Raw genomic sequence first — 72089 nt, 5'->3', positions numbered from 1 at the left:
GTTTAGGGTTTCATACTCCAATTAAAAATGGTCACGATGACAGATGACAGATACAGTATGGAGGGCACCAGTATATCTTTTAAGCAATTAAATTGAAATGCTGTATTTACTTCAGGATACTTTGGAACTGGAAATTTATCCAGAAGCTTGTGGGCCAGAGCAAGAGGAAGGCTTGCCTTCCTTTCAGAATTCCAGACAGAAGATGGATGCTAATGTCTGGTGGGATTTTTATCCAGAGACGCTTGCAGTCATCAGCCTTGTCAGGATTTTTTTTTATCTGACTAGCAGGAACTGCAGTGTGTACAGTTACTAACAACACTGTGATGGCAGAACTAGGTGCTGTCAGTATTATCTCTTATAATACAGATATTTCTTAAGTTGTGGGTGCAGTGGGTGGTGTGTGATCTGTGATGAGAAGAACTGAAAGGGATGTGGATTTTTTTTTCAACTGAGGCAGAGAGGCATCTCCTCCCAGACTTTCCACGCTGTCTCTGTGACTGTTTTCCCTAGCTTTTTGGCACAGCCTTGTCCAGGCAGCAGAGCCATTTGCACCATGAAGAACTGAAAGGTCTTGGCATTATCATAGTGTTTTATGGATGCAAAAATCACTGCTGCTGGGTACAGCACAGAGCCTGTCAAAGGTGGACCCAGATAAGGGTGAAACGATGAGAAGCTGAGAGCTCAGCTGTTCCTATCCCCCATCTGAAATTCCAGGAATGTTATATCAGGATTACAAGCTTCAGATTCTGCTGCACCTTGCTTAAGAGGGCAGCAGCTATAGGGAACATTGCAGGATTTGATAAGTATGTGAAAGAATACATTGAGTACAGATGGTGTACGGCTTTATCTTTTCATGTTCTTGTGAAGGATAACTTGCAATGCTGGGAGATTTCAGGCCTAGGGCATTACATAAAATAGTTGACGACGAATGTTAATACCTGTCTTTTCTGCTCTGGTCAGTTGTCCTTAAAGTAACTCCTGCAGACTCCATCTGGCCATCCTTATGTGACATTGAAAGTCAGCACTATAAACTTCATCTGACTGTTATTTTATTAGTTTGTTTGGTTTTTTTTCTTCCCTGTCCAGGCAGATGGAATAATAAGAAAATTCCCTTTGCTGCCAAGAAAAAAGAGAGATGATGATATCAAGTTATCAAGTTCAGGTACTTTCCCCTACTCCATTTATTCTGCCTTGCAAATGTGTTATGGAGGGAAGGGTAAACATGTACTTTCTCTGCTGAAGTTTCCCTGCATGTGGAAGAATGAGGGCAAATATAAAAAAAGTGGGTTTTTTTTTTTGTCAGGAGGGGTTGTTAACAGGACTATTATGTGTAACATGTGAAGGTATTTGTTCTGTTCTTGTTGCTTGTCAGCCTTCAGATGGACAAATATGTTAGGGATAGATCTCAACATGCTTGCTCCTTCCTTCTTGTAGGAAGGTGGGTTAAGTGATCAGTTTGACATTCCCTCCAATTCTGTCCTTTCTATGATTTTTGGCTTGCATTTGGGTATCTCTACTTAGTCTGTTTAAGTGGGAGGGCACTTTATTTATGGTAGGATAATCCTTGGTTGCTTATGATTTTTTGAGGTGGCAAGGCAGCTATCTGCCATAATGTATCTTGCTGCGTATCTCAGAAAGCAGCCATCATGCTTTCCATTTATACGCTCAAGAGCTGACTGTTAGTTGCAAAGATGAAATCCATGGACTGAAGAAGCCTGTGCAGGACATACAAGGAGTTAAACACACATGCTGGTAGATGCATGCTGGCCACACGTGGAAATGCTGGTAGACTTTGAAAAGTTTGAATTTTGTATAAAGCCTCAACTTTGCTATCATAAACCTAAGGCAAAAATAATGTAAGATTTTTGTGAAAGAGCAATCTTTTTGGCATTTTACAGTGAATTAGGTACTTCCAAATTTAGATATTTCCACTTATGTCAACTCTCAGCTCTGTTCTGTGGCTCTTTATGGACTTCTGTAGATGGAAAATCAACATAACCAGCTTCCTAGCTATGCCCTTTATATCCCAACAAAGAATGGAGTAGTAGTGGCAAAGATAAGTTGTGAGAAACTACATGTGTTCAGGAAATCATAGTAGTTGCCACTGCTTCTTGAGAGCCAGTATAGTCAGTTACATCTCAGAGGAGCCATGACTTAATAACAAACATGTCTCCAGAAAACATGTTTCTGAAAAGCTAGGTTTAATGTAACCCAAAATACTGGTGATTTGACTTGACTAATGAGAGCCATTTCAGTTTGTTCTCTATGGCCTTGATAGTAATTATATTATGCTATATTAAATCTACCGTTACGTTTTCAGTTGAACTCTGTAATTAAAAAAATGCCCTCATTGTCTGGTAGATGACTTAACAACCCCCTTTATTATCTTTTTTTAAGGAAATGGTTTCTCAACATTTTTTCAGTTCACTTGGAGTAGAACCAAATGATTTCCCAAAGGTACCTGCTGACCTTTGATTTGATTTTTAGTATCATTCCTACCACAACTATATTGGAATTGATATCTCTATTTATCAGAAGATTGGCAGGACTATAAAAAATGCAGGCAAATATGTATGTGTAAAATGAAAATCTCCTCAAAAACAGCACACATTCAAATGTACATGAATAGATTTGGAAAAGCCCAGAATGCTCTGGTGTTCTTAAGCATTCCTATCCCTGTCCATTGAGGTTTTTGGAAGATGTTCCCAAAGCCTTCCAGTGATGGAAATTCCAGACCTTTTCTTGGCATTATATTCCATGCTTATAATAGAAAGTTTGTATAATACCCGACTTCATCTTCTTTGAATCCTCTCCTTAGTAAAGTTGGAGACCAAGACATCTGCATTTTTGCAATGTCCTCTTCCAAACTTCTTACCTCTTATCACTGAAAACAATTATTCTAGTATTTTCTTATATGTCTTGTTCTCTAGACCCCACCAGAATTTTCTCTCTATCTTTCTTGAAATATGTGGCCTAGGGCTGGACACTAAACTCATGCCTTATCACTGTTGGAAGGGTTGGTTTATCCACCCTCCATATCACACTCCTGTTTATACACTTCAATATGCTTTTTTTTGCAAGAGGATGACAACACTGATTCACGTTTCACTTTGATCTATTCAAATTTTTTTTTTCTTTTTTTTTTTTTTCAGAACTGCTGTCTCTTCATTCACTTTCAGTCTCCTGTTGGTGATGGCTGTTTCTGCTGAAATGCCATATCTGGCATTTGACCTAACCAAATTGCACCCTTTTTCTTTTCCTGCCTATTTCTACAGTTTGTCATGACCTTTTAAAATTCTTAAAATTGTAGTCTCCAAAGCATTTGCAGTCTTTTTCTGCTTGTTGTCATCTGTCGGTTTAATAAAGCTGTTCTCTGATTCATCATTGGTGCCTTTGATGAAAATATTTATCAAGGTCCAAGAAAGCCCACAACAGAACATAAGCTTTCACAACAAATTATTTGTAGCTCATCTTTGAGGACACTTTTTAGCTAGGTTTACCAAAAGCTTGCATCAGTTTCATTTATACTGTGTTCCCATAGTTTACTTATATCAGGTCCTACAGTGTCAAACTCCTAACTAAAGTCAGAAGCTCTATTTTCCCACTATAAAAAATAGAGTGCATTGGCTTGAGTTGCTTAGCTGTTACTGCCATTTTGTAAGTACCTAGAAATAATATAAATACTTTGTTGCATGACCTTTTCCTGTATTTTTTTTCTGGGAACTCAGTTACAGATCACTGAATCTAAAATTCCTATTTTCTTGCTTAAACATAAGAATTTATTTTTGTCCCCTTTTTTTGCCTCCTGATTCTACTAGATTTGATTGTTTAGTGCAGTCATCATCTTCTGGAATTTCCCAGCCTTCCTTATGCAGGCATTCAGAAGAGATGACTGAAATGGTCCTTCCTGGCCTTGAAATATAGTGATCTGGGATATATGTTTGTGAGATTATCCATGTTCACTGCAGACTGAAACATGTTTTGGCTCCAGATAAGATTAAGTATACCTAGACTGTCTCCAGTACTTGTTTGTTTTACAAAGTCTTGAAAGCAGTCATTGAAGATCCTACTATATTCCTAGTTGACCAGTCCCAGCACTTAAATGTAATTCCAGATGGATATTTTTCCTAATGTGCTATCCAGATCTCTATATTTGAAATTGTTTGCTCCTTGCCTGATCTTTGGTTGGCATGGGGGACAATTGCTCCTTACGTGATCTTTGGTTGGCATGGGGGACAACTGAACTCTTTATTTCACTTTCCTTCGTGTTTGAACTCTATTTTTATGCACCCCCTCAGTCTTTTCTAAACTAGGGAAACCTGAATCCCTCTTTTCAGTCCTGTATTTCAAGCCTCTTAATTGTTGCTGATCTTTTTTGCATTCTTTTTGGCTTGTCTAATAGATGGTGCTCAAAACTGGATGGAGCACTCCAGCTGAAATTATCCATTGCTGTTAGTAAGTAGTACAAAAGATTAAAAAAAATTTCTGTACTATGTACCATACGCCTTTTATTACATGGTAGACTGACACTTAGTTCTTTGGAACCGGACTGTAGACTTGCATACCCTTAAAAAATGTATTACAAAGTTTTCCCTCAGCCCTGTATAATTCATCTACGTTAAGAGTTGATTTCAGTGACAAAGTGTAATTCCACAAAAAAAGTATGCAAGTCCAAGGAAGGCAAAAGCTCTACATCAAATGTCCTCAGTTCAAAAGAAAGAAAAAAGAAAAAGCAAGCAATAACAAAAACAAAACCCTAATTATAAGCTCTGCAATGACAACTTGGCTAAATTAAATTTGTTCTTCCCTGGTGTACTCACATAAGGGCCAGCTGGCTCATGGCTCTTCAGAATTTAATTTGCTGCACCTAACATGAAGGGAAATTCTCTCTGTGGGCAATTTGACTTCTCCAATACTACAAGCAGAACCTTATTCCCCTACTAGAATTAAGCACAAGTACTTTCTAGTTCACAGTCTGGATTACAAGCCATCCCTCCCCTCTGCATGACAAGTTTCACTATGGTTTCACAGAGATTGCAGATAGAGCTTAGACAGAGCGAAGCTTTCTGATGTTGGGTAAAACGAATGAGTGCATAAGGCAGAGGCAAACGCAAAGCAGTGTTGGATACACAGGCAGCAGAGGTTAGCTGCTCATTCCAGGGATGTTCCTACAGCCAACTTTAGTGTGCTTTTATAGGCAATCACCTGCTTTGCCTGAGCCTAGAGCTAGCCCTGTTTCAAATGAAGTTAATGGGAATTCTGCTCAGTGTTTCCCCACAAGCTCTGTGCTGAAGTTTAAACATTTGTGTGATGCTCCAAACCTATCCATCCTGGTCTGAGCCATGACTCTGTCTTGCTAACTCCACTGACAGAAGTGCAATTTGCAGGACTTTAGCTACAGGCAAAAAAAGAGTAAGTTTATACATAATTGTTTGATCAATATTTGGAAGTCTCTTAGCCCATGATCCTTTCCTCCTTCTCATGCTCTTTGTGTGAAGATGAGAGATTTGCCAGACAGAGATAAGGTGTCTGGCACATAAGTTGCCAAAAGGTAATTAGCAGGACTGTTTCTGATTTAACATGTGAAGCTGGCACTGACACAGAGGCTATGCTAAAGTTCAGATAATATCCTCTGCAGCCCTGGCCAGCCGTGCCAGGTGTGAAGTGTGAGGTCCCCCAAGTGAGAGAACTTGATTTCTATCTTCAGCAGCACTAACAAATAAGAAACATGAGACACGGGCTAGTAGGGGGAATTTAGTCCCTTTGATCCCTGGGCCTCACTAAGCACAGATTTCCGGTAAGAGAGATGCTGTCCCTGGGGACCATGTTTTACAGATATGTTGGCAAGGGAATGGAGGAGGTCATGGTGCAACAGCCTAGGTACCCACCCTACCCAGGTTTTAACAAGAAGCCTTCAACAAATCAAGCAGAAAATAATGAGGGTTTTTTGTAGAGATGTTATGCAGGAAGTGGAAACCGGTACCACAGGCACCTTGGTCATGTTGAAGGGTGGTCTGCTGGTAGTGGTCCCTGCTTAGCAAGCATCTGTGAATGTGAGAGACTGTAGTCAGTCCTCTTCCTGCTGTGTTGTGCGGAGCTATTCTCCTCTAGCTTGGTGGCCTTTCTCCCACCACCACCACTGATGTATGTGAGAGGCTTTGGATCTTGTGCCCTGTGACAGGATTTGGTTTGTGTCTGCAGAACTTTGATGACTGATGTCTGAAATCCATCTGGGGCCAGTATCAGATACTTATAATGTTTTGAGCATAGCGGAAGAGCTCAGCATCCTCCTGCAAAAATTCGGGCCTGCTCTTTGCCCTCAGAGACAACTGCCAGAGCTCTTGTAAAATGAACTGTATGTAGTCAATATTAAGTTGTTGGCTATGCTCAATGCAACACACAAGTGATCAAATATTCTTGATCACTATAGTTTAATTGGATGTAAGAATGAACATAATTTTGTGAATAGGTACTTTTTCCTTTTATGCCTAGTTGGTATTATTGGGCATATGTGAAATATAGGTAAATTAATCAGTAAAATAATCTTTTTAACTGAGAGTGCAATAGCAGAACAAAATGGTGGTTTACCTAGCCTAGTATCCTCGCTCTTGAAGTGGTCAGTAACAGATGGTTAGGGAAAACTGTAAGAAATTGGACAAATTGTAAATTATTCTTCCTCTTGTGATTCTCTCAGGCTCCAGCTATCAGTATTTTAAAAAATTCATGGAGGTTGCATCTGTTCTGTTATGTTTATGTACTCCTTAACTCCTGAAGTAAATTCACATATTTCTGTAATGTAAAATTTGTCTGCACAGTTATCATCAGTGACAGCTCATACCAATGAATTAATCAATAATAACAAATGTATTAATTATGTGCTACTTGAAAATTCTTTCAAAATTTCCTTTTGTTTTAAACCCACTACCTCATAATTTCCTAGTGGGAAACTGCTTTTCACAGTTAATTGTCAGTGACATTTGCAGTTTGAAAGCTAGACTGTAACAACTCAGTCATCTCTTTTGCTGTGAAGAGCCCTTGCCTACTTAGCCTTTGTATGGAAGTTACTCATAAGCTGTCCTGTACACATCACTTGTTACCCACTCAAAGCATTGCTTTTCTGCTAAAAATAATTTAAAAAAAAGTGCAGTTTTGGCCTCAGGGAAAGTCGTGAGTGTAATTTAACTAGAGATAAAACCACTATGAACACTGGGCAACTGGCATTTTAAGAAGCTCACTGGGTTGAAAGCCTGCTAGGCTTATAGTGCTGACCTTGGCAAGTTTACCTTGCTGTCAAGGTACCTATTGTTCTAAGGTAAAAGCAATGAATAATTTGTACTGGTTAACGGGCAAGGAGAAAATACATGCACCCACATCATCCAGCATCAGAAGCGTTCAGACACAAGAAGGCTCTGAGATGAATTTTGAAGATTTCATGTCCTCACAGGTGACTGGTCCATAAGTGTAATAATGAGGTAACTATTGGCCACTCACCATGCAAATTTGACTGACCAGGGGCAATATGGGAGGATGTGGGTAGGAAGAAATCAGCAGAACTCTCACTGACACACTGGATGAGTCTTAAGTCTCCTGATTCTAATTAGTTTGTTAGAATCATTATCTAAGCAAACTTCAAAGAGTGAGTGTATGCTATTTTTTTAAAACAAACAATAGAAGCATTATAAAGTAGGAGGTTAATGACCCAGCTTTTGGTTGGGTTGAAATAACTTTTTTATACAGAGGGGATGGCCCATTTTCCTGACTAACCCTTTGAGCTATGAACCAGAAACTTTGGCTGGGAGCCTCATCACCTTTCCCATGGAAGAAGAGCGCCAAGGAGGTGGAGACCTCCAGGAACAGTAGGACATGATAACAGCTCTATCACTGCATTACATGTAAGTCAGTCATGTCACAATATCGGCCTGAGCAGTTTTGCTACTTTATTTTATGCCATAGCTGGAGATTTGGACTACCTGACAACTCCTTCTCTGGTACAACTTCACTGGGACACTTGGCTCAAGTGGCACGGGTTGACCGTATCTGCTTAGGGGAGACCTACTTGTAGATAATCTATTACCAGAGAACTGAGTGCACCTACATCACAGAGGTGAAATCGATTAGTACTGCAAAAGGAATAATCTGAAAAACCTTTTTGTAGCAGAACAATGGTCAGGGCACTGGTTCAGGCTAAGTTCAATGCCAGCTTCATTCAACAGTGGTCAAACCCATGGTTTTGAAAAACATATATCTGCATTTTTGAAATGGCAGATATGAATGTGGTTATTTTATCTCTTGCTATTTGAAAGCACAACTAACTGAAGAATAATAACTCATCTCTGTTGAATATCAGACATTTTTTCTTAAAGAATAGATTTCTTTAATGCTACATAGATCTCATATCCTCATATCCCTATAAAATACTTGTTGTAATTGTGCTTGTGCATGTGTAGGTGCAAGTGTATTTACATTTTCTGAGTAGATTGATGTATCGTCCATGCAATGGGAAAAAGCATTTTCTAAGGGATAAGACACTATTTAGTGAATGCATTATTTTCAGGTAGAATTTACATCTGGAGCTCAGCAGCTGGAAACTGCAGATCATAATAATGGCTTTCTTCTGATATTATGCAATACCATCATTCTTTTTTGTAGTATTTTGGCATTGTTCTAATTTTAGTCAAAAATATTTCCACTGTTTATGGGAGTCTAAAGTTCAGTTAGCTATTGAATTTCATGACCATATTTTGCAAACTGCTGTTGTTGTTTATTTGAATTATAAATTGTGCAGGATATATAACTACTGACTATTATGAAAAGGTCCATTTGTGACATCTAATTCCAGTTTATCAGCCAAACCAGTGAACTGATGGCCCCGGTCAGCACAGTAGGATGATAAAACCCAGCTTTGAAGTATATAATCCTCTTATTAGTTATATAAGACAGGCTAGCAGGAAATTTCCCAAATGAGGTCTTAAACTGTGTTGTTCTCCATTCATTCAAAACCATCCTAGAATCTCAGTAATGACATTTCAAGCCTACCTTTGTGTGGAAAGGAATTATTGTAATTTTTGGCATCTTTTATTAATCAGAAATAATCTCATCTTTTCTGCTCCCTCTCATTTTTCAGTCAATTGTGTATTTTTTATTTGCTGCCAATTCTGTCGATAACCACTTTTTAATAATTCTTTTCAAAGATGTTGGGGCCTTGAAGAGTTAGTTTCTTTTCTTCTCCTGAACACTGTTTTCAGTGGAAAGAGGGACTGAGAAAGCATTAGGAATACACCCACCAACAGCTTTGTTCCTTCCTTAATTTTTTAAACTTACTTCAAAGTCAGGAGCTCTATGGCAGTGTACTGAGTGTGCTGTTAATTTACAGAGAATTGTTGGATTTAGAGGTTAGAGAGCTCCATTTTCTCATTTAATGTTCTAAATCTGTGACATATTTTAATTCACAGAAGGGTCATGCTGATTTAGCTGATAATGGTTTCTATTAATTCCACATGCTGTACCAATTAAAATCTGGGCATGCAAATTAAAATGTTTATTCTGGATGAATGGAAGATAGGGGAGGTTATAAGCACCAAACACTGCTTTTAAGCATGGCTCTATTTGAACAGAAACTGCTTCTACATATTATACTCTGCATGCCTGTGTGTATTATGTTTCAATCAAATCCTTATCAATAAACAAGGTTTTTATTTCCTTAGCTGCCAACCTTGACAAGCTGATGCAGTCTGTCAGAGTCAGACTGGGAACTTTCCATCACACATTACATGACCAGTAAGAAAGATTCTGCCTGCCAAAATCTGTCCTCAGCTGCACTCTTGCAATCCTGTTACCTCTGTAGCATGTCCTCAGTGACACCAGAGCAAATCCCTCCTGTGCAAGGGAGCTCTTCAGCTCTGGGGGAGGTGAGGAAAAGGCGTTAGAAGTAGCAAAGAGATCTGAGGAGGTGACTGGTGCATTTTCCCCTTGCAAAGCTTGTTGTTTATCTGTTTGGTTTTGTAAAACATGCATTTTTATTGAAAAAAAAAAAATAGACCCTTCCTACTGTACGTTGTAACTGATTAATATTTAGTGATCAATTTTGAAGATGAAGAACCATAAGGGCCAGAATCCCTTGGTTTCTCTCTTTGAGCAATGTTCTTTGTATTTCCATTGTGTTAGTAACTGAAAAATTACTTTTCAAAAAAAGAAAAAAAATTTAGTATTTTAAGGTCAGATTTGCAATATCAAGTGTTCTGGTTACTTTCTGGAGTGCAATATACATTTCCCAATTAGTTTCTTCTATATAAACAAACAACTTTAAAAGTAACAGCTTTGTGTCCTGTATTTTTTGACAAGTGCTGGTTACTTAGCACATTTAATATATGCATTTACTCCCTTTATATCCATGTATAAATGGATATATTGCTTATTTTTAGGGACCTATAGAATATTTTGAGTGAAAACATTGATACAAGTAGCAGATCATGAACAGTACTCTTGCACTGTTTGTGACTTGTATTGGATAGTTACTCTGTTAAGCAGGACTAGGCTACATCTGGAACTTTGTCTGCAGTCAGCTACATATGACATAACTTATGTCCTAACAAGCTTTTTACATGGGAGATTAGGTGGCAAAAGATGTAGTAACCACTATTCCTTCTGATATTGCTGAAACTTCAATACTGTGTGAACATTTTTCATAACTATCAGTATTCCAAATATACAAGAACATAAACTGTGATGAGCATGCATAGCAAGGCAAAGCAACTGAACAATTTTATTTTAAAAACATTTGCAGATCATTTTTGTTAGCAGCTGAAATAACTGTGATTATGAATATAAAGTATGTGATTGACAGAGTCAAGAGAATTGCTTTGAGTTTCACAGAACGGTGGTGCTTAATAGAATAAATGAAATATATTTTAAATCATATAAATAAGCAGGTTTATTGTTCAGGCTTTAAGAACTAGAAATTTAGCTTCTCAAACTGATGTTGTATTAAAATCTAGGTTTGGATTTGTGTTTTAACAAAGGTGCAGGTTATATGTAGCATCTAACCCTTTCTGGTAAAATTGCATTATGGAATTCATCACTCCTGAATCAAATTGCTGTCTTTGGTATATTTTAGTTCATGACCTAATTGAAATACTGCAGTGCCATCATACTTTTGAAAATGGAGGGAGGGGTGTGTATGTCATAATTAGGGGGGTGGGGGAGAGGGGTGAAAGAGCAGAAACAAGAAAAAAGAATTGTCACATGTTCTTCAGCAAAGGAATAGTATTGGAAATACCTTGCACAGGCAACTATCCGTGTTTAAAGAAAAATATGAATAGCTTTAAGAAAATCTTATAGTTGCATTTATTTTGAGTTGCCTTTAGATACACTGCATTGTGAAAAAGCTAAACATGTATGTTTACCGTAAAAGACAGGCACAGACCTTGGTGATGGGCACGTTAGTAGAATTTACTTTTCAAAGGGGATGTTGCTTCTATAAAACTTATTTGTTCGGTAGAACTGCAGCTGTAGAAGAAGGAATTCCTGAAGTAAATTAACTGTTCATTTAAATCATGGAAATGAAAGGGAAGATTGTTTTAAAGAAGATGTAATTAGAGATTCTCTGGGGTCATGAAACATCAGCAAATTGAGCAGACATACAGTCTTCTACTGTTCATGGATAGGGTGCCATAAAAATACTAGCCATTACTTGCACTCAACTGGTGACATTTGTAAGTCATGTTTTTAGTTGTTTGTATGTCAAAAATTACCTGATTTTTATCACTATATCTATGCTAACAAGTGTTACATGGCTGAAGTAAGCCATTGTCAGATCTCTGAATTTATAATCTATTGACAGTATTGTTACCTGATAATAATTTTAAAGATTTTTGCTTTACTGTATCTAATGCTTTTTGGCCACTGTTTGACAACTTCCAAAAAATACTCCATCATCTGAAAGTCCTGTGTTTGCAAATACTATTGAACTTTGCATTGATTACAGTTATACAGAACAAAGCCTTTGAGCACTAGAAGCCTGACAGTTTGGCAAAATTTTAAGAAAGTACTTGGCCTTAAAAAATAGTTTTGTAGTGTTAAAGACAAAAAAATCCAGTGGAACTGTTACAAAAGAAAATAATGAGGACCTTATGATGCTGGAACTTGAAGTTTATTCGGTAATTCTTTTTTGACATATAGACCACTTAATACTCTCAGACTTCATAAATCAAGGTTCAAAATTTTGAATCTAAGAAATTGATTCAGTTGTAGAAAATGATTTGTACAAGCACACTAGGTTGGTAGAGTGATAACATTAGGTTGTAACAAAAGAAGGACCACTTTACTAGGACAAAAGGGGACTGGTGAAGTTCCTTAATGATTTGTTCCAGGATTGACTGAATCTAGTACCTTCATTGTTGTACAAGTTACCATAGGTTAATAAAATTTGCAGATGATACATTGTTGGAATGCATTGTCAGTTCATGGAAAGATTTGAACAGTATGTGCTCTTGAGAAGAAATTAAGAGATATTGTGCATTTAATTACTAATCAAAACTTTTGCTGTCAAGAGTGGAGATCATGGGTTGAAAATGGTTGAGGAAGGAACATCAAGGTTAGTGTTAGTCCTATTATGGTCATCAGGATAATATAGATCTGGAAAAGACTCCTGTGATTCCAGAAAAAAAAATCAGCCAGGGTTTTCAAGGAGAGACCAGAAGATACTTGTGTGTAACTTTCTGCAAGGCAGTGGTGAAATCTCACACATGATCCAACATGCAGTTCAGATCACCAAGGTATAAGGAAGATTAATTCAAAATGCCATATGTGCAGAAAAGAGCTTCCAGGACAATTAGGAGGAGGAAGAGCTTATCTTCACATAGCCAAAAGAAGAGGAAAACTGAAAGAGGCTAGGATAGTTATTAACAAACATAGCAGGAGGGTAAACAATGGGGAAGGAATGGACTTTGAAAGAAAATTTTGAAACAACTAGTAGACATTAGTTGGTCATGAATAAACTTGGAAATTCAAAGGTTTGTAATTGCTAAGGTCTGGGATGTTTTCTAGTGGATTGACAGACTGAACTTGAACTCTTTGTGAATGGATGTAAAGTAGTTGCCTGAAAACAGAAGAGCTAAGTGAACCAGAAGTTCTCCTAGTCAAACATTCTTACAGTGTTGTTGGCCCCCATATATTCAACCTGAACAGTCCTGCTACTGAATGCAAACATCAAACAAGGTTAAGACATACTTCTTACACTTTTGTACAGTGATTCCTATTCATCCTCTAATATCCCTTTAGAGCTTAAGGGTTGCTTCTAGTTTCTTGATATCATTCCAGTGGTTGCACTTTAATAACCTTGTGATAATCTTAGATTCTGAAAGCCTGTGTGAGAATGGAAAAATCAATAGGAAAGTTTTGTTGTTCATAGATTTTAGGGTTTTTTTACTCTTATCTGTCTGTGTTCTACTTCCACGGTTTAATGTCTGTCTAGAGGGAGACTGAGTTAAATGGCTTTGGATTCAGTAGTATGCTTACATCAGAGCATTCAAGCCTAAAATTTATGTATAAAATAATAAAGCATACTTAAAGTTTCATTGTATTTTAGTTCCAGAAAAGTAGTACGTGTCTGCTCCTCTTTTGAGGAGTTAGTCTGGATCTGTGTGACTGAGAATAACTGAAGTTATTTCCTTGAAGTTTATTCAACACAGATTCATTTAAAGCAAATGAGCTGTCTTACACCTTGCTTGTTGGCTGGAGGCAATGTCCATTGCTTGTGCTACTTTGCATTATCAAATAGTTTAACCTGCATGAAGAAACATGGCCTGGCCTCAGCCAGCAGAAGATACTTTGGAAAACAAAACAATACACAACCCCCACTTGAAAGAAATCCAAAGAGACCACTCCTTTATCTGTCTTTCTATTTGCACATAGTTGCATTTATATGCCACTTTATGGTATTCAAGATACTAAAGCCATCTGTCCACTTTAACAGGGCTTTGAACAGCAACAGCTGGATTTACAGCACATCTTCCTTGCCTCTTCTTATTATGTGCGATTCAGAAGTATGAACAGATTTTTCTTTCGCAAAGTCAGGACTTCTGGAAATCATAAAGATTCATGATATTACTGTTGGTGATGGTTCTTCCTCCTGGCAGAAACTTTGTGAAAGAAAGAATTTCATATTGATGATAGTCAACAGTACTCAACATTTTTCTGGAAAGATGTTTGTAAAAGATTTCTCCTTTCTTTTCTTTTATGTAGACTCTTAATAAAGGTAAAAATCCATTGCTGTCATGGTCTTATTTGTATATACTGCCATAAAAAATAGCCTTCTAACACCTGGAGCAAAGCTGCTGTCATGACCCAGACTGGACAGACCAGGGAGTCATGCTTAATTTGAAATTCCCTGGGGCTAAATTAAGGTGAAACAACACCAAACGATCAGTTAAAGATTTTATTCATGACAGAAGCAAACTGAACTAGGGAGGCGTGGTACAATAGGAATTGGCATAAGACTACTTCTGTAAACGTGTAACCCAGGGTAACCATATACATGGATTCAGAGAATAAGGAGATCCCTCCCGTTGAGTCCCGAGGTTCAGAGCAGACCCCCTTACCCTCCAGACTCCTCCTCAGAGAAGGGCCCAGGGGCGGCTGGATCCACTCTTAGTCTCAGACTTGGTCAGCAGTTTATATCTTGAAACGGATGAGGTGTAGGGATTGTGGAAAAGGAAAGAGAGAAGAAGACAGAGAAAAAGGAAGAGAGAAAGATTTCACCGGTCCTGGGTCCAGTGTTGGTCCAGTCAGCTGAGGGGTCCAGTCCCGGTGGGTTTGTGCGCCTGGGGCTTCAGTGTGTGTCCTTTTATCATCCTTGCCCCTCCTTTGGGCACCCAAACTCTTCAGGTTAATGAGCAGTTTGTGATCCTTTGGGCTTGGGGGTCCTTTGTGGAGTAACTTCTCCTTCCCTGCAGACCTGGCCATTGTTAGATCTTTGTATCAGAACACTTTATCAGAACAGGGAGGTGCGCACCCTCCAGCATGCCTCCCCCTCCTGTTGCTGATGCCTGAGCTGATGGGCTTTTCACCTGGGTTCCTTGCTGTGCAGGTTTGTCTTTAAGCAGAACTTGCCCCACCACAATGTTTGAGACATTAACTCTTTCAGTCTCTCACAGGTGCTGATCATTTTAGATAATGACATTCCTGCCCGTTCTGGAATTTAGATGCTAAAGAGGGAAGGGGAATTACAAAAGAGCATAAGGATATGCTAATTCTTCTTTTTTCCTCCCTGTTTGGAAGCTTTGCAGGATAACTCTGATTAAACACTTGGAAGAAGAGAAATGGGTGTGTCTGGATGCGAAATAGCCTTGTTTGCTATGCATCACTTTAAGGCCTTTTAAATTGGGAACTCTTTTTTCCTCACATGCATATGCACACAGCAGGCTAAAAGCTAGGTGCTCAGAGGCCTTACCATAGCTGGCTGACTTACACTGAAAACAACAAAAACTACCAACAAACCTCAAAAGGACACATGCATTTTGGAAGAAAAATTGAAACACGTTATTTATGCTTGCAATTACTAGACATGCTGTGTAATAGTGAAAGAGTAGTAATATCCAGTATTTTCCAAAGTAGGAAGAGCACTCAGGAATAAAGACACACTCCTTTTGTTTTCCTGTTTCAGGATTAAGTGCTCAATACTGCACTTATATGCAGGCGATGCTTACAATTTGATTTACCAACCTGGTACAGTTGTGAGGAGCAGGGTCAGTCACTGACAGACTCCTCACCTGTGACTTCTCCTCCAGCCCGTGGTGTGAGTGCAGAAGGCTGCATGGGGCTGCAGGAGGAGCTGGGGGACCCAGGGCTTACCTGGCTCACCTGGCACTTGCAGCTTGTGCCTTTTTCTCTCCACCTTCTGTCACAAATACGGCTCCCCTGACTTGCTTTTCCTGGCTGCTAATTCAGGGAGGGTTAGGAAGGAGTTTTGTCTCTGGACTACATGCAGCTCCCAGTGACTTCCTAAGGTGAGCTCGCCTGAAGTGAGTAGAAGCAAAGCCAAATCCGGTAACTTATATAGAAGTATACCTTGGATTTAGGCTTTCTTCTTTATTAAAAGGAAAAAAAATATTTAATTATGTAAGCAGAATGAAGCTTTCCTGTTGTGTTTGCAGGTTGCCTCTTCAGGGGCCCCAGAAGACGGGCCCCAGAAGACAGACCCTGTTGTGTGAAATGCATCCTGGCAGTCTTCTGGAGCACACCAGGGCCCACGAGCCTGTGTCCTGCCTTCTTTCCCACTAAGAGCAGTGGTTGTGTTACAGCCATGGCTGCTACATTGCACGTTATCTACTGTTGCTCCATATCAACAATTGTAAATGCTAAGTAAAATACCTTTTTTTTTTTCCTTCCACAGATTTCTCCAACCTAATTGTATTTTCTGTCAGCAGTGATGTGTGATTATCTTTCAGCTGACTCAGAGTCCAGACAAAATTGAAATGGTTGTTACTTTAAGAGCTTCAGTACTGATATGCAGCTACACTCCTTACTCCCTTTGTATTCGTACTGAACTCCTAGTGTATTTCCAAATTCTTACCTCCTTTGTTCCTTTCTCACACTGTCATCCTACAACATAAATGACTTTTCTGTAATAGCCACTTTCCTCTGTTGTAATAACATGACACACAGTGCCTTAGACTAAAAGTGGTAAAGAACTAAACACTAGGTTCAATTACGCTGTTGAATCAGGGTTAATTAAAAAAAAAAAAAAAATCTAAGGAAGGAAGAACAAAAAGCAGGGTGCTTAGTACAGGAGGAAATGTCACTTAGAGACAGCTGTAGAAACTGGAATTTAAAATGAGATACAATATCTATGGAAGATTGTCACAATCAGTCAAGTAGCTAATTTAGAATTTAAAAAATATAAACAACAAAAAATCCCCACCTTTTTCTTTTCCTCTTTTTGACATATCTAATAACTTCTTTTCTGTTGAGAAGAACGATTTCTTTAAAAAAATACTGATTGTTGCTTCTTATTATTTTAATGTGCTTGGAATTTTAGTAAGCAGTTTTGAGAAAATGTCTTTGAGAAAATGTCTCTGCCCTGATTGTTAGGTCTACTTCAGATACATTTATCACAGTAATATGACAAGAGCATGGGACTGCTTTCCATCTCCTTTCACCTCTCCATGTTCTTGGCCTTGTAAAGGGCCTGGCGACCTCCACTTGAACCTGGTGCAGTTTTACTTGTCTGCCTAACTCACCGCATTGGACATTTCTGCAATGTAATAAGACTCTGTCCCTACCTCTTCACGCGGTCCCTTCCCTTGCACAGAATAGCACCAGCCAGGCCAGTTTCACCACAGAGAAGTTGCTGTACTCTTACAAGTGAAATAATACCAGCACTTGTAGCTCAAGTTCTGTGTGATGATTTCCCTCAACTGAAATTACTGTTCTTAAAACAGTTAGTGCTCATTAAATTATTCCACACTGACTCAAGCTATGTGTCGTAATGTCTAAACTTTGTCAGTTATCCAAATGCAATCTATTGCAGATGCTACTGACTCCCATGGTACAGTAAAGTGTATGTAAATAACAATACTCTTGAGGCCTTATTAAGTTAAAATAATTTACTAATGCTGTGTAGGAAGGGAAGAGGAGGAAAGAAAAGTGGGAATTAAACAGTGTGTTGATGTGGCCCTAGAAAGATTTTAAATGCCAGTTATCAGATTCAGACATTGCAATGCATGGGTACTGTGTTACCTGATTGTAGTAGGCAAGAAAAAGAAATTGCAGGTATGTACTCCTGTGGTTTTAGCAAGTAACATACTTTTGGATCCTTCTTACATCATTTAGGGGACAAGATTTCTGGCTGCAGCTATAGAGTCTCAGTGTTTCAGCAGAGATTGCTTGTGCTTGTGACAATCCCCTGTTGCTGTCGTTATTATCCGAGAAATTCTACTCTCTGCCAAAGCTGATACTCTTTAACGATCTGTCACTGACTAACATTATGTGTTGAAATCGCACTTGTTGATTTAGATTGTTCTGGGGTTTTTACATTGTATAAGTGCATATGCATTATCCTTTAATGAGTCAGGTTATTTAAATTTCAGATCAGATTGGAGATGTAGTGAGTGTGATGGTTCTATATTCCTCTACCATCTGTCACTGAGGAGCTCCTTAAAGCTGCAGCCTCGGTTAGAAGAACAGCTTGGTCCTATAATCTCTCTGTTGCTGTTTCTAAGCAAAGACTAGAGACAGGCTTCTCATCTACTGAGAACGGTTTTTTGAATGAATCTTTCATAGTGACGGTGGAGACACTAAGGCTATGCGGAATATTCAAAGGCTATTGTGTTGGTATTACCAATGTGATGTGTGCCTCAGTGGTTCAGACCAGGGAAGTTTCCTGCAGGAAGTCACATCACAAGGTAGTAATTTAACGCAAATCCCTGGTGCTGAAGCAAGGCAGGTGACTGGTCTTAAGTTGCACTCCCACGGGGAAGGGAGGCATCTGGTCTTCCTGCTTTTCTTCCTTTTGATGCCCTTCAGACACCTCAGACAAGCCTAGCTGAAGCAGGGGAGTCACTCAATCATTTCAGAAGTGAAACGAGACTGACCAAAATGAAGACTCTGCAAAGATGGTCTGAGATACTTCAGCCTTAGTGTCTCCTTGCAGAATTTGGGTGACAGCCTGGAAAGAGCTAGGGATTGTTTTCTGAGTGGTTTTCTCTGTGATGCTTTTGTTCTGAATATATGGTACATTATCAAAGCTGGTTGGTTTTGATTCAGGCTGTCCTTAGTCTCAGGAGACAGTCTGTTTGCAGACACTGAGTTAAGTCAATCTTGCTCAGGTGGATTGTAGTGGACTGCAGGCATCAGTTAGGAGAAAAAGCAGGGACAGGTTGGAGGTCTGCATCCAAAGACAAATGTCCATATGGAGCCCCTGGTGGCACTAGAAGCGGCAAGCCTGGGTGCTGATAGCAAACGTGAGTGCTTGACAGAAAGGAAAAGGAATTGGTCTGCAATTGGTTGTCCTCCACCTGCAAGAGAACAGCAAGATCTTTTTTTTTGCCTCCCCTGAAAACATCTATGATATTTTCCCTCTTCTGCATGCCCGCGTTATCTGGTTAAATAGTGCTGCTCTTGCTCAGCAAGAGGCCCAATGGCATAGGTACTAAGGCACAGGGCTCAGTAGACATAGTCTCACATGTCCTGCAATGTTCATTAACATTTTCTGCTCTCCCATTTTCTGTCATATAGTTTGTAAACTCTCCAGGAAAATCTTGTGTGAGGGACCTGGATGTTTGTTTGTTAGGGCCATCACAAAAAAAAAAAAAAAAAAAAAAAAAAAGGTAGTGATATCTCTGTTGTTTAACTTGATTTATCCAGCTCTAACCTGGGTTGAAATATCTGAGAGTGGAGGGAGGAAAGCTCCATTCTATTCCCACTTTAAAAAAAAAAAAAAAAAGATAAATAAATCAATTATCTTCATAACTGATCTACAAAAGCTATTGGATTGGTTTTAGTTTGTCTTTCAGTAAAGGCTCTACTGTTGATTTAGTGATGCTGGCTGATGGGTAAATACATCTCTTATCAGTTTATTTCATAGTTTAAATAGATGTTGCTGTGATCTTTAAATGGCATTGAGATGTCAGTGAGGACAAATGCCACCCATCTACTGAATACTTATAGGCTACTGTATATATGACAAAGTCACATGCACAAATTAAACATATGGTGTTTGCTAACAAGAAGACCTTTCCTACTGCTTTGGAGTACTGATGTGAAGTGCTTCACTGATATGTGAAATCAGAATCATGAGCAAAGTCATAATCTTCCTCTTACATGCAAATTTATGACATGGACAAAATGGATGCTGCTTTCTATTCTCCAGACTCACTCATGTCTCAATAACGTTAGAATACTTTTTGCCTTTACATTTCTAATTGGCTTCATGCTGCTGTGACTTGTCGAAATTCTGCCCTTGTCATATGAGTGTTGCTAACATTTTCCTGTAAAACTTGTCCTGAATTGTTAAAAGAAAGCACCTGCGTATGTTCCTGAGTGTTTGGCTTCTTTCATTCACTGGAGTATTTTCTTATCTTCAAAATGAATTTGCTAAGTAACACTGACTTCCCATCAAAAAGATGTTTTCTGTTGGACAAGTAGGAGTTCAATGCTATAATTCAATATATGTCACTAACCACACTAACCACAGTCGTGATTTCAGTGCCGGTATTGAAAAATAATAACATTTTAAATTACTTTTTCTCACCTCTCTGTTCAATTGCAAAATACAGTCCCTAGCACATGGATCTTTTTTTCCATTAGTACACTTGAACTTCTTGAAATTACTAGATGAAAAATATGTGCTAGATTATAGGCTTGCACAGTGAACGTGACTTAAAGCATGTACATCAGAATTTTTTTGAAGTGTCAGACTGTGTATAAACACTGACAAAATTAAATCACTGAAGAAGACGATTATTAGAATACTCTAAAGACAAGGCTTTCCTATTTCGAAGTACTACTTACCAGTGAGATAAAAGAAATAAATCCCATTATAGTCAACATGATACTATTGTTACCTAAACTTCTGTTAATTCTCAGTTCTCTGAGTGTAGAATGTATTGTATACAATTGTACATAGTTATTTCTAAAATTGTTTTCTTGTAGTGCTCCAACATGACACACAATCCCTGCTGTGCTTTAGACAGGACCTTGAACAGCCTGGCTTAATGGAGAGGAAAGGGTGTCATTGCTATGTGCAGTGAAAGAAGGACCACGTGAGTTCCTAGGAAAGATGATTACAGAATTGTAAAGGATATGGCAAAAATATAAAACAGCATATGAAGGAAACTCTAGGAATAGATGAAAATGTTAGAGGGGGAAGGCGAAATATGTGCATGCCCAGTGTATGATTCATAGAAGGTTGAGAAAAAAGAGAGATTATTGAAAACCTGCCTGCAGTTTTGGGGTGAATATTGCCTGCCATTTCCCCTGGGCACTTTAAAATTACAGATTTTAAGTGTCTTATAAAAGTGTCATTGTTCCCAGTTCTACCTGCTGTGGCAGACATCTGCACTTTGGGAATCTGCCTTCCTAATACAAAAGGCAGCCAACAGCACTACAGAGTCAGCTCACTTACCCTGCTGCAGTCTAAATGCATTTAGGTCAATGTTACACAGGGGTTGTTTTTATGGTTTAAAGAACTTTAAAAAAAAGAAAAAAGGATGTTCACACAAATTACTATGGAGGCATATACCCAGATTGTCCAGGTCTGCTCAAGATCCCTTGCCAAAGCAAAAACCTGGCAGTCTCCACGGCTCACAGAGCAACATGACAACTCTCCATGCCATAAAGCACTGCCTTCCTCCCTGCCCGCAGCACTAACATGTTGTTTCTGCTTGGAGGCAGCAAAATTCTGCAGCTAGAAATAATCTATCTGCATCTCAAGAAAGCAAATACTGTGTCATGTATATCATCAAAACATTTTCCAAACTTCTTTTTAAATCTTCCAACACCTCTGGAGGAAGGTGCACTATCCCTTTTTAAAGGACAGGGAGATGGAGGTACTGGAAGAATGAATTCAGTCCTACTGGGAGAAATTATTTTGCAGCCATGGCAGTTTCTTGTTTGTTCAGCCAGATCTCCCTTCAGCAACTACCTCACATAGTGTTCTCATCCCTGTTTAATTCTCTTAACTTTGTTGAACTGACACAGCTGTAGGAAAAAGCTGGGGCCTCTGTTCCTCCTGTGTACCATCAGCAGAACTCTTTATTGAGGTCACTTCCACCGCAAGACAGGCATGGGACCTGCATTACTGTCCTCAAGAGACTATTTGGGTGGCAGATTATCTCGTGCAGACACACGATGCTCAACAAGGGCAAAGCCCAGCTTGATTTTCAGATTCGAGTCTGAGTTTGCAGGATTAAATGTTAGCAGTAGAGACAAAAGGTCCCATTTCATTTTATTCATAAACCGAACAAAACTATTGAACAAAACATTGAGGGATGTATGCAGAAGACCACATGGTGGTAAACTAATTCCCATTTTTCAGAGCAGGTTCATGACAACCAGGTAAATGTTGTAATGATAACCAGGTACATATTTATTTCTCCCGTGAACATTAAGAAAGAGAGTGGCAGATAAAAGATAAAAAGTGTTACAGGAGACCTGACATGGAAACAATGTGTCCAAAGTCAGACAGCAGTGGGTCAAAAACCACTGCAACTCGCTGCCTCCTGACAGCCGACTCCCTGGGTGAAGCTCACTATGTTTCTAACTGTGTGCTTGTGAAGCAGAGATCGGTGGCTCTGCCCACTGTATGGATATTCGTCCTGCTGTATGGAAATGTCTGCAGCAGAGCTAATAATCCTAAACTCTCATTAAAGTTATTAGGGAGAAGTAAGTACATTCAGGGCACAGTTCATCTCATCCTAAAGCAGAAGTCTAAATTAGATAAATCATGCCTTAAAAGTTCCTGTGTATGCATTGACTACAAAAGGAGCTCTGGGTGAGCAGTTCAGCTGTAGATGTTGACCTAGCAGATGTCTAAAATTGTGAGAAGCAAAAATGGGTCCATTTCACTTATGAAAAATCAGACTGGTATGTTTGTCTTCTCTGTGAATTTTTTTATCTTGCATTTGGAAAATGAACTCAATTTTTTGTCTTTTCCTTTTTTCCTATTATATGGAGTAATATTAAAGAGGCTGGAATAAAAAACATAATCTTTTGATTTTGGTGCAGGAATAGTTTTTCTCAAATTTTGTGGAATAACTTTTGTTCCAGACAGGTTTAGATGAAAACTGTCTCAAAAATGTGCCATTTTCTCTGAAATAGGAATTCTAAGGTTTGAACAGCTCTATAGCTCTACTCAATTCTCTGAGTAAGAAATACATCCTTAAGTAAAGTAATCATACATGTAGGCTTGCTAGGAAGTGTCCTCTTTCGGAAATTTAACTTAGACAGGCTTTTTATTATTTATCCAATATCTTTGATTGTAAATTCCAGACTGATGTCAGCTTGACATGGTCAGATGAACTGTAGTACATAAGTAGTGAGCATGCATCTTGAACAGAAATATGGTGACCCTCTTCTGGTCTTTTAGTGGAAATAAAAGTGAAAAAAAGGCAATGAGTGTGCAGATAAGGAAGCAAAGGGAAAAGGGGGCAACAGGTAAGGCTGGTGGAAAGCAGAAAATTTTCATACCTGAAGGTGCTGATTTCATCATCCTATTCAGATAAGTTTTGAGTTAGATATTTTATCCATGAGCTCAGTTTGTTCTTGAGGAGCTCTTTAAACAGAGGTACAACTTCTGGCTATGTTCACATTGTATGTCACCGCTGTGGTAGTATGTGGGATTAAAACCCTAACCTAGCCTGACACTTGGGCACAGACCCTGCTGCTCCCCAGCAGCAGTCCTCTGCCAGCCTGGCAGCACAGCCTTGTCCATTGCTCTGTGCACAGGAGCTCTGAGGCTCCTCTCTGTCACCTGTCCTCCTTTGCAGTTATTTTACCTTGCTTTCTTCCTTTTCCCTATCATTCTGTATTCCTCTTCTTCCTCTCTGTTTCAGGTAGAATTTAGTTCTCAGTGCTGGTAACTATTTATTTATTTTACCATACTGCAAGTTTTTAACTGTCTAATTAAAAATAAGCAAATAAGATCCAGAAAGAATTTTTAATTGGGTGTTAACAGTCCCTTGAAAATTAATGGTGAGGTGACTGTCCATACCTATGCAGGGATGATGAGAATTAGCACTTACTTTAGGGGCATCTCTGTTCCTTTCTCTCCCCAGATCCCCTCTGTGGCTGGGCACTGTTTGCTGAGGTCTCTCAGCCATCTGCTCTTTCATTATGCAGTTGAGGAGTCGCGGCTATTGCTCACCTTTTGTAACTGTACTGCCACTTCACAACACGTCTCTGGCTGCAGTGATGAAGCTGGCTTTGAGGATGCTCTTATATTTCCCCAAGTCCTTTCCTTCTTTTCCATCCCACCTCCTTCCCCCGTTTGCCTTTTCCTGAGTTGTGTTGTTACGGGTATTTGTGGGGCTGTACAGCATATGTTATCAGTGAAATAAAGTGGTTGAAAAAAATAATCCTCATTTGTACCAGCAAAATGTAGAGAGGACAACAAACAACGGTGCAGGGGAGAAAGCAGGGGATATGAAACTAAAAATAGCCTGACCATGAGAGGAGGGTTGTCGTATAAGTACGTTCTGTATTACCTAAACTGACTCTATGTGCTTGGACGTGCATCACAGATTCACTGTAAATATTACCTTCTGCAATGGTGTTGTATGTGGATGTGATTCCTAGCTTGGCTTTGCCAGTAATCAGCTTGCCTGCCTTTGAAGCTGAATGGAGACTCCTCTCATGAAAATGTGTAGTCCTGCTGGAGGTGGGTGGGGAAAGGTTAAGCCTGTGCTTCCCTCCTATGCACCAGCTGCTCCTGGGGATGGAGCACTTGTTTATACCTTAGCTATTCACAAACCCTCTCTGAGCTTCTCCTCAGATAAAGTCTATTCATGCTGTCCTCAAGAAAAGATGTCAGCTTAGTCAGGCTTTGGTTTTCAAAGAAGTCTAAGTGATTTGGGGACCCAGTTTATTTGAAAAAAGTACCTGTCCAAATTCAGATGGCTTTGAATAGTCCCAGTTGAAGTCTGCTTGGTGGCAGAAAAGGAACAGACCGATAAAGCAACCTTGGCCACAACAATGAAAAATGACTCAGTGCTATAATTCAGCTTACAGCCTCCATTGCATTTAACAGTATTTATTCATTACTTGTCCTAAAATCTTCTTTTTTCTTCCTTCCACTTCCTAATCAGGGACAGATTTCTTTCAAGGACATTCTGGAGGACTTGTTTGTACAAGGCTGATCAAAAATTGCAAAACTGAATTTAAAAAAGACAAAATTATGTACTGAAATATTTAAAATAATAATGGCAAACTTTTCACAATAACAAACCAAACAGCAAATAAGACATGTAACTGTTTACTCAAAGAATCCTTTCTTTAATGGACGGGGTGCTTTTCAACACTGGGGACTAACTTATTCTAAACCACAATAGTTGAGAAGCAGGAGTCTTTGCCATGAGTGAAAAAGGTGATATTATGCATGGTTTAGGTAGCTAATTCGTATAACTGTCTGGTATGTCTGCAGTGCACAATGCTGTGCAGTATGGAGACAGCTGAGCTAGTCCCAAATGCACTAGCCTTTCTGTCAGAAATGGGGTAGCTGGAGATCCATGCAGGTTCATTTGTTCTAGTTTTCACTTTTCAATCATCTGCATTGCAGATGTGCTTTATGAATCATGGAACAAAATGTTCTACCTCCTCGCTTACAGTTTATGTTATCAGAGAAAAACTTTACAAATATTCTGTGAACTGTGCTCGTGCCATTTGTTAACAAATTTCTGGCACTTTACTCCCGTGAACAACTTTCTGTTGCAAAACCAAACCCTAGAAGATGAGTTTTAAAAAAATAAAGCAATGGCAAACTGTATGTTAGATAAATATTGCATTATACTCTGCATGGCAATGAAAGCCGTTGACTATGCAAATGTACCAACATAATTTAGGTCTTCTTATCCTCGAATCCATTATTTTTGGGGTTTTTTTAGGACTATCTTACAATTTTAAAAGCATCTGAGGAACTACTTCCCAAAGACATTAAACAGCATATCATTCTTCAAGTTTTCTTGTAGGCAGCACATTTTTGTTAGACTCAATCGTGTAGGAAGCTGTAAATTTCATATGGGTGCATTTGATTTAATTAGTGGCCTTGATATATGCATTTGTGTCTGCTCTGAATGTCAGGCCAGAGCATCAGCTGGTCTAAAACAGTAGTCTTCTATTTCATCCAAAGGAAGTACTTGAATTTGCATCCTCTGAGGAAAAGGAGCTCTGTCTGCATTAGCAATATCTATGTAGAAATCCAGAACCCAAATTCAAATGACTGGTGAAAACTCGAGTAAGAAAAGAAATCATGGTTTATACTCCACAGTCTGAGTGTCTTCACTTGATCATGTAGTTGGTGACTTCATGCTTTTTGTAATCTACCCCAGGCTAAAAAGGAAAGCCATTTTATGGCAGCTACAAATCCAACTGTCAGTCCTTTAAGATCTGTTTTCTTAATTTCTTTTTGCTTTTCTATCATTTCCTGAGTCCTCCCAAAAACTTTTTTTTGCTGTACCCACAATCTTGTTTTGCATTTTCCATGGTGCTCATAAAAACAGGCTGAATAATTCGTATACAAATTTGAAGTACAGTAAGACTTTGTAAAAGTAATTGTATCCTCTCTTCTTGTTCCAGAAGAAAAATTACAAGACCTTCCTAGGTAGCTAGCAAATCATGTTATTCTTCAAATTTGGCTCTCTTTGAACCTACCTTACGATACGTGTTTGTGTATGCATTGCCATGGTATCCACTAGAACTTCACCTACAGCATGCTTAACTGTAACACGGAAGTACTGAGCACAGCATCAGACTTACTGTGTATCAGATCATTGAACATGCACAGACTGACTTTTCATAAAATGAATCAAACAATTCAGGGATATGTTGGATTTACTCCACCTGCTCTGCACAGCAAACTGAAAAACATTGTCTGTTGCATGGACGCAGGCCAGCACACGGGCAAGCTGCACCCGCCCTGCTCTGCCTGGGTGTGCTGGGATGAAGTTTGGCTTCTGGTTTTGCAATGAAGAAAACCTGTCATGAGCTGGGTTGAGCTTATCTCCAAGATCCTCTATTCAAAAACGAAAGAAAAGACATTTCTCAATTTTTAAATTTATTTCCCCTTTGCTGCAACAGTAGCCTAGTTTGTTCTGCTAAAGGTACATGAGAAGCTCGGTTGAGGCTGTCTCTGATTGGGGTGGGGCCTAGTAAATTTTAGAGCTGTTATGTGGGTGAATTTTTATGAAGTTACTGTGTTAAACAGAAATCCTTTGATAGAACTATTTAGAGGATATGATGTGATACACTTATGCATCTACATTGCTTTCCTTCATTAGCCAAACTATTAACACTTCTCTCTCTTAATAAAAGAAAAAAAAGTTATAGTCTAGAAATGGTATGAAGCAAACTCATATGGACCTTTAAAAATAATCTCTGCAATAAGTGAATGCCCTTTCACTGGCTTTGCAGTTATTCAACTCCCAGTTAGAAAGTTCATACTCCTAAGTGTTACTTGTGCCATAGGATTTTTCATCAGGGGATTTCTTTTGACTTTGCACCTCCTCATCTTGAGCTAATGCTACCTACGTTTTGTTGTCAGTGTAAGTATATCAGCAACTAACAGCCGTTTCTGATAAGGCATTTCTTGATAATTATCTACAAAAATGACAATTGTCCATTCTCACCGTTCAAACTTCTGCATCATTACAGGTCAGCAAGCTCAACACTGTTGAAATGATGTTCTGCAAGGCTGCAGAGCTGAGGGCAATTTACAAGCCTAATAGCAATATTAAGCAAGATGGATATTTTCCTGTAGTTAGTAAGCAAATTACTCTTCCTTCATGTCTGCTGCATTTGATGTTTACAGTATTTACATTTACAATATTTACATTAATATTTAGTATATGCTTCTGATTCACATGAAGATCATGAAGATATAAATTTTATGCAGTTATGTGTTGCTAATGCATTTTGGCTAAGGCAAGCTCTTAGTTTTCTTAGGTGTAACTGAGGCTGAGTTTGTGGGGTCTGCAGCCAGCAGTGGTAGTAGACACTGGTTTTTAACACTCACACATGCGCAGAATGGAATTTTCTCACTCCTCTTTGTATATATGTAAATAACTGTTATAAGACATGAAAGTACCTATTTATTCCTTGTTTGATCAGATTGTTTGTCCTAATAATTTAGACCTGAAGGTTATTTTTAAGTGAACACTCATTAAGATGTTCTGGTCAATTGAGATAAGCAGTATTATTTTATGCATGAGACCTCCCTGCATTTCTACGCATGCTGTCACAGATAGTGTTTTTTCGATAAGTTTCCCAGAAGATGGATCACAGATTATTCAGCGACATCAACCTCTTTGTCACTGCACAATGACACATGGTATTCTCCAGGGTCCGCTCTGGCTACCGCTGGTGTGTGAAGCTCCAGTTGGCATGACAGAGGCTTCCCTAATTGCTTACAGGTGCTGTGCAAAGCCATCCTCACTGAGGCCTGTCAAAATTGAGCTATTCACAGCTGACACATTCTTCCTGAGCCTGTGGCTGAATTTTTCTGTTTTCTTTTTTGTGTGTGTGTGTTTTTATCTCACTTGTAGGCCATATTTGTATGCATTTTTTCCTAGATAAGACCTCAAAGAAGAAAAAGGCAGCTACTTTGAGATGGAGCCTGATCTATTTCTATCACATGCACAAACAGGAAGCAGAGCAATTCTTCTCGAAGTGTATATCCTACAGATTGCCAGTGTAGCATATTTCTCTGTTTATCTGGATTATGACAAATTACATTTCATAGAAAAATTGAAATGTTCCCAGGGGGCACAAATGATTCATAGAAGTGTTGAAATGTTCCCAGCGGGCACAAATGATTACACCACTTGCTATGCAGAACCTTTAAACTTCTGGTTCACTACATGAGTAAACTTAATATTTTACTGGAACTGTTTTGCTTGTTTATTTCTCTTATACTCAATAACTAAGATCTCATATTGGAATGACTGAATGATAAAGTGGCAATTGAAATTCTATGTAGATAAATGTGAAGTAATGCATTTAAGGAAAATGTCTGAATTTTACATTAAAAATAACAGGAACTGAGTGAATATTAATATATAGGAAAAATATTTTGGGATTACAGGAGTTCTGTAGGAGCATGAACTTATTACCCAATAAGACTTATCTCCCCTGCACTCCCGAAATATGTTATAAATGAGAAGGAAAAAAAAACAGAAAATAAAACAGAAAATATAATTTTGCTAGTGTATAAATCCATGGTATGTCTGAATCTTGAACAAAGTGTGCAGTTCTGACCTTGCCATCTTAGAAAGTTGTCACAGAATAAGAAAAGATTTAGAGAAGAGCAATAAGGATGAACAAGTTATGGTGTGGTGCACATATGTGGCAAGCAGACAAGGGCATTTTTGGAATGGTGAAAAATAGAGGTCTATAGATTCATAAGTGACCAGGAGAAGGTGGATAGGCAATAACTGAAAATTGATTACTGGCCTAAGGATACCTATGGTTTGAACTAATACAACTGTTCTTTTGGAAGAATAGAAGGCCTTAGTAATGATAACTAAAAGACATAGAGTTTACTTAGAATTTTCTGTTCAAATACACCAATGAAGCTGAGCTATGTTCAAACTGACAGAGTTTGGAAATTTGGGTAAAATTTAATTTTATTGAAGGCTCTTCAAACTGCTGCAAAATTCTTCACAGTCAGCAAATTCTTTTTTGGGGGCATCAAGAGAAAAATTGCTTTTAGTAGCTTTACCTTCTTTGTGGGTAACATACTGACCTCTCAATTAATAAAATTTTGCTATACACTTTGATAGTGCCTGGATTTCTCCCTTGGGTCCTTTCAGACTGTGATATGAGGAACTTCAGCTATGAAGCTGTCATTGACGTTGAACTAGATGTTGAACACTCCTTTTCCCACACTGTTCTAGGTGATAATTAATCAGCACGATCTGATGCCTCCAATTCTGTCTGTAATACGCTAAGTTCTGAGGAGGAAGGGAAAGGGTAGGGGCTAGAGGCTAGGGAGAAACTGTTCTTCATCTACCTGCTATAATGAATGAAAAAGTAGGTGAGAAATGTCTAATCTCAAACATTAGCAGTCAAAGGGTAATCTGTCCATCTACGAATGTAAGGATAGGCATTTTAAAAATCTAGTTAAAGCTTTGAATCATGTTTACCCAGGCAGGTCTCAAAGATAGAGATGTTGTCTTTAAAAGCTCACTGCTGTATAAGTGTGCAAGAGTAATGGTTTGCTAGAGAAGATGTCAGTTATGAGGTGGGTTCTACTTCAAAATCATTCTTCAAAAGACATTTTGAGTTATAATAGTATTTCACAGAAATAATCAAATCAACTCACTATATGTTTTCACCAGTAATTGTTCTGCCTTTTTTTCCTCTTTTTTTTTTTTTAAATTGCAAATAAATTAGAGCTACTGACTTAACTGCCTGTTGCTAAATCAGCCTGGAAGGACGGGAATGAGTGATCAGGATTCACCACTGTACTTATCCTAGTACTCCACAGACTGCAACCAAAGTAGGACATCACAAGCTCAGACATGGTTAAATAGTGAATAAACAGCACATAATTTTTGTGAGGCCCAGCTGACCACCAGGACCACTTTAGACATCAACATATTTTCTCACCCATCTTATCTGTGGCATCTTAGCCATGGAGGTGCAGAGTTCTCTTCTTTCCTCCTTTCTGCTCTTTTTTTGTTGTTGTTTAATCAACCACATTACCCCAAGACATCCTTTCCCCATGCCACAAATATGCAGTTCCTCAGTGCTAAATTAGCCACAAGAGAAAGACTCCTGTCCAGAGTAGAAATAATAAAATAATAGAAATTAGTTAATTAAACTTTAGATGATGGTAACAGTTCAGGGAATTTGCAGAATTTTTTTAGTGATGTTTACTATTTGCATTTAATTTCACATGTATTTAATTTTCTGCCCCATAAAACGAGGACAATGAAGAAGTATTAAGGATAGTTTCCACATTTTTATTCAACTTTTTAAAAAGTATCTTTTTTTCTGTGCATCACTGAATTAAATAATTCCATGGAATACAAAGAAAGGTAATATTCAGTTAGCATAAGGAATAATGTTTCTACAAACCAATTGTACTCAACTAATTTACATAAAGATAAAAGAGCATTATTTCTGAATTAAGGAGAGGGAAATAATCTTCCCTTTGAGAATCTAATTATATCATAAGATACCTCAATTTTCATCTATATAGCTTGATATATCAAATATTTCTAAAAAGTAATAAAGCTCCACAAAAGTGTCTTGGCTCTGGAATGTGACAATCCTCTCTGAATATATTTTGATACAAACATAGAGGAGAAAGCTACAACAATGAAGAATCACCAATATTAAAGTACCGCCACTCCTAGGAGTAATAAATTGTGTGAGTGAAGGGAAAATCTTGTGCACAGGCACTTCTGCCTTTGGGCGTAGCCAAGGCCACATGACTGCCAAGCACCTTTCCAGACATGGTTTTTCTGGACCTGTGAGCGCAGGTCACAGCCTGGCAGGGTGATGATGCCGTGGTTTATCCAGTACTCCTGCAGCCATAATGTGCAGCCCTTCCCTTGGTCGATTCTTGGACATTTTCCAGTGGAAACATAGCCCACATTTGGGTGGGTTTGAGTCCCTGTCGTGGTTTAACCCCAACCAGCAACTAAGCACCACACAGCTGCTCACTCACTCCCACCCACATCCAGTGGGATGGGGAAGAAAATTGGGAAAAGAAGTAAAACTCGTGGGTCGAGACAAGAACGGTTTAATAGAACAGAAAAGAAGAAACTAATGATGATAATGATAACACTAATAAAAATGAATAAAAATGACAGCAGTAATAGTAAGAGGATTGGAATATACAAGTGATGCACAATGCAATTGCTCACCACTCACTAACCGACACCCAGTTAGTGCCCGAGTGGTGATTCCCCCCCCCCCCCACTCCCCCCAGCTTATATACTGGACATGATGTCACACAGTATGGAATATCCCTTTGGCCAGTTTGGGTCAGGTGCCCTGGCTGTGTCCCCTCCCAACTTCTTGTGCCCCTCCAGCCTTCTTGCTGGCTGGGCATGAGAAGCTGAAAAATCCTTGACTTCAGACTAAACATTACTTAGCAACAAGTGAAAACATCAGTGTGTTATCAACATTCTTTGCATACTGAACTCAAAACATAGCACTATACTAGCTACTAGGAAGACAATTAACTCTATCCCAGCTGAAACCAGGACAGTCCCTTACTGATAGGCTTGTGTTTTTATACTTCCTTGAAGTAGTTATGCCTCAATGTAGTCAGCGAGACAGACTGAGTGGTATAGAGCCAGGTTGTGGCTACATATGGCTCATTTCCTGTACTCAGGAGGCAGCCCTCCTTCTATACCTTAGTGTAATTCCTGTTGCAGCCACTTGTGAGAACCCAGTGTGCTGTAAGGATGGAGATACTCCCTAAAAATGCTGGCTAGCAACTGATTCAAATTCCCCATGGCCCCAGAATTTCTTGGTTTGGATATTGGCAGCAAGGCAAAGCTGATCTCTTGGAAGTAGATTTTTTCCTGTATACAGCAGAACTAAAAATAAAAAACCTTTCTTTGTGTAGATGTCATGGTTTAACCCCAGCCAGCAACTAAGCACCACACAGCTGCTCACTCACTCCCCCCCACACCCAGTGGGATGGGGGAGAAAATTGGGAAAAAGAAGCAAAACCCACGGGTTGAGATAAGAACGGTTTAATAGAACAGAAAAGAAGAAACTAATAATGATAACGATAACACTAATAAAATGACAACAGCAATAATGAAAGGATTGGAATGTACAAATGATGCGCAGTGCAATTGCTCACCACCCGCCGATCGACACCCAGTTAGTCCCCGAGCGGCAATTCCCCAACCCCCCAACTCCCCCCAGTTCCTATACTAGATGTGACGTCCCATGGTATGGAATACCCTGCTGGCCAGTTTGGGTCAGGTGCCCTGGCTGTGTCCTGTGCCAACTTCTTGTGCCCCTCCAGCTTTCTCGCTGGCTGGGCATGAGAAGCTGAAAAATCCTTGACTTTAGTGTAAACACTACTTAGCAACAACTGAAAACATCAGTGTTATCAACATTCTTCACATACTGAACTCAAAACATAGCACCCTACCAGCTACTAGGAAGACAGTTAACTCTATCCCAGCTGAAACTAGGACAGTAGACTTCGTATGAAGTGGGCATGCTTTTTTTTTTTTTTTATCTTTTAATTAAAAACTTGCTATATTAAGTAAAAGGGTTGAATGAAGACATCAATAGTAAACTTCTTTGTTCAAATACAAATTTTCATATAAAACTCATAGAAATTTACTTCTATTTATTGAAAGAAAAAGGGAAAAGTTCTAGAATGAAACTACAAGGATTATTTTATTAAATTTGGGGGGAAAATATTGACTGTTTTTTGCATAATACTTCCTCATTCTAACATTGACAGTAACATATAGGTGGATAAGCAGAGAAACAGTTCTCTGAAATGTGTGAGTGTTAGAAGTGACTGCCATTTCAAAGACATTCTCTCTATATATTGCTAGCCATGAATTCTAAAAATAAGCTTTCATCTCTATCTCTGATTTTCCTATAGACTGCTAAGCAGCCAACATGTTGTCAAAGCTTCAAAACCTGCAGATAGTCTTCTGGTTCTCTGGCATGCCAGTAAACAAGAAAGTAAATCTCTGAATACTGAGCTGACGCTTTTCGTCAAATACTTGTTTATGGTAATGTTCAGATAAACAGTCTCTTCTAATAAGTCATCATCTTTCATCTTCAGACTACTATGGAGCTCATTATATACAAATTCTATTGAACTGCATTGCTGAGAAATAAGTTCTAGGGCATTTTTTTTTAATGTGAACTCCCAGTTACATTGCTGTTAGTGCCATCAGCTTGTCTAATACTGAAAAAAAAAAATTCATCTATGAGATCAAGTGATATTCTCCTTTGTAACAAAACTGACTGAGTTTACTGTTTTATAAACCATGCAGAGTGTCAGGAGTTTCATGGGCCTTTTATTTTGGGGAAAAGAAGAGTGGGCATTTTGGGAACTTCAGTTAGTTGTTTTTGCAATCATTCTTCAGTGACCTGTTGCTAGCAGCTTCACTCTGATGTGTTTTTAACACTGTACAGTTACAGGTGGTAAAGCAGAAGAAAGATCATGGAAAATAACAGAAAACTTGATTTAACAAGCTTTGACCAATACATGATATTTGTGAGATCTAGACATGATAATCGCATTTAATTTTTGTAACCCATGTTTATGACTCTTGTCAGATTTCTAATGACCTGAGTGAGACTTAAGGAATAACAGAGGAAAATAATTTTAAAAAATCTGTTTTCTTCTCCCATGTCTGACTTTCGTCTTTCTCCATTTCTGATATCAGTGTATTTTGATTAGTTTCAGTGGTGTGTAATTCATTGACACACTTAAAATAGGTTATATTAGTCATTTGTTGTAGAGTTCATGAAATTGCATATGTAATATCCAATTTGTAAGTGAATATTTATCTCAGCCTTAGCTGCAGCATTTATTGGTCAGCTTCTCATTCTTCAATTTGAACTGTGACACACAGGCTTTTGCTAAATATATATATTAAGTTTCTGAGTGTTTAGTAGTATTGACAAACCCATTTGGATGGCAAGAAATCCATTACAGCATGACAAACAGAAATGCCTGGATGCCAAAAAATGAATGAGGGGAACATATAGGATGAGAAAAAACCTCAGTGTTTCTCAGCCTGTGCTCTATTTTACACTAGTAATATTAACAAAATGAGAGTAGGACTAGAGCTTATTTTGTGCAGAAAAATGCAAAAATGCTGTGTGGGCCATCTGCTAAATTTTGTTGGTTTAGAACAATGATAAAAAATACAGTCTTTTTAATGTGCTGATTTTGATTCACCATCTCTGCCTTCTAAATTTACATGTGCATTTTAGAGGTGGAGGAAATACTTAAGTATTGCTTATAGACCTCTGGACTTGAGCCTTGAAGGCACCTCATACCCCCTACTGAAAATACACAGATGCAGTGAAACACCTGATAAGCAGCTCTGAGTGTACCTGTCCTCTCATAAACTTGTTCAGCTCGTCCACTCATTAGTGCTGTCCATGTTTGAGCCTTCTTAATTGAAAACACTTAATTGCTAATTGCAGGTACAACTGTTGGTTTTCTGGTCTTTCAACTCACTGTAAGCGTAATGTATTTATAATTATTTGGTGGATAAAGTCCTGAATGACACACTCTTCTTATATCAGCTGCCAGGATGGCCCATAACCACCAAATAATAATGGTATGCTTAGAACAAGAAGATTATAACTTAGAGAGAAAAATCAGATTCCCAGAAGAAAAGAAATGCCAGATTTACTAGCATCCATCCAAACCTACCTCCCTTTACTGGCCATCTGTTTCAGCCATCGTGCAAAAGCAAGCAGAGTTCAACTTGCGCAGTGAAGCAAAAGAACTTCAGTTGCCACTATTTTAACATAAGGGAAGAAAGGTAATCACACATTGTAATGTTAAGCACTGTCAAGAATAACTGCCTTGTAGATCTAGAGCTTGCTGTGACTCCTGAAACCTTAATAAGTACCCACTTAGCACTTGAACTATAGGATGGACCTCATAGCCATGTAGACTTATTCTGGTCTCCCTGCTCCCACAGCAGTTTCTGCAGCTATTGTTAAGTGCAAAGTCTCAGCTATTTTGAGTTGCTGTTTTAAGTAGTCTTACCTCGGCAAAATCTTCCAAGAAGCACAAGCAACAGAAGGAAAACACCATTTCCCCCTCCCCTTAAATCATCCTGCAAAATTTGAGTGAAATTGCATAGAATAAATTTAAAAGACAAGTTGCCACCTGACAATTTCTATGTGTTGATTTTTAAAGGCTAGCAAAAGCATTGGCCTTCAGTACAATTCTCAAAGTAAAGTTTTGTGCAGAATCCTCTGCAGTGGAAAGTATCAGGTAATCAAAACGTGTTATGAAGTCTTCCTAACAATAAAAGGATATGATTAATACTTATGACTGAATTGAGAAAATGGTATCCAAATTTAGAGGATTCACTTGAAATTCTGTAAACTGAGGGCTGGCAGTGTTGACCTTTGAACCAGTTAATATTTTTAAGTTCTTTGAAGTTTAAAATAGTTCTTTGTATGTTTGTGCTCTTATTCCTAGCATTATCTTGTAAAAGTGATACAGAGGATTAAATGGCAGAGTTGAACCAGAGCGCTTGCTTTTCACCCACCTTTCAGCCTCTACATCCATCCATGTAAAAGCTAGGAAATGTCACTGTCCTTTGTTTGATAGCATGTGTGGACCTTGTTATGGACCAGGACTCCATTGTGCTAAGCAGTATACAAACACACAGCACCAAAAAGTGGCTGTTGTGTAGACTCTCTGCTTTCACTGCATGTTGTGTGTTTGTCTCTACAATAACTGAGTGCCTTCCAGTAGTGCACTGAGCAATGCGACTACCATCTGGCATGTGTTTGTTCGCTCACTCTCTCCCCAGGGGGAGAAGTGTGTGCAGTAGAGTGTTATGTTTCTGAATTTTTATACATGGATACTGACACGTGCTCTTATATGTGCTTATGCTAGAAACGACAAGGTCAAAAAATATGCCTTTCACTTTGAGTGAAAAATGGTAATGTTTAGGATGTTCCTTAGTTAATTCTACATGTGCAGGGTCCTGAGAAAGATCTCCCTGTTGCATAAGAAGACATTGTGTTTTGAATTTAATGCAGCATTTTCTCATCTTGCATAGCCTCTAGTCACCCTCTGTCTTTAGTAAGGAGTTGCCAGGGGCTTCCATCCCTTTCTCCAGATGGTGTTGGGAGCTGAAGGCAAGAAAAAGGAAGAGGAAAAGTTAAATTTAAAAGTGTTCATATTCACAGAAATGAAATGTGTTCTTCCTGAGACTAGGAAAAGTCATGACACAACAAATTCTCCACTCATTCACATCCTGTGCAATCCTATCTAAGACAAGATGCTGTTCCATGTGTAAATACATGCAGGATTTGGTCATTACAAATACATTAGTGCTTCCAAAACTTGGAATCAAATATAAATGTACATCTTTGGTATCTGCTGAAAAAAACCAAACCAGAGAATCATCATGCTTCAGAAATCATCCCAGAAAGGAGATAAAAATTATTGAAAAATGAGTTGTTCAAAGTATGATTTTTTTTTAATGTCCCAGTCTTACATATAAAGACAGCCTGTTACACTATTGCATTAGCCTAGCTGAAATGCCAGGGAAGAGTATTTCTGACAAGACAGGCATCTATGTTTCTTTAGTTATTTCATAACCCAGACAGGTGTCATGTGGAATACATGTACTTATGCTTGAAAAGGGAAAGGAACCTACTGCTTAAAAATTTTTTTCCAAAGGGAATTTCCAGAAGACTTCTGAAGAAGTCAACAGCAGTTCACTTGTAATCATTCAGGAGCCTTCAGATATGTTGTAATCAAGTCATCTCTTCCTTGTGGATATAAGTCCATGGGATCTCTTTATCAGTTCCCTAACTCTTTTCCTTTGTAGTTATTTTTTATTGCAAGCTGTATATTTAGCCTCTTTCAAAAGTGTCCTATTACAACATTTTTTTCCCCCTGTAGATTGATTGTTTATGAATTTAGCAGCAGAAATTGGTGATTAACCTATTATTAACAATTCAGGAGTGGAGCAATTCTGATAAAAAAAGTGTGATACAAGGGTCAGAGCCAGTCACTGGGAGACAAGACTTTGAAATTCCATCCTGAATTCTGGCAGTAATTTCCTTTGTGGTTTTAAACATGTTACTTATCTTCTCTGCAGCTGAATTTACCCATCTGTTCATAAAATACATGAACTTATCTAACAGAGATGCTACTGCATTTAATTTTTCAATTAAACACTTGAGCATTTTGGTTTCTGTAAATGAAGATTTTTCTCTTACATCTTTGCTAGGCTTTTAGAGACCAAATTAATTTGGAATAATTTTTGTGATGCTTTTGTTGCTCATGAGATAAGCTAGTAGCTCCCCTTACAAATGGTCATTAAAAGTGCCTTCAGTTTACTGTCAGTTTAAAATTGTGATTTTCAAAATCTCACATAAAAGCTCTTATTTTTCAAGAGTGATGCTGCAGATTTTCATCTGTTCTTGTAGTTAGGATAGACTACAGGTGGGTGGGATAAACTACAAAGAACATTAAGAACTTTCCCTCGGTCACAGAATATACAGTTTCCTGTAAACTTTATTATGAATTACAGAAGCCGATCCTTAATCCCAATTTAATCCCATAAAATTAGCTTTAGTTTTTTTATTAAACATGGAAGCGCCTTTGTAAGTGGATGGCTTATTACTTCTGCTATGGAAATCAAGTTATTTTTAATTACACATGTGAGATTGTATTTCATAATACTGTTTATAAGTACTGTTATCTTCCCTGTGTCCTCTAATTTAGGTGGTTATGCCAAAGCTGTTGAGCATCCTTCTGAATTTTTTTGTTTTGTTTTATTTGCTTGCTATGTTTTTTTTGCAAATACAGTTTTGTCATGTGTATTTTGCCTCATGCTCTTGTCATGATATTTGTCACAGGACTAATGGATTCTGCTCCTTATCCTCTGATTCACCTGGATGCATTAGGGGATGGTAATCTAGGTCTTAACTAGACTAATGCCCCTTTCACACAGTAAACAACAAAGAGATGCCTTTATATGCACTGGTAGAATGAACACTTTGCCTGTAACTTCTGTTTCAGTTTTTGAAGCTGTTTGTTCCTCTTCTAGTAAGGACAAAATATAGTGAACAATGTCCTCTGTGCACTGCACAGTTTTGCAATAAGAAGCTACATACTTTTGAAACTACCTTTCAAATCTGTAAGCCCGAGATACAAGTTTGTATACCAATTGTGAAAGTCTGCAAAGTATGGGTCTGCACTGAGGCCCCATCGTCTGTTCTTTCTTTCTGGGTCCTGATCCATCATCTCCTGTGTAAGTGTATTGCACAGATACTGGAGGCTTTAATTTCCTCAGCTGCTGGCTACCAGCCATAGCCTTTTATGCCAAAAGACCATATTAGGGACTTAGCTTGTTTGTTCCTTGGGTATACAAAGATCCAGCACAAGAAGGTGTTTACTTGCTTAGCACATGCTATAGCTTCATGGGTGCTTCTTTAGGATGTGGGACCTGAAAGATTAAATAAGGTCTATCAAGAAACCAGGCTTCTCAAATCCTAGGCAAGCACTCTCTTTATTACATGTATTGAATGAGAAATGGGCACTACTTTTGAGTCCAGCCATGTTGTAACACAAGCGCACATCAATGTATGTATTCATATCACTCTTTGAGCACACCTAGAAAACTAGGCCTTCAGTAGGTTGAATTTAAGGGGAAAGTTAATGTGAGTGATACTGCATTTGCATTAGAATTACCCATTTCTCTTCAGTGGCTCTGAAGAGAGCCAAGTGGAATAGTTCAGGTGTCTTCCTTATGGATGAGGAGAACCTCATCTGCTGTTTCTGACTTTGGAAAGGCCATAGGTGTGAGAGATACTCATGTGCCTGTTTTGTCCAGTCACCTCGGGAAGGTTTCATAGTCATGGCACTTCTGTCTTAGGTAAGTTTGGCAGTCCCTCCCCCAAGCAATTAAATGTGCAGAGGGAATTGATTTCTACTCCTGAAATCTGTAGGTCCATCAAGAGATGTACTTAAACCCTGTTACAAAGAAAGCTGGGTAATCCAGTGACAATCACAGCAGGTCTGGTGTTAAACTGGTGTGTGATAGAACTGGTGTGAAGGAGAACGGTGTCTTAAAGACACACATTTCAACCAGAGGAAAAAGTGAAGATTATAAGGCAATTTCATTCTAAGCAGGGTCATCTGAAGTTTATGGAAAGTGGCAGAAGGTGCTGAAGAGAGATGGCAAAATGCTAAACCCTGGTTCAGTGTTCCGTGATCTGTACCTGCAATGCTGAGACTCCCATTTCCCAGCACACTCCAGCACCTTCCAGGAAGTGTTCCTCATTCATCATTATTTTGAAAACAAATGTATTATCTTTTTAAAGTTTTACATAATTTTATGTATTTATAATTTTATATATACATTTCTAAAATGCTACAGTGAAATTTTCAACTTGTTCTTCAACTGCTAATTCACAACAGAGATGGGACATATTTATTTAAATGGAAGTGTTATCAAAATCATGGAATGATGCTGCCAACTATGCCATTTCTACCATAGAACATGGTTTCCTTTTGAAATGAATGCAAACCTTCCCTAATACAATTACACTTGTGGGAACATTTGTCAGATGGAACGCAAGCAAATTAGGTATTTATTTACAATGGTCCATTACAGTTCATTCTAGATCAGCTAGAAATATTACCAAATAGTTCCATTTAAATTGTTAGCTGCTACTGTCAGTCTAGGTCTTTCACAGATGAGTTTTATCAGAATAAAGAGCTGACAGCACTTTTTTAAACTGAACTACAGAACTCAGGGTTATACTCTGTAATTTCCAGTGTCCTGCCATACCCTTAATATCTGCTGGATGAAAACTGTTACTTAATTCATTTGGCACTTTTATCTAGTTTCGCCCTTGAAGGTTGTAAATGGGGCTTGAGTTCTTTTAAGCCAGACAAGATGAAACTGAATATCTAGCCTAGGAAAGCTTGAAAAAAGTGTATGTGAGCTTTATTAAAAAAAAAAAAAAGTTCCCAATTTGTTAATAATAACACTTGAGTGTCTTACATGTGAAGGAAGGATATGACTAGGGAAGTAACTGAGGTAAGAACTTTGTTGTGTTCAACACTTATAGTAATGGCTAGATAAACTACAACTGGTTTTCACTTTTTGAGGAATGCCTGGTAACTCAGAAGGGAAACGATCAGCCACTGATAGCCTTTAAATGAACTCCAAAGTGTTATTAAGCCTTAAATGTTCTACAGAATGCAATCATTCCTAACAATTGCTGTCCTCAGCTTTTACAACTGAATTGAGTGTGGTAACTATCATTTTTTTCTTTTCTTTCTGCTGAACTCTAATAAAGACCAGCATGCTGTAAGGTAGCTGTGCTTGGGTTCCCCTGAGAGGCCTGATGCTGTGAGTGTTAACAGAAGACTACTAAATATTGGTAGGATCAGGACTCTCACTAATTTCGGTTGTGGTCTTTTTCTTTTGGGAAAGGAATGTGCTGCAGGCTGCCTCTTATAGAATAACTTCCCTATCCATCTTCTTCAGCAGAAACTGGTAAGCCTCTTCCGTTTCTTCATAGATGCATCTTCTGCTATGTCCAGAAGTATGCATTTTGTTCACCATGCCGTCAGCTTTTCTGATTGGAAACCACTGTCCATTTCCTTTTTTTTGAAGCCAAGGCAATGTAAAGCAAGAAATTTAAGAGTGCTGACACCGGACACATGGAGTAGGGCCAAGTGTTAAGGCAAGAGAGTCAGCAGAAACTACTATTCCTCCCTCTTCTCCTGCTACTTGTAGCCCTTTCCCCCTACATCCCTCAGTTCTCAGCTAAACAATACACAAATAATACACGAGCATGAGGGCAAGCCACCAGGTGGGAGGTGAATTGGCCTGTCTCCAGAAGATTCAATGGCCAAGTTTGTAGGCAGAATTGATTTTTAACATTAGCCAAATTTGCCTGAATTGTTGCCAGCACAGGTATGATGAAGGGGGAGAAAGAGAAGAGGAAGCCTGGACAGTAACTAGTCGTTCATCAGAGAATAGTGTTTTCTCCCATATTGTTTATGCATTTTAGTCATTGGATTAAAATAACTGGACATAACTTTTCAGGCTGTCTGAGCCCTTGTATCTTCTATACTGCTTTGTGTTCACTCTACCTCCATAAATGTTGCATTTGTTGCTGTTCGATGGGCCAAACTAAATAGGAGTCTTGAAGTCTGTACTTAAGGATTCATTTTAGGAGATGTGGATTTCTTAGGCTGAGGAGGGAACTGAATTTGCCTTTCTGATGTACTGCTTTAAAAAGAAGATCGTATAGGTGGTACACTCTATCACACTTGTTTAGGAGTCTAGAGCAACATCAAGGTTGGGTTTTTTTTAAAGAATAGACTGAAATGTTATGCAGGAGTGAATGGGGCATGACAGATGCTTGCTTGAAAGGCAAGACCTGTTGGATCCCACTAATAGGTCTGGTAGGATGTCTGAAGAAGGTCAGCAGACGACTGTGAAGGTAGGCTTGACGGCATGTCTTCTCTCATACAAAGGGCCCACAGCCATGTGGAAGTGATTCTGTACTCCCATGCTAGAAGCCTGTGTGCCCATCTTCCTCATTTCTTCCCTGTGTTAGGAGTCCATCTCCTCCAGGATGGTATCAATGCACAGAAGCTGAAATATCACACTTCCTATCAGAACAGACTGGATACAAAAAGCTAACGATTGTGCAGGTAGCAGTCAGGGGCAGGGAAGGCAGGTGGGGAGCAGATACTTGTGAATTCTAAAAAGAGGCAAGAAAGATCTGGAATAGCACCTCCGCAATTACACTTTTGATTTCATAGTGACTTGAAACTCTCTATTTAGTGTTGCCAACCACTCCAGCAAATTAAGGAGTTAGTTCTTATTGTTCTCTTTCTCAGGATTGGTTAGGTTAATTTTCAGCGACGTCTAAACAATAAATAATTTACAATTCTACAGAAACATGTCTTTTACTGCTTGAATAGTCGCTTGACAACTTGTTAAGTGGGAGCTGAGTAATTGGGAGCTGAGAAAATCTTATGGTGGCAGCAGAAAATTATATGATTTGAAAGAAGCTTATGAAAGGCCAAGAGAAAAAAAGCAATAGGTTTAATATCCTTCAAGCACAGTTGCAAGGAAAGATTCTGCTCACTATGCTGGTCCAAGGGGCTCAGGGTAGAGGTCTGGCAGCGTGAGAGGGAAGCGGTCACTTCAAATATAGCCTATTGATCCAGCCTACCAAAAATGAAAATAGCCATAAATAAAAAAGGTAATTATTTATGCTAGAGAAATAGTCTCTGGTTTACATTTTACTGCACTTAAGTATGACTCAGTCTTCAGATCTCTGAAATTGGTTATTTATTTCTACTGAGTCTTAGTAGAAAGTGTCCATACTAAAACATTAAAGTAAACTTCTTTAAAGTGTGTATAAATGTATATATATATGCATATAAAGGAATAAATTTAAACCTCAGTTTCTAGAAAGTCATTCTGTAGTTGTGGAGTAAGAGCTAGCAGTTGGCAGAACATGTAGTATGGTATTTCTGTAAAGCAGTATGTAATCCTACTTTAGGTGTAATCTTGACTGCAAGTAGTATATTATTAAACTATTGGATACTAGAAGCTCATTTTTCATAAAGAAAGTATTGGGAAAGCAACCAAAATGGTTTCCTCATGGGCTCAGCCAACTCCCTCTACACTGAATAAAGATTCACTTTCTTCTGGGGATAAGAGTCAATTAGATTCCCAGAGCTGTTTACTGTTCGAACTATAATTGCCAGAGCCTGTCTTAGTAGCTGGAACGGTTGCACAGAGATAACTGCTCTTTTTATGTGCTAATTCATGTTTGACTAGCACAGCATTTGCAGCTGACTGTATGTCGATAGCTGAATCCACTAACTATCCACCAGTTCTCCAAATGGTTACTGCATAACTAGCAGAATGTACTTACATACTTCTGGGCAATAATTACAAAGTATGAATTGATCACTCTTTATACACTTTTAATACAGCCAAATACACTAGCTGCAAAATGAAACATATGTATATCTACAATAGGGAGATCTGTGTGTTCTATGTTAGGCATTTGTTATTTACAACCAATTTGTTGAATGCAAGAATCAATATTTAATCAGAACCTCCAACAGTTATCTTCAAGTTTCAGAAGTCATGATTCAGTTTCAGAAAATACAATTTGAGGCCCTCTGACACTTCAGAAAGTAGGAAATACTGTACACAACCTAGGCTGTCAAATGTGAAAAACCAAAAGTCTGGTTAGTTAGTTGCGCTGCTGGAACGCTGGCTTGTATAATACACCCAGCTGCTTTTTCCCCTTTCCAAGGAAATGGGAGAAATACCTAATCTGACTGGGTCTCATTTTTAGGTCTTAAGTATCTGTGTGCTGGATCAGTATCCCACAGTCTATCTCTAGTAACAGGCATCATTTGGCTGCCCGGGGAAACTGACTCAGGAACAGGGGAGCCCCAAATTAGCTCCCAGCTTGGTTGCTGGCTTCTCCTCTCTGTGTCGCTCGCTCCCTCCCCCGTGCCAATTCTCCCATGCCACTTGGGGTCACCACACATCTGACAATGTACACATGGGAGTGTACGTGTCTTTCACTTCTCACATCTGTAAAACCCAGTGTAATAATTCCCTGCAGGCTGTTTTTCTTTGCTGGGTAGCTCAAGCAGTGCCAGTTCATATGCCCTGTTTTTCCCCTGTGCAGGAATGGGAGAGCTTTGTGTCTCCAGTGCCGCTGAAAACCTTCCTGCTGAGAAGAGCGGTTGCAGGGCAGCAATTGAAATTCCTCAGTTGTTGTGCTGGGTCTGCGCTGAAGGCTGAGCTATGTTGGTTTCATCAAGAGCTGCTTTACACTCATAAGCACTCACTGATGTTTTCCGCTACGTGGGACACGTCAGGGATTTGTGGTTTGATTGGATTAGTGTCTGGTTGGTGGTTACAACATACAGGCAGCCCTAATTCTTTCAAAAGCATCTTCTAAAAAAACATTGTTAGGAATTGGACCAAGTGAGACACAGATCTTAAAATGCTGGGTGAGAGAAAGGTCAGAGTAGTCTGAAACCTGAATGATTAGTATTTAACATCCAGCTGTAAGCTCTATTGTCATGCAACTTGTCAGTAAGGAAGTGTGTGGTTTGAGACATCTATGCATTACAGAGGATGTATTTACTCACATGCAGCAGATAGAAATGTGTACTGATTGTTGGGGATTTTTTTTTATTGTTGTTCTTTTTAAAGCAGATTTACAAAACTTCAGGGGCAATGAGGAGTGATGTTTTTGCTGTGCCCTTGTGCAAGCCTGAGAAGCTGTGCATGCCTGTTGCACTGGCTGCGCCCATGCTGGGGTGGAGGGAGGTGAAAGTGGATGTTAGCAGTGGAGAATGAAATAGGGACATGGCAAGGGGAACAAGAATGAATGTGAGAGCCATGATGCTGAAGGAGAGATGCAAGGAAATGAAAGAAAAAGCAGACCAGGGAACCGGACCAGGATGAACACAGGTAACCAGGCCAGATGGTCAGAAGAGAAGTAGAGGGTGATTTCCAACGTGAGATTTTCAAACAAATTTCAGTCAAGTTACCATGCCAAGATGTGCAAAGCTGATCTGATAGGTCACTGCCACTTCAAGCAGCAGGTTATGTTCTCTTGTCTCTCCTTATTCCCATGGATTCCCTGTCCAGCCCTGCCATGTACTACTGCCACTTATGACTGCTCTGGTTCTCACTGGTCCCCTCTGTGGCTGCTCACAAATGTGGCAGAAAAATAATCTAGAAAAATACAGGGTAGTCTTCTGCTGAGGTGGGTTCTACTGCTTCTGTTGCAGAAGGGTTCAGTCAGTGCCTTAGCTGGCTCAAGGGAGGAAATAATCTGGAACGGGGATGAGTGAGACAGTGAAGAAACAGGAAGGTTTGGGATGGGATGGGATGGGGTGGGAAGGGAGAAACATTTCTTTCCTTTCAGTGACAGTGAGCCATGTGGTAGACTTAGCCACTTGTAGAGATGCAACCTGAATCTAATTCATGTTCCAAAATAATTTGTAGGGATGTTGAGTCCCACACCTTTCTACTCAAGATTAAACATGAAAACACATCAGCAGAAATCACAGACCTTGACACTGCTGCAGTATTTGCAAATGCGGAGTCTGTTGTAGGGAAAGAGTGCTTTCTTGTGAGATGGTGCTGATAGCTGTTCAGAAGGTCAAAAAGGCAAGGCATCAGTGCTGTGAAAGGAGTGCCTGTCTATTTTTCTCTTCATTTTCCTCCTTGCAATTCCTGCCATCATTAAACTGAGTGAATGTTTTTGCACTTGTTCAGATGAAACCCCTAAATCATTTCCCCTAGCAATTATAAGTATATGGGTCTGTACAAGAGCTTTGCCAGACTTAACTATTCTGTTTCGCTGAGCTTGAAGCAAACCATTTTTCTGTATGTGTATGAGTGTGTGATTTACAGGTTTGAATTACTTGAGTTTCTCCCTAGGATTTGCGTTCAAAGCTTTCCTGGTTTCAATCATAGACAATAAACTGGCTTCTGCTCATTCAAACCCCAAGGCAAATCTCTCGGATGTGTTTTCAGTTCTCAGTGAATCTTCACTAAGCGTGCTGAATTCTAAGCCTGTTGCTTGTCTGCAATTAGGAGAGCTATCAGTGAAGCATAGATCAAGTTACCACAAATTATCTAACTGAAGTCGATTTGTCAATGTTATACCAGTATAAGGGGAAAAAAAAAAAAAAAAAAAAAAGGTTTGTTTGTATTTGCATATCTCTGATGTACCCATCAGATACCTCCAGAGCATGACAACTTTTCTGTTTGGGAGTAGGACTGTCTGGGACATTATATTCTAAGCAATTTATAGATAAAGTCATTGAAGAGCCGCCACAGAAAGACTGTTTGGTTTTTTGTGGTACATTGGCAATGGGATGCACCCCTCCTGGAACTGGAACCAGGTGGGTCAGTGAAAAGTTGTATTTGTGATGGCACTGGGCAGGACAGAAGGGCTGTAGAAATGAGAAGAGTTCCTCATGTATAGGGTCAGGTAGACAAGAACTTCTAAACCAGTTGAAGTTAGGCACATGAATTGCTTTACTGTGTGTGGTTTGCCCTGTTTATGTTCTTACCTTCGCACACACCTGCTGTCACCTGAGAATCTCAGCTTATTTCCACCTTTTCTATCTTCTTCCTGTTGATAAAAAACCCACAACAATCCCTCAATCACTGTTGCCAGCTCAAGGGGGAGGGGGAAGAAATGATTAAGAAGGTATAGACAGGTGGATTGTACATATCTGTAGAAATGGCCTCCTTTGAGGTGATACTGAAGCACAGTTTCAATTGATTAATGCTGGTCATTAATTGTTACTAAGTTTCTGCTTGTTATTCTATCTTACTTCCTCTTCTATTTCTGTTTATGTTGTTGAGGTTTGAGCTACCTTTTATTTACTGTTCTGTTGTAGTGGATTAAAGCAAAAATACCCATCACCATCCCTGTAGAACACCACCTTAAAATGGCTGAAGAGAGCATGAAAAAATAATAATTGAGTAACTAGTGATTTCAGCCGAGAAAAGAACAGAAAATTTCTATTGGAACATGCAGGATCACCACGTTTTGTGTTTAAATCTGCTTTCCACGATGATAGAAAATTCCCTCTGAAATTAAGGAAGCTGCCTTTTCTTTTTCTAGTACAACGGAATTGATTTTCTGTGTCTGTTACGGTGACTTTTTGCTCAGTGTGCTGGGGCATGTCTCACTATCATCAGTTGTCAAGTCTCTTTGTTAGACTCTGGGCCAGGTTCTGCTCTGACCAGAACTAGTGAAAATCTGAAGTAAGGCCAGTGAAATTAAACAGTGTGTGAGGCTTGAACATAAGTTCAAATGTTTTCAAGATCTGCACCTTGTACAACCAAATCATCATAAAGCTGGAGGCCCTGTACCATTGATATGCTAGGAAAAAAACAGATCTCAGAGACATTTTGAGATTTATTCTCCTGATAGCAAAGCTTTGGGTTATACCTTTGCATAGGTGAGGTTATTTGTGTACAGAATAACATTTTCTGGTTTATAAGTCTCTACGCTTGTGTCAAAGAAAAGCAGGTTGAAATAAAACATGAAAACATAGGATAAATGCCTCCCACACAATTGTTCTTTCAGCTGAGTCACTTTCTCAAATGCAGTATTACGGGACAAATGCAAATGTTTCGTCGGTGTCCTAAAAGCGGTCTTTAACAGTAGAATTGGGTAATTTTGTGTTATAGAAACCAAAGAAGAGCCTGGATCCAGTGTCTGTATAGGAGGGAGACACAATGCTGCTTTGTTCTGTTTTTGTAAGGCATACAAGTCTTTTGAGGTATCGTCTAAGAAATAGATTCTGCCACTGGAGAATTCTACCAGCTTTCCACCATTTTCATCTTCTCCTGCTTTCCCAGTAAACTGCTCTAGAATTAAGTAGAGAGTGTAATACAGGGTCTAAGAACCTGTAAAAAGTCAACGAGTTTTTAGTTCAGTTTTAGAATTCTTGGAGTGATATTCAGAGAAACCAAGTGGGATATCTTTTTAAATACAGTATGCCATGGTATTGGGTTTTCTATAGTGACATGAGGATTATGCTTCACTCTTTTCCTTAGTGCCTTATCTTGGCTCATAGAGTCAGAACCAGACCATCCCTCACTTATTGCTGCAGGAGATAAGGGCACATGAAGTAAATGTCTTTTCCTTTAACTGTTTGTTTTCTCCTTGTCTGCACTTGAAACATGAAGGAAGCTAGCAAAGAAGAAGGGTTCCCAATGACACAACTTTTTCACTGACATACTCTTGGGGAATGGCATCATCTTAAGGTGGACTTGTTATGTCACACTACTTATTCCTCTTATGCTTCTGTTACGTTCCTTTGTGTAAGGAATTTACATTGCACTGTGAGAATATGGTGGGTTTTCTTCATGTAAACAGGATAGGTAAGTCACAGCAGCATCCCATCTCCAGTTAAAGGTCATCCACATGTTATTGCCAGCAGACTGGTAGGAAGGCAGTTTTGCTTCAAATTAGACAGAATGAAGAGTCAAATCTGAGCCTTGAACACTCTGGGAATGATTGCCTGAGGATTCTTCTCTGCATCCCAACAACAGTTAATTATAGTTGGTTTTAATTTTAAAGTCTGTTATTCTAAGAACACTAAAGGGGGTAGCTGTCATTTTGTATATGCATCTCTGACAGTTTGTCAAATGGTTTGTTTTCATCAACTGCAGTATATTTGCTGTAGCAGAATTCATTACTGCATTGAAAAAAATCAAACATTTCTCCCAAGTTATCAAAGGAAAAAGAATGTGTGTTTTTCACCCAATGACCAAAGGCAGCCAACATAGTTTAAAATTAAGGATGAGGGTGGCTAAGTGTCTTGGATGTCATCAACTTCTAGCTGACCTACTTTGTCCAGAGTAATTTTTACTGTAAACTAATCTTTACAAAGTTAGTTCCTCAACATTGTCAGTGTCATTAATGCATCCTTCACAGCAGCAGTGCGGTCAGAGATTTTGCTGATGGTGCTGCTTCTCAGGGCTCCCAGTGACTCATTGTCTGAAATGTTCTGATAACTGAACACACCATACCCCAAAACCCTCCCTGTAAGCAAACTCAGTCCAGCTCCAGCACTGGACCTTGACACGTGGTGTGTGGTGAACATATAAATCTATATTTAATTAGGCCAGAGGTTATAGTAGATTAAACAGAGGTATGTCAAATGTTGCCGTTTTTTCTTCATTGTTGGGTTTAAGTTTTGTGAAACCACAGGGTTGGAAACCATGGCCTCTTTGCATCTAGTTCCTCTTTATCATGCTCTGTACTTAAAAAAAATGTGTCCTACCATTCAAAAAATCTATCTTCAAGGCAGCATTTCTTCATTTACCACTTATTTTGAACCTATTTGCATCTAACATCCATCCTCAGTTTTCCCACAATCAGTATAAAACCATGTCTCTTCAGACTGTTAATCAGAAAGACTTGGTTTTTGGCTCTGCATTTTACTCCACTTTGTTTTTTTCCAGTCAGTTTACAAGCAAGTATCTGTAAACCAATTAGTTTGAGCAACTCATCTAAACCAAGGGGCTATGGTAGCCTTCATCTATAAAAATATGTCACACATACTCTCACCTATGTTGCTAAATTAATCTCAGAAAGACTATTTCTGCAATAAGGCTTTAGCTAGTAGCAAGAGTAGTAGCATGTGACTTGAAAGAGATTGCATATCTTGCACTATAAAATATACTTTAGATAAAGTATCTTAGCTGGTGGCACTTTGATGTGGAAATCTGTACTGTTACATCCTCACAGACTACTGCACTCACTTCTGAGATTATTTTTGAACAAAAACTGTAAGAGAGAACCTAATGAAGTTAGGCTTTACAGCTCAGCTTCCTAGCAAATGAAAGATTTTTTTTTGGACTTCTGTCTACTTTATTGATAATTCAACTATTGAGGTTTCCAGATAACACTGAAACTTTTTAATTCAGCACAAATTCTGGGATTTGCCTAGGCTTTAAAGGCCATGACTGACAAACAAAACCTTCAATCTTTGTTAAGGAGAAACATAAAAAATATGGCAAGGAACTTAACTGCAGCACTAGGCATTGTGAATGTTGCCATAAAGCATGAAAGCCAGATCTTTAACCAGTTTACTGTGAAGTTCGTTGGAACTGTATTTTAGGCTAGCTAATAACTGTCCCAGAATATTCCTATTCAGTTTTAAACATAAAAAGCTATTGGGCTAGGAAGAAAGGTTGCTGTTATTAAGGTTGAGGGGCACTGGGAGAGAATATCAAAGTACTGGCTGAGATTATTTTAATACCTTTTTTTGTAATCGGAATGTACAAATTCATCAAAATCTAATCTGCTTGTGAGAAAAGACTGATTTCGGTTTGTATTATCTTTCCACAATGGATTGGGGGGGGGCGGGGAAGTTTCAAAATTGGTGATACTGCCTTTTTTAATATTTTGAAGACAAAAATAGTTTGAAATAATGGTGTTATTTCATAATATAAACTGTAATAAATAACATGTAAAAGTTCAAAACTAGAGCAAAACCCTGTGATAACCCAAACTGATCATTGGGCATGGCTTTCTGTTGCTGTTGTTGAAATTTTAAGTGTTCCCCAATTCAACCAGAAAAGAATCTCAAACATTGCAAAATCTCAATTTGGAAAAAAAAATCTCTGAAGTATATGAGAAACACATATTTTTTTTTTCTTTGAATGAAGAAACTATTAAAAACATTATTTTTCATCTTACAATAACACTGAGACTATATGTCAGTTAGTTTGTTATCTTCCAGTAACAAACCATATTGATTAAGAAAAAAAGCCAAGATTAAGGGAAAATAGATTAATAAGAGGACTTTCTATTAATAGTAAAGTAGCAATAATTTTAGAAATAAGCTTATGCTTAGATTTTTAAAAATTATATTGATATTCAAGGCCTGTTATGACAGTGTCTTTTGCTAAAACATTCAATTTTTCTTCTTTTAATGTATCACTGCATTTACAGTTCTCATCCCTTGTATGCACAGGATGGTATGATTTTTTTTTTTCCTGAGGTATTAAAATGCTGTTAAACATGACAGAACTAGGAAGCATCCACTTTCCCTGGCGAGAGTTAGGAATTCCGATATTGCGTCTGTATTTGCTGAAGTATATTCTTTGCACTTTCTATTTAGTGTTGAACCAGAAATAGAATACCCTGTTGCCTGAGCAAAATGCTGGGAACATAATGAGTTCTGTTCAACAGGCCCATGTTAATACTTACCTTTATTTCCCATGTAATTTTCATTAACAACTAACAAAAGTCTAAAGCAAAATATGTAGTATGTACACTTCTAGTATAATTTAGTGCATAACACCCCATAGTTATTTGCTAGCACTGTATAATTTAAACTGGCTAGAATTATGTCCCAGAACATTGTTTAAATCAAAAAAGTAAAAACAACAATTAGGCTGTGCACAAAAAGGTGACATAAAAACCTGTTACTACTGCATTTGGATTAGTGTGGTGGTACATTATTGAAGTAGTCCTGGCTCTTGATAGGTACTCATACTTAGTTATATATGTACTGGAGTACACAATGCACAAATATAGAGTACACATTTTTCATTTAACAAAGCAGATTAAAAGAGCCTGGTAAAACTAAAAAGCAGTATCTGTTAAATATAGGATGGAATATGATATAGAATGTAATTCTGGGGTGTTAGTCTTTACATACTTATCCAAATATGTGTGTGTGTGTTTCATGTGTGTATGTACATTTATGTAGACATGCACACACACACACACACACAGTTCAAAAGCTGATGCAGCTACTGAATATTGGTGACACTTTCTGTTGTTGAGATGGTTTTTCATGACATATGTATCTGAACACAGGTTTTGCTGGTAAAACAGTAATGAAAAAGAAGAAAATTGTGGCTCTTTAAGGAAACTGAATGCTAGACATGGTTTTAGAATATTCATCAAAGATTAAAGTAGTTCCAAATGGACAGTAGAAAATTTCTGATCATCTGGAGGCACTGAACATTCATAAACAATAGCTAAAATTTTGAAAAGGTGACATGAATTGCCCTGCAGACTGTCTCTTTGCCATGTTAATGCATTTTACCAAATTGCTGTCATTTTTAATATTGATTTACAGGAGATTCTTTTACACTTAGGCTCCTAATTTTCAGAGCCTCCAAGCAATCACCATATACTGACTATTGAGCTAGTTCAGTTGTTATCACTCCTCAAGTGAGAATGAAGGACACCATATACTGTTATTTATCTTTGCTTATCTTCCCATTGCCATTAAGTATAGACCTATTGTGTTTTCCTTCTTCGCTCATTTATGTGCCAGCATTTACACATGTTGTGCTATTTTATAGTGTATGAAATATGTTTTTGCACACATTCAAGACTCTGCCTTGTAGCAAAGTTACAAAATATTCATGCATGGGAATATTTAAGAGACAGCATAAATTTAACTTGGTTTTACAGCTAAACTAGCCAGCTGCAAATTAACTGATGAACATTTAGTCTAGCAGTATCTGGGGCCAAATATACCATATTTCTTGACTAGAAGCAATATATGGTATCATAGTACCATTTACTCTGCAGAAATTATTCTGACACTAGTAAGAATCACTATGTGTAGGTTAATTGTAAGTATTAATTTACAAAATTTGTGCAATGCAAGCTCTTAGTTATGATAAAGTTTGGATCACTAGTTTATAGTTGTCATCTCTAGCTTCACAGTTGGATCAGGCTTACACCTCGGTGTCTCTTCGTCCTATATTTAAGAGAAATCCCAGAGTCACAAAAAGCTCAAACAGGCTTTAAATGAAGTGGGAATATGATGCTTATTGCTCTGATAGTGGTGGGAATGTCTGATAGGACAAGGAGTGAACGATGTCAGATGACTGGAAGAAAATTTTTTTTTTTTTTTTTGCTAAGATGGTGCACACTTTTAAACACCAAAACACTCTTGAATATGGTCCTAAAAAAAAAAAAAAAAAGAGGGAAAACCAGCTCCCGTAAGTTCCAGCTTCCACGGGTATCAACAGAGCTAATTGCCACCTACTTGTAAAGATTTGCTCTGTTGGGTCTAGCCCAATTCCTGTTAAAACCAAAAGGAATCATTTCAGCTGGTCCTAGCTGAGTAACTGATGTTACTATTACATCAGTTTAATGTAACCATGATCATGTCTGGTTTTTAGGACAAGTTATGACTTATATAATCTTCATGTTAAACTTTTTGGCTGTTGAGGATTCACTGGATAATATTCTAGTTTCTGAAATATATACAGTGTCTCAAAAGACAAACTTACTCCGTTTAAAGCCATTTTCTGTATAAATTGTTCTTGTCAAGAATGAAGTGTACATAGGATTTGCAAAAACATGAGAATAGATCATGGATGTCACAGAATCACAGGATGACTGAGGCTGGAAGGCAGGTGTGGAGTTCATTTGTTCATGCTCATTGCCTTTTGTCCTGTCACTGGGCATCACTGAGAAGAGTCTGGCTCCATCATCACTGGAACGATCTCAGTCTAGACTGCTGAAAGCTTACCCAGCAGCTTCTATTAGCCAGCAGCATCATTAACCAAGAGATCACTATGAAGCCATGGAGTTACCTCATCTGCAAACAAACATCTTACACAGGTGTGGCATTTTCACTGACTAAAGAAGTTGGATATGAACCTCTAGACAGATGTTTTGTTCAGTAATACAGCAACATCTGTCCAAATATATATTGGGATATCACCACTGTGACAACTGAGCTCTGTAAAGTGAAGCTGCCTAGGTTGTCTACACAGTGCTGGAAACTGGACTCCTCACCTAGTTGTCCCCCCTGCTTCCCAGCTAAAGAGCTGAGCTGGGAATTACTACTTTCTTTCCTGCTGCCTCAGTGAGGAAGTTCAGGGCCTCCTCCTCTCCATAAATCCCTTCTCCAGCTTCTTGATCCTCTTGCTAGCACTATTTGGACACCTATTGTGGCAATTCTAGCAGGAAGTGATGCAACCTACTGGGACTTTCCCAGCTTGTAGGAGCATAAAATGGCTGAGCCATTTCTACATTATTTATGCAGTTCCTGTACCTTTCCTACATTGCTCAGAAATGAATGTGGAGGAAAGACTGAAAGAATAACTCAAGCTTATACGATACCAGCCAGGTAAACCTAGTAGATCTCTGCCTGACATCTGTTTGATCTTCTCTGTAATTTTTCTTACTGTTTCTTGTAACAAGTAAAGGATTGTATGAAGTCACCAACTATGAGATGTGAACCTGAAATTACTTTATGAAGTTCAGCTGGTGCCAAATAGATGCTGATGAAGTCTGGAGAATGTGTTAGACATTTTAATGTCAGGCACTCAGACTGATTCTGCATTGCTGGAAGGACTCACTGCAAAGTCAGAATGTGCAGCACAAATCTCATGTGTGCACACATCTGAGGACAACATCATTAAGAAAAGTTAAAATCAGTGCAAACTACAGATTTTATGAGATTTGTCTAACAGAGGGAAATCGCTTGGTCTGAAGCTCATTCCTTCTGTCTGCTAAATTACTTTGAGACCACCTGGGGCTTTAGGAGTTATTTGGAAGGGGGAGGCCATTTTTAGATTTTTTCAAGTCAGCCATCTTGAGGAAACTGGACAGCAAAAGTGAATCAGTTTTGGGACATTCATTTTTTTCCCCTCTTCTTCAGAAAGCACCAATAGTTTTAAATGAAATCTTAATTTTTACATTTTGATTAATCAAAAACTCCTGCCATCACATGTGGAGTAAGACATTTGCCTTTCTAATTGGAAGAAGCCAAATATATTTGAAAAAGCTTTGGCCACTGCTGCCAAAATACTGTTTCACATTTGCTATTGATGGGATTGCGTCCCTGCAGCTAAAAATGCTGCTTTACTGCAAAAGTCAGCAGGTAATCAAGGAGGAAGAATGGGAGGAGGTGACCTCACTGAAGAAATGAGGTGGGTTGTCATTACAAATACATATCTCACTGGCTGGGGAATGGGACTTTCCTATTCCATGGGTGTAAACAGAGGGCATAGGGTATCTACTCTTAAATATAGAATGTACATTATAAAGCCCATGTTCCCTTTTAGCTCTTGTTCCTTTCATTTGATGCATGAAAGAGATACTGATTTGCTTGTTGTAAGAATGTAGGCATGCACTGTTGAAGAATTGAGGATGCGAAATATTTTATCATAATTCTTTATCAGTAACAAATGAGAGCTAGGAGTTACTGCTATAAGAATTAAGGAATTAATAACACCTTTTATTAGTCCTGCCTCTTCTGTTGGCCCTATTCTTTAATTTTTCATCTCTTTGGTGCCTTTATATTTCAGAAGGAATTCCAGACCTGAGTTTTGTCCTGTTGAAAGAAATTAATCTGGTGACTGTTGAGAAATTTAAATGTAGTAAGTGTTTCTCCAAAGAAATGCCCAGTGCTGTTATGACTCTATATCACTCTACATCCACAAAAGGTAGCCCATAGAATACAGGTTAGAAAACCTTTTGGTGCTGTTAAAATTTTCACATCAGTGATAAAATACTAATAAAAAGGTCTGTAGATGAAACAACAATCAACAAATATTAAAAAACATCCTCTCATATATTACAATACAGTAAAACAAAAACCAGAGTTACCTCTAATGAGTGCAATTTTTACTTCTGCTTATCATTTGTCGTTCCACATCAACAAGCAAGATTCACAAAACTTTGAAGAGACACTGTGTTTCATGTGGGCATGATAGATGCTTTCCATGAGCACAGCTATCTCTTCTCCTCTTCACAGAAGGGATTGCAGACACATGCCTGTTCTCCTTTCCAGCCTCCAGAGTAATGTTTCTTCAGAGACCAAATTTCACGGGGCCTATTTTGATCCTGTCTTCACGCTATGTTTTTTGATACTCTCTGGGTGAGTAGGGCCAAGAGATTTCTGATGTGTCCAAAGTTCTCAGTAAAATCAGGAAGACCAAAAACAGATCTTCTAGATAGATTTTTCTAAGATAAAAATAAAAATATCTCCCTGTATGAAATTTTAAAAGAAAGACATGAATGGATTTCAATATATTTTGTTTGTTTTGCCATACTGTAGAATGAAAATACTAGCTAGAAATGCACTAAGCCTTAACGTTTCAAGATTTATGAAAAACCTACATGTAGAATACATGCTAGTGAATACACCCATGACAATTTGTGTTTGTAGCATTTATGCTTTTACAGCCATATCCTAGATGCTAGCAGTGGTTGTGTGGTTAAAAGAATTGACATATGTAACAGTGTCACAGTTCAGAACATTTGTAAATGTGAATACTTGTAGCCTTACCTTTACTAGCATTGCACTGCACAAAACATAATCTTGTAAGCTACCGGTGCCCTATACACTCTCTTTCTCCTACACTGTAATGTTACTGTTGGTAAAAGCAACTCAAATTATGCCTACAATTGTTCCTTTGAACCAGCTCCTTTTCTGCAAATGATTCTTATAAGATGCTTAAAGTTTCTTGCTGCCATCTCAATGGCCATGCTGTTAAAATGTTTGTTTTAAAATAGACTCAAGCTCAGCCTTTTAAAAGGACCACTTTATTTAGCAACATGCTTTTTTTTTTCTTTTGCAAACTTTTCCTTCACTTACTGTGTGACTCCCACTCCATTTTCTAAGCTTATTTAAAAAGTTAAAAGTTAAAAGTATTTTATGTATTTAAAAAGTCACTCTCCTCTCATGGACATCTACTATCAGTGTCCATGGTTCACCTTACATCAGACAAACATCAACTGTCCCTACACAAGGTCCTGTCCTGTCACTGCAGGGAAAGTAGTGCAGATGCACAGAAATAAGATGCACCAAATGCTCGTGACCACAGGCCATATGGAAAAGGCCTTAGCAGACCACATCTGAAGCTGTTTTTATCAGCCACAGCATCTTTGGCTGTAAGGGAGATATATCATTTTACACTGGCTAAGGATTGCTTCAGAATGAGATGTGGTTGGGGTTTTCTTTTAAAGTAGATTATTTATCCATCCATCCATAATATGTATAGCTGTCTCATCACTAGGTAATTAATATATATAAAGTGACTAGGGTATCTTAGGGGATTACCTTTCTGTTTAACTTTGGGTTTTTTTCTTTCCTCAGATGACTTGTTAGTTTACAGACAGACATGTAGCATTTGACTTTATCTCTCTTTCTCCTCAGTATCTCTACACCATGCAATGCAGTGCCATGCACAGATATTTGACCTAGCTGTGAGCAAGGTTTTTTGGGTGCTGGCAGCAGCATGACCATATTTTGATGCATGATCTAATCCTCCTCTGAGTGGAAAATTAGCCCCCTGGGATTGCTCCACTAAGTTGCCAATATGGCTCCCAGGACTGAGGTTAGCTGCTGTACAGCCCTGGTTGTACTTTTAACCTATGTTCAGATCAGGAACTGCAAAATTATGAGAAGCATCTGCTTATTCTTTGTCTTGGGGACAGTGAGAGAAACTTACGTCACTGAAACTTTAGATTAGTGTGAAATAATAATTAAAAAATCTTTTGAAAACTAGAAATATCTGTTGCAGTCTCTTTTTTTCTTTTTTTTGGTGTCACAGCAGTAATGACCCTATTGCTGGTGAAATTTCATACTGGCATTAATTTAATAAAACAACAATACATAGTGAACATCTGGCCTCTTTTTCTTTTGTCTGTCACAGCCCATTCTGGCCCAAGAGCATTGCCCTAGTGGGTGGTAAACAAGTACAAGGGAAAATAAAGTATACTATCTATCTGCCTCCTTTTGTGTTTGCTCATTATATGTTTTCATGTTATTTATTCACTAAGCAGGGTCAAGAGCTTCAGTGTGGTCAAAAATATACAGCAAGATAGATTTGACTTATGGCACAGCTTCCATAAACAGTCTTATAAACTGTGGAGTAGCCTTGACACAGTGGACAGCATGGTCTAGATGAAAATACTGTGTCACATTTTTCAGTTTGGTGGGAACCTACCAGACAGTTATTTTGAATAACTTTATGTCATTATGAAAATGGAGGGGACATCTGGTGGGATTCTGTACAGGTTGCTCTAACCTGCTGCCATTCAGTGTTTTTAGCCAGGTGTTAATTAGCCAGATGCTAATTGAGGGTGCAAAGGGCTGGGAAGGCTCTACTAGTGTGTTAGCTGAAAGGTTTTGAAATTACATGATGTGGAGAAATTGCAGAAATAGTCTGAAAAAGATAAATTAGCATATGACATGGGCAAACATTGAGTCATGGCCTTGGCAGGGATAAACAGCTATGCAGCTGTAGGATTGGCAGTGTAGCTGCCTATGGGTTCAGAGGGGTCTGGATTGTGAATTGAATGTGAGGCAGCACTGATGTTTTACAAGGCAAACATCATCCTGGAAAACAGAATGAAGAATAATTTGAGATAAGCAATATAACTTTGTCCTATGCAAAATGAGTAAAACATTAGTCTAGAGTCAGTTACTCCACTCTGAGGGAGACTTGGACCACCTGAAAACATTTCAGTAAGACACAGCTCCTAGGCATCCAGAAAATATTTCCTAAGAAAAGACTTAAAGATTCAGGATTTTTTAGGCTAAAGAAGAAATGGTGGAGGAGGTGTATGTGAAAGGAGTCTCAACTTTGTAAAAGAAATAGTGGAATTTTGTTTTGGCAATGAAGATTCAGACCAGGTGTCAGTAAAAACTTTTCAACTAGAAAGAAGGCCAACCTCTGTATAGACTCTCTGGGGAGAGTAACGAGGCTTTATCTGTGCAAGTCTTGACAGCTATGGTAAACAAGTAAATGTTGGAAGATATATTGCTATGGCTAGTCTTACCTTGCCTGTATGAATGAACAAAATAATATCTTCTAGGGATCCTTCTAGCTTAACCTTGATGGATCTTGACAGCAAAATAGCCTTCACACATAATCCAAGAATGGTTCCTTTATTAATCAAACAGTTAAAGTTAGAGTAATTGTAAAGTCATAGAGAGCTGTATTAACCATTTTGGTCCTTTGCTTTTTCTCTGTTAACTACTGTTAAGCTACTAGTTTACTAAAAAATAATTCTACTGTTACTGAACTGTACTGCATTGGATTGTAAATGTTTTAGAATCCTGGCACTTGGACACCAGCTTACTATATTTATGTTCATTGTGACCTGTAAGACAATTATTCTTCCTATAAAAATAAGGTTGAGAAGATCATGGTTTAAACTAACACACAGCAGAGTCAGGATAATCTTGGTAGTAAATTTTAGGTGCTTGAAAATTATAGAAGAGAGTCGGTGACCCTTTTATGAGTTTGGAAAAAAAGCTAAGACAAGCCTTTAATGCATACATTGCTTCAGTGAACATTTTCCAAGAAGAGAATAATAATCATATTAAATTAATGCAAATTTATAATCTAGCTATCAATGACACATATATTTATATATAAAGATGAATCAGCCACACTCAGTTATTTAATGTTAATCTAAAAAATACAGCGTTATTTATTTTACCTGAGAATTTTGAAAACTTCTAGATCCCATGAATATGGCAATTTGTTTAGATGTCTCCTCTTTCTGGTATGAAGGCAGTGACTGCAGCTTTTGCTGAAATGCACCCTGGCACTCACATGAATAATTCCCTTGCAGCAAGTGAGCTATGAGTTTTGTGACTGGAAGAGATCATATCTATTCAATTATGTGGTTGAAACACCTCCTCAACAGCCTGGGAAGGCACACCAGCCCTGGAACAGCTAACTTTATTAAATCAGTCTTTATGTATTTGTGTGGGTGTGTCAAATAACACTCTGGTGTACAACGTGGAATGTAAATGGCATCAATAAGCTAGAGAATTTCTAGGATATTTAAATTACTCAAAATAGATGTTTGACTTTGAAAGCTCTTCAAATTATGGAATAATTATGATGCATGTTCAAAATCATAACAGAGTTTGGGATTTTTAAAAATTGTTCCTTTATTTTGCCTGCCACTACATTTACTGTTTGGAGTTCTTTCAGTAAACATATCAAATTCTATTTTTCCTTAAACTGACTTGATTTTTAATAGGAATAAAAATTGCATTTCTTTGCAAGTCTGCAGCACAAACCTGAGTCAGAATATGCAGCTAGGAATGTTGTGGTAGTTAAATAAAGTGCTTTTAATACTCCTTTTCACTCCTCAGTTATTCTGGTCCTATTCAGTTTTTCTCTGTAAAGATAAATGATTCAATTTATTTTAGCTTAATATTGTAGCAATAGCATGCTATATGTTTAAAGGAGTCCTATAAAAACAGATCTGATAAACTCACTGGTTTGATCAGAGGTTTTAGAAAGCAATATAACTCAAATAAATTGTATTATGGCAATGATGGCATTTCTAGAGACATAACCTTACCTATTAATTTTCCCTGTGAAAAAGATGTATTGAAGAACTATTTCATTTTTTTGTATTATCTTTTACAAATACGTGATTCATTGAAAGACAAACAAAATGTTAATTCATAGTGTTAGAACAAAGCTAACTTGCAAATGGGGATTTTTTTGGCTTAGCAAAACTAATGTAATGCTAAATGTAGTCACAACTGCATAGACAAAGATGTCAGATTGTAAAACAATTTATGATCTTGATAAATTTATCATATGATTTTATTATATAATTTTCAGTAGCTTTGTATTCTTTATAGAGAATGTTTCTTACAGACAACACGTCTTATAAAGTCCAGGATGTTCAGAAGTCTCTGTAACTAACATGAGGCGTCAGCTTACTACTATGTTTCTATGGAGGAAGGGCCATTTTTGAAACACTTCTAAAATGTGTTGGTCAAGAATTGATGTGTTGTTACTCTGACATTTATTTCCTTCCACTTCAGAGTGAAAAATAAAAATATTGAAGCTCTTGTAAAAACTATTTATTTGCAATTATTAAAATGAAACACTTGGATTACAAAATTATATTTGTTGAATCTATTTCATTTAATTATAATGGGATTTCAACAATTTTGCTTATGACCTCATTCCCCTTCCCAACCTCTCTTCTTCTAGGTGTACAGCTCTGGCTAATGTTCCAGGGGGGACCAGGTGTGGATGGAGCAGTCCTGTCATTCCTAGCAACTTTCAAACTTCTGAAAAAGGAGAGACAAATCATTTAAGTACATCAATCCTGAGTTCATTGTTCATTTGCAAGCTTTTTGGTGGTAGCAGTGAAAAACAGTAATCTTTTTCCACTTGATAATACATCACATCAATCAATTTTTGTTTTGAATTCTGTGTCTGAAAGGAAAAGAGCTGGAGTTTTAATTTTACCTTTATATAAGTTTAAGTCTCCAGCCATGTTACACCAAGACTGCTGGAACCAATGTTTCATAACAATACAACTAGTTCAAAATATAAGCTTAAAATTAATTTTAATCAACAAAATTTAAGTAGAAGTAGAGACATGGATCTTTTATTTCATTCCTGCTTTTATGATTATGCTGTCAGCTACCAAATGACAACTTAACCAAAGCAGATACCTTTTTGATTTCTGATGAATATCTCTATTTCTCAGGACTCTATAGTACAGACATTGTTCATTTCACTGAAAAAATTAGAAGAGAAAAATCTACCTTGTCATCGAGACCTCAGTTTTGAAGCTGTGATTTGCATCTATGTGTTGATTTTAGTATAGATTTATAAGAGAAATGCATCTGAAAAAAAATCTGTATATAATTTCCATGTTTTGCATATATTTCAGGTTTCTTCAGGAGACCCATCTGGTGAATTTTCTCTAGAAACAGGGTAGAGGTCATCTCACCTGACTATAGCTGGGTAAAAGTCAGGTGTCTGATCTAAGTTCACAGCGTTAAGGTGCTCTTGTAGTCAATAGAGACAAGCAGTTTCAGCAGCACTTCATTCCCTTGTTAAATAGATATGCAGAACTGTTGGAATTAACACCTAGTGTGGATTTTGGATGGTAGGAGTCAAATGAGATGAATCCCACTCCTTTTGTTCTTCATTATTTATATTGTACATTTTGTATGTTTCTTTTATGAACAATTTTGTTCGTGTGTTCTTGCATCTTTACTATAGATGCCATCAGCATTGCTCTGCTATATTGGATAATCTAATTCCTATTGTTAAAATAAAACTCAGACTATACTGATGAATTCAGTGGGAATACCTGTTGGAGTTTTTAGAGTTTTCACCCTTAGGGACGGCTGGGAGCTCTCCCCACCTGATAAGAAGTGTTGGATCTCCAGGAATAGGACTCATAAAAGAAATTATCTCTATGAAGCATATCTCAGTGGTTTAATTAGTATTTAATTTCAGTAGTTCTACTCATTTGAGAGAGAATTAGTTGTATGAAGAAGCTTGGCACAGATTAAGTCTGTTCAATGGTAACCTGTTTGGTGTTATAAAAAATACTGGTCTGGCACTCCACTTTTTCATTACGGATTTGATGGTAATACAAGTATTTTGTTGCTATATTTCTGCTCACAGCAACAGACTCATTCGTTATGAGTCCTGAAAATGCTTCTCTGTTTACTGAACTCCTTGCTTGATGCTTTGCAATGGACATTTGGAAATGGAGGTTCCTTGCCTTAGTTACTCTGGATACAATAATGTGTTATATTGGAGATAGAGTTGTAGAGTGTATCTTTGTGTGTTATATGAGAGAGTTTTAGAATGTATCTCTCTTCTTCTTTAGGATAATGATTTTTTTCACCTGCTATAGTATATTGAATGATATTTGTATTTGGCCATAAACATTCAGTGGATGTGATTCCCACTCTAGTGCCTTTGTTTTAATGATCCTGTGAAGTGTAACCTGATTTACTGTACTATTTCAGACCTTTGGCACTTGCTAATGCTCTAAAGTGATGTTATCAGATTAACAAATAATCTTATAGGAGATTGACTAGGATATACATGTACTCCATGTACCAAAACCCTATAACATGCCTGGATTTTTCTCATAAATTTTCCTAAATATATATTCCAGGAAAATTCATATTACTTATCTAATAAAGATCACTATGATGCATCTTTCTTACTAGCTGTCATATAGATGATGTAAAGTTGGGACCTCTTTTTAAAAATGCGAACTGAAGTTGGATTTTTTTGGTAGCAATGGTAGTGTACCCAGTGACACTTTTTTTTTTTTCCGAATTGTGATGGAACTGCAATGGAAAGCTTATTTGAATTAGTTGTGTTCACAGGGATATTTTAGATGATTGACTAAGCATGAAACTCATGGAACCATTAAAGCTCAAAGACAAACCTTGGTGGAAGGCAACATGAGGAAAAAAACCCAAGAGAATTCATAGTGATTCAGTGAATTGCACAGCATGAGGGGAATTCAGAAAAAAATCTGGCATCAGGTAAAGGGATATTTGAATTTTTAATGTTTTATAGGTAAAATGAAATGGTCCCTTACGTAAATGATACTCTAATACAAATGAAAGATCTTGGGGCATGCTTGCAGATAGTGTCAGCCTCAGAACCATCTCTGGCTCATCAAGTTGTGCGAACGTAAGATCTCTCTAATTTTCAGAGTTGCTTCCTTTCACTTTTCGTCAGTTCTACATTGCTGTTGTTAACTAAGCACATGTCAGAGGAAGCTGAAATACAACACTATATAAATGGAAAAATTAAAATGTAGCAAAAGTTTTTCATTAATATAAATATATGGGAATATTCAAAAACTCTAAATTCCTGTTGGTTCCATCAGGTGTATCATATCGGAGACCGAAGGCTTGATTTTCTAGAAGTAAGGTTCACATGAAGGACTGAATTCAAGACTGAATAATAAGCACTTAATAGTACAGAAGGTGGCTTGAAAAAATCTCTTTGGCTTGCCATTCCTGAGAAACAGTAACAATTTATGGAGAATTAATAGAACAGGAGAAGATGGGAACACAGTTAAATTTATTCCTATTCCTTTCTGTGATTGTAATATTGCCCAAGATATCATTACAAGGAAAGGGAAATTTACCTGCAAAACATTGAAGTTTAATTTTCTTTTGTCATATGCAATTGCGTATGCATACAGAGAAATGAATAGTGCAGTACTATTACTGTATGGCTGGATAACATTTCGGTATAAGAGTTTTGAAGATTTCTCAGAAACTGTGTCCTCATATTATGTAGAACAGTGTTTGATCTCCTGTAACAAAACATGAATGACCAAAGAGATTTAATTTCCCAAATTTAACATGTCCAGGAAGTCTTATTCACTATACTCCTTCATGTAAACATGTCTATCTTTTTAGTGACTTAGAAGGGTATACAGGGTGAAACATAAACCATCAGAGAAAATCTGCCAGATGAAATGGTAAGGAAGTTGGACAAATAATGAATTCTGAGGGCAAAATACTTTTTTGCAGACAAGTTGCTTTGTGGTAGACAGACAGAATTTTTTAAAAGTCTACCTTATTCCAATGACAGAATTAATTTCCTCAAAAGTCTATTTTCCTTCTGGCAACAAAAAATAATTTTCTTAAGCTTCTTACTTCTTTCAGTGGATAAAATATGTTCCAGTGCACTATTGTCAACCAAATGTTGCTGTCATTTTACCAGCAGAAAGAAAAAAAGGTAATATTATTTTCTTAATAAAATTGAGACTTTGATTTATTTTAGGATAATAAAAAAGAGGAACTTTTTTAGCAGTCACCCTGAAATTCAGCAAACTTTTCTCAGCTGACACATGAACCTGTTGTTATATAAAAATGAGGGCTGTCTTAATAGGAAAGACAGTGTCATCATGCTATAAAGTCTGTGAGAAAGCAAAAAGATTAGAAAGACCTTTCGGTGTGTTTTGTGGGTGACCCGTCGAAGGAGTCTGCAGTACTCCATACATGTAACATATTCTGCTGCCCGTCTAATATGGCTTTTAGGAAAAATTATTGTGTAGAGGAACGGTCAAAGGACTATTTAAAGAACTGGTTTGCAACTGAAAATGAGTTTTCAGCTAAGAGAAAATTTCAAGAGAAATCCTTGCTTTCTTTAACTATTTTGATTTTTGTCTTCCACTTCATCAGAAAGCTTAGAGATGATTTGCCAGAAAAAAAACAACAGTACAAGTGGTCAGATTTTAAAAGAAGTTTAGGTCCTCCATGTCCATTGATATTAGTAAGAACTAGAGATTTAAATCTCTTTAAAATGTCTTATCTGTGGTACTTCAGAATGGATACCTCATCTCTCACAAAAATAAAATGGTGAGGCACGCAGCTGGTAAATACATCTGGGATTGATTTTCTGACAGAAACCTGTAGCTAATCAGGAATTACATGCTGAGGTAGTGATAGACATAGCAGAAAAAAACACGTATCCTGGCTTGAAAGGTTTCATTGCAATTAGTTAGTTTTGATGTCTCTTGGATATTTCCGTGTCTCTTGAAACATCTTCTGAGATATTCAGGAGGCATTACTGAGTTGAAAGCTTTATATTGTACCTACCCTGTTCACATTCCTCTGTCTTAGGATACTGGGAAGCGGGAGGACAGGTAATGGTGCCTAATGATGTGTAAATTAATCTGAATTATGTTAAAACCCTGGCAGACCATAGTTTTCAAGCTAAGACTAACTCCTGGCTGATAGCTCAGGTCTGCAATTCTACCTTCAAACATATCTATTACCGAGTTCTGCTCTGTTTCAGAAGAGGACAAATAATTATTTTCCTGGAAACTAACATGGCTGTAAATAAGGATTGTACACTGAGATTCAGCTTTTGAATTGTGTAATCCTGTAACAAAGCTTCTCTTTTCTGCAGTTTGGTACAAGATGTGTGTTTCCATCATAAGGGACACAAAGGGATCCTTCAAGTATTTAGTTACTTTGATACTTTTCTTTTTTTTTTTTTTTTTTAAACTAGCCTGAACAATGAGCTAAAATGCAGTCTTTTTAGTTGTTTCTTTAGGAAAAGGGATTCATAGTGAAATGGACATGTATACATTCCGATTTCTCCAAGCACAGTAGACCTCACTCAGCAAGAGAGAGTTGTCTGAGCATTGTACAAGGTCTCCCTCTAAATGCCAGTTTATTCTTAAAATCCTGCCTGTCAAGCAAGTTACCTCTTTCTCACTTTGGTTTTCTTAGGATCATGCTACAAGGACACTAATAGCTTTATATGTTGGCTTCTGCTTTCTGATTTTTTTTGCAGCCTTCCAACATATGTGTCAATATACACATTGAAATTTATCTATAATTAAAACCATGTTCTGTCCATTTTTTTGTTCACCAGACTTACGTGAAATCCAAAGGATCTCAACACTTGTATGGAGGTGGTGATTTCCATGCTTGGGTGATGATTTTTCCACTATTTAATGTGAAGTTCACTAAGGTAGTTCTATTATTTCTTCATTTTCACTGACTGGAGTCTATTCTGCCAAATATTTTTTCCATTAGTTCCACTGACGGGTCCTTTTGAGTTGCTACAACTCAGGGTAGTGGGAGTTCAGATAAAAACTCTCAGGTTTTGTGTGTGTGTGTTAAATTTATCTTCACAATTTAACAGGAGAGGAAGAAAACCTGCACTGCATTGACATAGCCTGTCTTTTCTGGTTCTCCCACCTTCTGACAAATTCCAATAACTTGACAGCAGAGAGAGAGTAAGGTAAGACTAAACTCAAATAACCATTTCTTCTAAAGACTGCTATAACACTTAAATAACTTCTAAGTCTTAAACCTCGTAATGAATTTATATTTGGCTTAAATAATAAAAGAAAAAGATGTGTTTAACATTTAAAAGTACCTTTTTATCCCTCCTGCATTTATGTTCATAGGTCAGGAATATGATATGCTTGCAATAAAAGAAGAACAAATATAGCTGAAACTTGACTTCATTTATGCAGCTCAGTTCACCTCATATATTCCAAAGCATTTCACATATTATATGCATATCAGCAACAAATGTCCGCAGTTATAATAAAATATTTCAGCAACTTGTACCATTAAGAGGTCCCGAGTAGTTTCCACTATTCCAGTAGCCCTGGAACAGCTCTATTATCACTGGAAAGTGCAGCAAGCCAATGATGCAGACCATGGCATATGCAAATCTAATTCTTTCTCTCTCTGTTGCTCTGCTTTCCCTTGATCCAGCCAGGACTACAACATACTTGCTCAAATACTGTTTTAGCTATATAAAACTAAATGTATCACATTTTAGGAGGCATACTGTCTTCCTTTTTCTGTTGCAAATCTCAAAGGCTCTAGTTTGGATACGCATCTAGTGGTAAGGTACTTGGCAAAACCATTCTGCTGCTGTTTTTGATGTATCTCCACTTCTATATATTGCCCAGTCTTGATATTTTGTTGTTGCTACTTGGTTTCTGCAAGCATTTATGCATGTGAATACCTGTCATCGAGAAGAGTTGCTGGTTCTTGAAGAATCAGGCCATGACTCCATGAACACCTTTTTAAGAAGATTTCTATGAGCAGGCATGTTTTCCTGTGCTGCCTTTACGGCACAAAGCAGTGCTGGTCCTGCTGTGGCAAATGCAGCACTGCAAGCATTCATAAGTATGAGAAACAGAATACTGAAGCAAAATGAGGACAAAACGGTTGTGGAAGCAACTTTAATTGAGGTAAAAGCAATTCTCCAAGTTTAAATCATTTGTCTAGCATCTTAGTACCACAATTCAATATTCCGAACAATAATTTTCAGTAATAGAAGTCAGATAGTGCCAGGCTTAGAAGCAAATATGGACCTGATAAGAAGGCTACCCATCATAAAGAGGGACATTTGTGAGATGTGAATTATACACTCTTATCTACTTTCTATTTATTATCTTTTTATGTCTTCATCTATTCTATTTCATCTCCTCACAAAGCATAATTGGAAATGACATTTCTATGCCTGTAATTATGAGGAAAAATATGCAAAATTAATTACATTAGAAGTAAACAACAATAGTTTTGTCCTTAGGATTTCAGCTGTTAAAATCATCAGTAGAGATAAAATTAAAAAGGCTTCAGAAGTTGGAGCTTATTTTTACATTGTTTCATTCTTCTAGGTTGTGAGTGACTGCACATTGAAGGACAAAGGAGAAGAGGGAAAGTGGTGGAGAGAGAGAGGTGCCTTTCATGTAGTCTAGATACATATAGAAGGCTGAACTGGAATTTCTGCTGCAGCAGGCTTTTATAAATCTGCCTTGATTGTCTAAGCAGCAACAGCTCAGTTTTTATAGGGTTCTCAGTAGAGCTGGTTGGCAACTATTTAACATTTTGGATTTTTTTTTCATCAGAAAAAGAGACTGATCAAAACAAAAATATTTTCTAAGAAGTCACCAGTTCTGATAAATTTCTCGTTAGCCTTTTTGTACATTGGTGAATGTTTTGAAAATGTCAGAATGTGCTGGCTGCCTTCTTAAAAATGAAACTAAAATCCAATAATAAGCTTTTTTACATAATTGGACTCTAGATATTTCTGCTAGTAACAGAACAGAAATATTGAAAAAATGAGATAGCAAAAAAAAGATTTATTTTGATTGATCAGGTATTATTTCTGGATAGATGGTTTACATTATGGTTTATGTTACAATTATGTTATGGTTTATGGTTTTGAGATTTTGTCTCTATGGAAATTGTATCTGTGAAAAACTGAATCTTTTTTACAACAGAAACATTTTTTCTACTTGATTGAAGTTACCATGTTAAATATCAGAATTAAGAGGGATCTAATATTGGCAGATAATTTACTGGTATACCAGAGCTACATTTTTTCTTGCAAAATTTTAAAAGAGTCTTGTATTGGAAATTTTCTTGGGGTAACATAAAAGAGATTGCTTTAACATTCAAGTAGTTTATTTGTTTTAAAAGGTAATATAAACTTTTGATAACTTGATGAACTGCAGCATCATGGAACAGAATCATGAGATAATTTATGCTGGAAGGAAGCAGTGAAAGCTGGCTAGGGCAGCCTCCTTGCTGAAGCAGGGCCAGCTGCGAAGTTGTATTAGGTTACTCAGGAACTTGCTCAGTTGTGTTTTGAACATCTCCAAGGATGGATACTCAGCATCCCATCCAGACAGTGAGCTTCTCTTCCTGCAACCTGTGTCAGTAGCCTCTCATCCTGACTGTGCACCTCTGAGAAGTGTCTTGGGTAGCCAAAAGCAGCTGCTAGATCCCTCCCTTGGCCTTTTCTTCTTCAGGCCCTTTTTCAGGTTTTCACCCCAATTTTTGAAAGCAGCAGATTGATGAATGACTGTGGCATAGGACCAGCTCTGACTTGTGAATCTCATTGTGATCCTGGTTTGATCTAGGCCAGTACTGTCCAAAAACTGTCTGATGTTCCCTCCGTGACCTGGTGAAAGTAACATGTTATGTCAGTAGCTGCGTACTAACATGGTGTGGAGGTACATGCCAAAGAAACCTGGGCTGGTAGCAGAGAGTCTAAAGCCACTCAGCCCTAGGAGAAAGAAAAAGAGTGAGAAAGATGGGAAAGGTTTTTCTTCAGTCCAGACTAACATGAGAACAATTTGCAAAAGATTCGTTCTTATAAGTGTAACGATTTCATCAATGATTTAACATAAACACTTGATATGATAGACTGCAGGGCTACAATTTTTATTTAAGTTGGAAATATTTGAGGCAGCCTAATACAATATTGATGCTACTGTAGAAAGCTTAAAGATATAGCAGTGTGTCTGAAGGAAAATGAAAATATTTATATATATAATATGCTTAGAATCAAATTATATTCATACCAACATTCAACCTGAAGTGATTTTTTGTACCTGACCTGTAATCTTCTGAATATTGGGATTAATAATGCAATGGCCTAACAGCACAATGGTGCTGTATTTTACATTCTTGCATCTTGCCCAGTTCTCTCTACATGAATGAAAAGAACACAGAAATTATCCTGACAGTGGGCTACATGACCACAAAGAAAATGAGAAAAATTTTATATTATGGTCAAAATTTTTAACTCCAAAAAATTTATTCTCAGAGGAAAATCAAATATTTTCTAAAACCACAATTTTAAAAGAAAGCAGTGTCCTGTTACAGATTTGGAAAACTACAAGCCCCTGCTTTCTCTAACAAGTCACACTGGGAGAGTCAGCCTTTCAGCCTACCTGCTAAGGTTCTTTTCTTCCCCCAAATTGTCACATCAAAGAATTTCAGTACATGTGAAGTCTATGAAGTCTAATATTCTAAAGCACCTGATTGTAGATTTTTTAGAAATAACAAAACTGAAAGGTAGCAAAGCAGCAATGGTTATGTAATATCTAATAATACAAGGACCTTATGGAGTACTGAGAACATATATAGTGTTGACAGTGACAATATGATTTGAGAACAATAAAGCAATTTCAGATATACCTCTGTGGAAGTGACAATGAAAAGTGACTGTACATTGCCTTGGTCCAAACTAAAAGTTCCCTGAAAACTGTGTCTAAACGAGGAGGAGCTTATTCAAACCAAGCAAAACCTCACCAGCAGCTTATGAAGAAAATGCAAGTCAGTCTTCTTGATTCCTGCACCCAATGTTATGTACGTCCACATTTGCTGGGCCCACCTCAGTACCAGAAACTACATGTAATCTGTGCAAACTATCAGAGCAGGATTTTAAAGTAATTCTTCATAGCTGTAAATACTGCATGTGATGAAAGGGGGTGAAAAGTCAGGATGTTTAGGTAAATTATCCTTCTGGAATGGAGTCTCCTTAGTTTGCTCTGTTTGATGGATGATATCTTCCACTGGCATAAAACAGTGTGGGCTGGTGGTTTTGAGGTACTAGTTCACATAAACTAGGGGTTTGGCATTATGGAGAATTCCAAACTGCTGTTCAATTTGATGCAGAGTTTAACAGAAGACGTCAGATTAATACACTAGGGTGTTTGGCAGTATGCAGTAAGGCTACAGCGTGGATTTGCCTGCCAGCTCTTCAAAACACATATGAAAATTCAGTTTTATTTAAACAGGAAGGTGTCAGTTTTAACAGAAGTGGGAAGGGACTGTTGAATATGGTACAGTAAAAATTCTGCATAAATCTTTGAAGTTTATCCAGTTTTAACAAAAAAAGCCCCAACAAACCTGACTCAAAATCAATTCTGAGTAAATAATAGTAGGCCTTAACAGTTGTTTCCTTTTTGGGGGGTAATGTAAACTGAAACAGAATCACACATTAGGCAACAATTATGTTGCTCTCAAGTGTGTGAAATGACAGATTCATCTGAGGTAATCACATTTCACAAATGTGCTGTGTTTCCTGGAAGAATGGTGGATCCTTGCCAATTCTAATGGCATTGTTCAACTGGCATGTGATAAAAGTGATTGTATTCCTTCAACCAAAATAATTGCATACCCCAAATATCTACAATCATGATAGCGAATGAAAAAGATGGTGTTTCTATTATTTCACATTTTTAGTAAGCACTTACATGTTCATATTGCTCCATACGAGGACAGAAGATTTTTTTTAAATTTTCACTTTTGTTTTTGAAATGATACAAAGTAGAAAGAAAAGCAACTTAGGAGAATACAACCATAGTAGAGTAACAAAATCTATTTCAATAGCAAAAAAAAAAATGTCATACCTTTAGAATGTGAAAACATAAACTCCACTTATAGGGATGGGAGCTTAGTCCAAAAGCTGTACAGCTGAAAAGGCCTTTCAGATTTTATTAAGTAAACAAATAGATCCACAAGAAAAGTCTATGTTAGTGCAAAGTGGTTTAGCTCCTAGCTCTTAGGCTCCCAACAGTTATTTAATGACCTAATTGAGATTCCTAGATTCCCTAGGCATTTAGGGGCAATGTTCATGAAGAGTTTCATTCTAACACTAAATTCTGAGTATGATTATAGGCTTCCTAACCAATATAAAATTGTGAGGACACAGATTGTAAATAAGTCTTTCCCAAGATCTAGGCATGCTTTGTAGAATTGAAGACAGTTGTAGAACTGTAAGATTATTCAGGTTGGAATGGCCCTCTGAAGACCATTGCTTTTCTGTCTTCAAAGCAGGGCCAATTTTGAAGATGTATCCAACTTTGAGATTAGATGAGGTTGCTTAGGGCCTTTTCCAGCTGAATTTTTAATTTGTCCAAGGATGGAAATGCCACAACTTCTCTGGCCCCTTGTTCCCCATCTTATTTTTGGAATTTGAAGACATATTTATTCACCTATGAAATACAAATGGAAAAAGAAGCACCATTACTAAAGCAATCATTGTATCACACGGCAGGCTCAGGTTTGGTTCTGTCCTCCA

At 37.9% G+C, this 72089-nt stretch overlaps 1 long non-coding RNA gene across 1 annotated transcript; it reads right to left on the bottom strand.

Annotated features, from left to right (window-relative positions):
* Positions 1–33060: 33060 nt before the first annotated feature.
* LOC115337519 lies at positions 33061–59536 on the bottom strand. Its single transcript, XR_003922175.1, has 3 exons — positions 59416–59536; positions 55570–55926; positions 33061–36540 (listed from the first exon to the last, which is right to left on the bottom strand). It is a non-coding gene; the product is annotated as an uncharacterized LOC115337519 (long non-coding RNA).
* Positions 59537–72089: the final 12553 nt, after the last annotated feature.

The sequence above is a fragment of the Aquila chrysaetos genome, chromosome Z (genome assembly GCF_900496995.4).
Source record: "Aquila chrysaetos chrysaetos chromosome Z, bAquChr1.4, whole genome shotgun sequence".
Classification (NCBI taxonomy): Eukaryota; Metazoa; Chordata; class Aves; order Accipitriformes; family Accipitridae; genus Aquila; species Aquila chrysaetos.
This window is presented reverse-complemented; position numbering and strand designations above follow the sequence as displayed.